This window comes from Periplaneta americana, chromosome 1 (assembly GCF_040183065.1).
Source record: "Periplaneta americana isolate PAMFEO1 chromosome 1, P.americana_PAMFEO1_priV1, whole genome shotgun sequence".
Lineage (NCBI taxonomy): Eukaryota > Metazoa > Arthropoda > Insecta > Blattodea > Blattidae > Periplaneta > Periplaneta americana.
In genome coordinates this window covers 125,341,286-125,399,854 of record NC_091117.1, presented here as the reverse complement: position 1 = coordinate 125,399,854, position 58,569 = coordinate 125,341,286, and the positions used below count along the sequence as shown (strand labels likewise).

At 37.9% G+C, this 58,569-nt stretch overlaps 1 protein-coding gene across 1 annotated transcript; it reads left to right on the top strand.

Annotated features, from left to right (window-relative positions):
- The first annotated feature begins 8,998 nt into the window (after positions 1-8,998).
- Pex11ab (peroxin 11) lies at positions 8,999-56,388 on the top strand. Its single transcript, XM_069827108.1, has 3 exons — positions 8,999-9,288; positions 19,943-20,058; positions 54,965-56,388. Exons 1-3 carry the CDS (start codon positions 9,230-9,232, stop codon positions 55,522-55,524), a joined length of 735 nt encoding a protein of 244 aa, XP_069683209.1. The 5' UTR covers positions 8,999-9,229; the 3' UTR covers positions 55,525-56,388.
- The last annotated feature ends 2,181 nt before the right edge of the window (positions 56,389-58,569 follow it).

Sequence of the window (58,569 nt, the reverse complement as noted above, 5' to 3'; positions counted from 1 at the left end):
CTTCTGGTATCAAATCATTCGTAAAAGCTCAGGCAATTGACAATATATTAGTGATCAGAAGCCAGGACAATTTGGTGAATATCGACAGTGAAGTTATGCGTAAGCGAAAAATCAGTGATTTAGAGCAATATGAGTCACAAATGTGTTCTAAATTTTAGTAAACATGTCTCAGATGATAGATCTTTTCAAGCCCAAGCAAAACTCATCGGAGCTGAATGATACAGCAAAAGAAAGAAGAGGCTGCATGGCACACTGAGGATAACTGAAATGCATCACCCCCAGTATCAAAACAGAATTATATCAATAAAGCCAACTTACAACCTTACACTTGCATTCTCATTTCACACCTAATCCATATCGCCATGCACGACGTATTTACAAAATAAAGCTGGCTGTTGTATCCTCATTACAGCCGACCCTGATTTTTTTTGGAGGTTCTCTCCAATTATAAGCCGAATGTCAGGCAGTCCTATAGCAAATCCTCCTCCGACTTCTCTGGCTGTCACAATTCATTGATACTATACTATTTAGATAGCCATGCAGTTGACACAGTTTAATTAAATAACAGATTAAAACTTCTAGGTTTTATGAGTTTGTTGTTAATGGTGTATCAAGTAACAACACATGTGCAGGGCAAACTATCCATCAAGAACCAAGAAATTCCTTTTACTGATAATGTAAAATACTTAGGAGTATATCTAGATAAGAGTCTACTGTTTCATAAACATATTGAAATCACGAAATCTAAAAGAAATGCAAGGATGTCACATCTCTTCCCCCTTTTCAATTCTCCAGTGCTTAGCCTAAAAAGGAAAATTGTACTATATTAAATGTTAGTAGCCAATACTTACATATGCAGTGCCAGTCTGGTGTCACATTCCCAAAAGTGTCCTTAAACCATTACAAACTGTTCAGAATAGAGCTTTAAAAATAATTCACGCATCTGATTGTTACACTAGAATTCTGCAAATACATGAAGATCTGGATATGAAGTTCCTTGAAACCATTTTGAAAGAACAAGTGACATCATTAATAATAGTGAAAATTCCTTCATTAATCATTAGGGACAATATGATTCTCATTTATTTTATACTTACAAAATGCCAAAATAATTTATTTTATACAGTAAATAACAGCAAACGTACTGGTACCTACGTAATATTGCAATTGTAAACTTGTAATAGTAATTTAATGTATCACAGTCTGGTGGATGCTGACTACCAGACTTTTTATATCAATCGTTATACAATTTGTATGTATCTCAACATGTAGCCTATACGTTAAAGGCAAAAGACATTTATATCTTATGAAAAAAAAAAAAAAAAAAGTTTCTCAGCTCGTATTCGCGAAATTAACCCCAAAATAATTTGGAAACATTGCATTAACATGCATAGAGGAAACTTGGTCTCGAAAAAATAACTCCTAATTCACACGAATTGCTGAATATTGCTGTAAAAGTGATAAATTTAATCAAGTCGCATGCACTAAACTCTTGTCTTTTTTTTTTTTATGTACGAGGAGATGGGGTGCACACACAACTATTTTTGCATACTGAGATGTGGTGTCTATCATAAGGACGCATATTGACAAGCCCTTTTTAATAATTGAAAAACGAGGTAAAGTGTTTCCTTACAAAATTGAAATCCGATCTGGTGACATATTTTGAAGATGAATGGTGGATTTGTCAACTAAATTATTTGACGAGTATTTTCAACAAAGTTAATTTTATTATCCCAGTCTTCAATCCAAAGTTTCGACACAAATATTTTAAAGCCCATGACAAACTGAAAGGGCTTTACTCGAAAGTTTTGTTTTGGATTGATTGCGTTAATAAACGTAATAATGCAGTTTCTTCAACTCTGAACGTAATTTAATGGATAAAATGAAATGAATATATGCTGATGGAGTTTGGGAAATAATCAGATGTCATCTAGAAAATCTCAGGATACAGTTTTTTAAATATTTTCCAGAAAGAAGATAACACACAATATTGAGTTACAAATCCATTTTCAACCACAATCGTCAATAAAATTCCTCTGTACTTTCCTTAAAACTGAAAGATAGGCTAGAAATCTCCGTTGTTAGTTCATTGAAAATAAAATCCGAAAACTTGCCAATTTGTGACTTTTGGTGTTATGCTTGCAAAGCGTTTATGGAACTTAGTCGCAATCCATTCCCCTCTACTTATTTGTGTGAGCAGGGTTTCTCCTCATTGACATCAGTCAAAATGGAGTACAGAAATCGCTTAAATTCAGAACCACCTCTGATAATCGTACTCATGGAGATTTGGGCAAGAATCAAGGAACTGACCTGCAGAAAACAACCTCAGGTATCTCATTAACAGTTCAGAACCATTTATGTTAATAATATAATAAGATAATTCTTCTTTTCTATCTGTAAAGGTGCATCTGCACGGTTCAATTTTCCATGCGCTTATGCATTTAATCTGGAAAGAATATTGGAAGAATCAAGTTTAAAATGTGTTCAATTAAGGTGCATGAAGATTTTGTGTCTTCATGGTGCGCCGTTTAGAACGTCATCTTCACTACATATTGTGACAGCGACGTGAGATTCGAACTCACGACCAGCGTCCCGCGAGAGAGCATATCGCGCGGGCTTCGCGGGGAAAGGGGAAAGGAGCCTACACGCGAGGGGAGGCTGCGCGCGCAGCTGCTACTTAACGCAGTGAATGTGGAACGACCTTCCCAACTATTCCAGAAGTCCGTCGAAGTGGAGATATCGAGATAATTCTCTACACACCTGTAGAAATTTCTCGCAACTATGATTTTGCTATAAAAGAGCAAGCGCCAGCGAACTAGAGCAGAGTTTTCAGTTATTCAGTCAGTGAGTAAGCCAGAGCAAGCAAGCCAGACTTGTGTGCCGGAGTTCGACTCGAGTGTGCGTCCGCATCTGCGTCAGCATCCGAAGGCCTGAGTTCGAGTGCAGTGGACCGCAGTTGGAGGGACCCGAGTTCGAGTACAGTGAACTGTCTCTGAAGGTCTGTGGTTCGAGATACTGTGGACTCGAGTGATTGAGATAGAAGAACTGTGAACTGAGAACTGATAGTTCTGATTTGTAAATAGTGCTTTGTAAATATTAGTTAAGATTAACAGTTCATTGTTGTTCGTACTAGTCCAAGTAAATTGTCATTGTCGTCGGTGGAGTGCTATAACGAATACTGTGTTGAGTGAAAATCCAATTGTTGACGAGGGCGTTTAAGGCGAATTGTAGAAAGGAATTATTGTTGTGACGAATAAATTACATTGTTGTAACTAATAAAATTCACATTGGTGTCAGAAGTGGGATATTATCGACAATGGAGAACCTACAGCAAATCCTGCAAGCCATCGCGGAAATGAAAGCTGAAATGAAAAACGACATAAGTGCAGTAAAAGCAGAAATGAAGAACGATGTCAGTGAAGTAAAAGATAACATGAACGACATGAACAGGCACAACAGTGAGGTTAAGAACGACATAAGTGATGTGAAAACGGAGATGAAAAGTGACATAAGTGAAGTGAAGGGCGACATAAGCGGAGTGAAAGATGACGTCACTACGCAAATTGAAAGCGTTTCAGCCCACGTAGATGGAATTGTCGCCATCGTGAAAGACGAACTCAAAGCCGACCTTGACAACCTAAACAAGAATTTTACAACTATAAACGAGGCAGTAACCGAATTGAGACAGGAGGTAGACCATTTCGACGGCAAAATCCGCGATCTCGAGCGCCGTCAAGAGCAGACGAGCGAGTTGCTGGACAAGACGAGTGAGGTGATGGAAAAACATGCTGAAGAAAACAAGCACATCCTCGCGTTGGTGGATCGCCACGCTAGAGAACATAAACAGATAGTTGCCGAGGAGGTTCGACGTGCCATACAAGAAGCGGCCACAGAGTTGAGGACTCCATATAGTGGCCCTGCGGAATCATCGCCTTCAGCCAGACATCACAACGTCAAGACGCCGAAGTTCGACGGTACGACGTCTTGGGCGATATTCCGTCGCCAGTTCGAGGCTACCGCAGCACATAATGGGTGGACCCCAGCGGAGAAGACTACTCAGCTGCTAACCGCGCTTCAAGGACAGGCGTCGGAGATTCTTCACAGCGTTCCAGAAGATGGGACAGCCGCTGAGATAATGGCGGCTCTAGAGGGACGTTATGGTGACCATCAACTTGCTGCAGCATTTAGGACCCAACTAAAAACGAGGGTCCAACAGTCAGGCGAGTCCCTACAAGAATTCGCGATGGCGGTGGAACAACTGGCCCATAAGGCCCTCAGGGGCCTACCTAATGATTTCATCGCTGGAGAGGCGGCCTACACCTTCGGCAGCGGAGTTCGAGACCCGGAAATAAAACAACAGCTACTCTTAGCAGAGCATCGCACCATCAACGCAGCTCTGGCGGCGGCCCTCAGGATGGAGGCAGCCAAGTTGACTGCGAACGTCTCGGCATCGCACCGGATTAGGAGCGTCGCGGCGGCCGACGTCGAGGAGCGTCAACCGAAATCACCAGAGCGACGAAGACGAGGAGTGCCTACCTGCTGGTCCTGCGGCGAGCCTGGACACCTGAGGAGGGACTGTGACCGATCTGGTCACAAACAGGAAAACTAAAAGGGGCCGATGCGATGAGGGGCACGTCGGCGCCGTCATCACCATCCCCTCGGCTGATCTTGAAGACGGTTAACAGAAGATGCGACGATGGGCTGATTGCTGACGGATGGATAAGAGGCCGCCCATGCAGAGTACTGGTAGACACCGGGGCGTCGCTCACTATCGCCAGACCGGAAGTCGTGCGTGGACTACCTGGGAGGACGCCGCTGCGCCGGTATGAGCTACGTACTGCCTCAGGCGAGAACCTGCCCATCCAAAAAGAGGTTTTCCTGGACTTGACCTTGGGAAAGAGGAGACTGAAGTTGAACCCGAAGAAATGTCATCTATTCCAGAAGAAGGTCAACTACTTGGGACACGTAGTAGGGACCAACGGAGTGGCCACGGACCCGGAGAAGCTACAAGCCGTCAGAGGATGGCCGAGACCGAGGGACAAACAGGAGTTGCGCCGCTTTCTCGGCCTCTGCACTTATTACAGAAGGTTCGTAGCTGGGTACGCCAACATCTCTAAGCCTCTAACCCAGCTGACCAAGGAGAAACGACAATTCCAGTGGACGGACGAGGCGGAGTCATCCTTCCAGTCACTGAAAGAGGCGCTCTGCACTGCTCCTGTACTGGGATATCCCATCCCTGGAAGGAAGTTCACGCTCGACACGGACGCTAGCAACGTAGGCATCGGCGGAGTACTCTCTCAGGAACAGGACGGGCAAGAGAGGGTGATTGCCTACTTCAGCCGAACATTGTCCAAGGCTGAGAGAAACTACTGCGTGACCCGTAGAGAACTTCTTGCCATTGTGGAAGCCCTGAAGCATTTCCACAAGTATTTGTATGGCCAGGAATTCCATCTGAGGACAGACCATTCTGCACTCACCTGGCTATTGGGCTTCAAGAATCTGGAGGGGCAGACCGCCCGTTGGGTTAAACGTCTGCAGGAGTACAACTTCACCTCTGAACACCGACAAGGGAAGAAACATTCCAACGCTGATGCCCTGTCACGACGTCCGTGCCTGGATGGCTGCAAACACTGCCTGAAAGTAGAAGAGCGGGATGGCGCCCACGCAGTCCGAGCAATTGCCGCCCAGCCGAGCCCAGGATGGGATAACGCCGCCATAAGGAGGGAGCAGCTGGAGGACCCAAACATTGGACAGCTACTACGTGATGTGGAGTCCGGCCAGAGACCAGTATGGGCCGATATCGCCAACCGTAGCACCACTTACAAGAGCTACTGGGCCCAGTGGGAATCCTTCACTGTCAAGGACGGTATCCTGAAGAGGATTTGGGAGTCGGCCGATGGAAGGACCCGCATAGAACAACTTGTCCTGCCCAGGAGCAAGGTGAAGGAAGTGCTGGAGGAGACTCATGCTGGAGTGACTGGAGGCCACCTGGGAGCCAACAGGACGCTGGACAAGTTAAGGCAGAGGTTCTATTGGTTGCATCAGAGAACCGACACGGAACAATGGTGCCGGAGATGCGACACCTGTGCAGCCAGTCGCGGACCAAGGACCCGCAGCAGGGGAGCCATGCAGCAGTACAACGTGGGAGCTCCTTTTGAGAGGATCGCCATCGACGTTGCTGGACCGTTCCCGGTCACGGATCGCGGGAACCGCTACCTGCTAGTCGCCATGGATTACTTCACAAAATGGCCAGAGGTGTACGCGATTCCCAACCAAGAGGCTTCGACGGTGGCCGACGCGCTGCTTGACAACTTCATCTGCCGATTCGGGGTGCCCCGGGAATTGCATAGCGATCAGGGGCGCAACTTCGAATCCAACCTGATGGGAGAATTGCTCGAGCGTCTGGGGGTGCACAAAACCAGGACCACTCCCCTCCACCCACAGTCCGATGGTATGGTGGAACGCTACATCAAAACCTTGGAAGAGCATCTGCGGAAGGTGGTGTCCAACCATCAACGAGACTGGGATGCCAGAGTCCCACTGTTCCTCTTGGCCTACAGAGCTTCGGTCCACGATACAACAGGGATGACACCGGCAAACATGGTCTTCGGGAGAGAGCTGCGCCTGCCCTGTGATCTGCTGTTTGGCACGCCGACCAGCCAGCAACTGACTATGTGGCAGAACTCACCGAGAAGTTGAATGGAGTTCACCAACTGGCCAGAGAGCACCTCAAGATGGCCAGCGACAGGATGAAGGTGCGCTACGACAGATTAGCCAACTCTGCAGGATTCCAGGAGGGCGACCTGGTGTGGCTGTATCGACCTACCAGGACCAAAGGGAAATCACCAAAGTTGCAGCGTGCCTGGGATGGACCATACCGCGTGGTGACCCGGATCAACGACGTGGTGTACCGCATCCAGCGACAACCTCGAGGGAAGATGATGGTGGTGCATCTGGACCGATTAGCAGCCTACCAAGGGACTGCCCGGGACGAGCAGCCCTAAGGAGGGAGCAATGTGACAGCGACGTGAGATTCGAACTCACGACCAGCGTCCCGCGAGAGAGCATATCGCGCGGGCTTCGCGGGGAAAGGGGAAAGGAGCCTACACGCGAGGGGAGGCTGCGCGCGCAGCTGCTACTTAACGCAGTGAATGTGGAACGACCTTCCCAACTATTCCAGAAGTCCGTCGAAGTGGAGATATCGAGATAATTCTCTACACACCTGTAGAAATTTCTCGCAACTATGATTTTGCTATAAAAGAGCAAGCGCCAACGAACTAGAGCAGAGTTTTCAGTTATTCAGTCAGTGAGTAAGCCAGAGCAAGCAAGCCAGACTTGTGTGCCGGAGTTCGACTCGAGTGTGCGTCCGCATCTGCGTCAGCATCCGAAGGCCTGAGTTCGAGTGCAGTGGACCGCAGTTGGAGGGACCCGAGTTCGAGTACAGTGAACTGTCTCTGAAGGTCTGTGGTTCGAGATACTGTGGACTCGAGTGATTGAGATAGAAGAACTGTGAACTGAGAACTGATAGTTCTGATTTGTAAATAGTGCTTTGTAAATATTAGTTAAGATTAACAGTTCATTGTTGTTCGTACTAGTCCAAGTAAATTGTCATTGTCGTCGGTGGAGTGCTATAACGAATACTGTGTTGAGTGAAAATCCAATTGTTGACGAGGGCGTTTAAGGCGAATTGTAGAAAGGAATTATTGTTGTGACGAATAAATTACATTGTTGTAACTAATAAAATTCACAATATATTAATTAACAATCAATCTTATCTTAATTATCAATCTTGTATGCATTGCTAGAATGTGTAAAGTTGAAAGAAAAGTTGAACCGTATACCAGTAGATGCACCTTTATGTTGTTCCTGTAATTATTTATTTAATAGTATTGTTGTTGTTTAGTCAACTGTCCGAAGACAGGTATGAACCTCACAAGTGATACCAAGGCACTAGTTATGAGGTAACTAGGCCAGGAGATAATGTTGTAGGGTGGCCAGTTCCTTTCCCCCTCCATTACATACTTCGCCACTAGCTACATATTATACTAGTCAGACTTGAGATGCATACAAACAAGTGTTCTTCCTCTGACACATGGGGCACTCAGAGCACAGGGGAATCAAGTCACAAAAATAAAGTTTTCAGAAAATTAGACTTAAAGTTTATATATATATATATATATATATATATATATATATATATATATATATATATATATAGTTAACTACCCATTAAAGGTGGGTGTAATTTTAAAGATCTGCACCATTGTACAGATTGTGAGGGCATGATTCTTTCATGCTCTGAAAGTAGCATCAGTCTCATCTAAGGTATGTACAGACGAAATATCTCCCAATTGACCAAAAGTGGACTTGATTCCCTTGTGCTCTGAACGCCCCGCATATCGTCAAGTGAGTTGTACTGCCTGATCATAGATGTACTGTACATATCAGCCAGAACCTCAATCAGAGGATTCAATAATATTTTGCTTTTTTATAGTTAAAACTGGTTGATTTAATATAATTGATACATTTTAAATTTAATTTAGTTCAGATATAGTTATGTATAATAAGCATGACAACTTTAGGGGTATGGCGAGAAAAAAGGTTGAATATCAGTTTTATTGCCTCCCACTTCAAATTCCCGCCCATCTCGCCATGGTATCCCGAATTGTATGGACTTGGTTCTGCATAGCCTTCGAAAAAGCAATCGATTTGTACTCCCACTGCCTCCTATATCATATAGTTGTGTGTCCTTTAGTTACTATAATGCTGTACAAATCTGGTAACACTGTAATGTAGCCATCGGCGGACTAGAAGGAGATGGCGCGCTCAATATATAACGGATATGTCTCTATACTATAGAATTCGCATGAGCCGACCCAGAGCCGATCAACATGCAGTCAGCTGTTTCAATGTTGCCAAACCTAGTGGCTGAGCATTGCCTTATAACCTAGAAGAAGATGTAATAGCGTGCATGCCCGTGCGCAGTCTAAAATTATCGATAGGAAGGCACTGGAAAGGTTAAAACAGATGATGAGGTAAAGGTAGAGGGGGGCGAATTAGGGGTACCTACTTCGTTCCTGGTTCTGGAGATCGAAGTAGTCAAGATATTTATGATTAGGAACGAAACTACGTTTTGTTCCGATCGGAGACAAGAGAAACACTATCATCAACCCTGGATTTCTTAATAGCAAGCACTTTTATTATTTTGTTATGTTTTTCTTCTGTTAAAATGATGGATGTTATCGTGAAGTTGAATAGCCAAACTGCTGGACGAGATAAGATTGTCCGGTAAGTACAAAAACAAATTCAATAAATGGAAATTTTAAGCTGGGATAAAAAGAAACAAGTACTTTTTAGACATGTAAATTTGATATTTGGTAAAAGCAAAAGGGCAGTTTAATTAGCCTATTTGGTTAAGGTGTAACGAAATTCATAGTAAGTAACATGATTAATACATACCGGTATGAATTAATTTATTACCTGCGTGCGTTGCTTTCGCATTTACGAAATATGAGAACCCGTTACAAGGTGAAACATCGGTATCCCCCTACACTACAACGTACTTAAATACTGTAATTGTCAAATTCCTCGGCCTTATATCACTTAATTAATCCTCTCCACTAACCCACTAACCATGTTACATACCTCGGCTTAATGTCACTTATCTAGCCCCTCATTTACCCCATCTAACTCATAAAGAAACTTAAATCAGACTTCAGTCCCGTTTGTGGTGCGGGGCGATATCGAAGATTGGCCTGTTATTTTTAATTGAAATGGTCTTAATAAATTGTACATACATGGATTAGGAATGTAGATTGCAGTGATGGAGTTTGAAGGTTATTTTATTGTGAATACAATACTAAAGTTTAATGAGTTCATTATTAACAACTAACAAAATATCGGGTAATTCTGGAAGGCGACCACTCCACGATTTTCGAGCTTTTTTTTTTTTTTATTTTCACAAACAACGATTTTATGCTCGACTTTCGAAAGGTAATAATACAAACAAATGGAAAAATTTCAGTATACGGATAGGCCTACTTCACTGACAATTATCTTAAAATATAAAAAAGAGCAGATTTGTCTGTGTTTATCGAATGCGCATCATCATGCATACGAAAAGGCACTTTTCAGTGCAGGAATACTGAGAAGACCAACTAGCTAGTACTAGTAGGCTTGCCAACTGTCGTAAGTAAAAATTAGGGACACAAACGTTACAGACAATTTTATTGCACTAATTATTTCCACCTATCAATCCATATATTCAACAATAGTACTCTTATAACAGCATATGTATATTTTAACAACCACATCATTTCATATGTAAAAAAAATTGCAAAGACTTGTCAAAATGACCACAAGACAAGTTGAAAAACATTATAAATCCCTTATACAAGAAATGGAAACTAGGAACCATCTTATTGAAGTAATTACTAACCTAATATGAACTAATAATTGATATTAGAGGAGAAAAATTCGCTTCGGCGCCGAGGATCGAACCCGGGTCCTTGGTTCTACGTGCCAGGCGCTTTAACCACTGAGCTACGCCGAACTTCAATCCACAGCACCGGATCGAATCCCCCTCTAGTGTTTTTTCCTTCGTGGCCTTACTCCATGTTCGACATATACGTTGACATGTTACTTTAAGTCAACTGCCATTATACAAGGAGCGCACTCAACTGAGTGACTTGGTGGCCGGGATTCCACATTATATGCACTGTTGGGCGAAGAATCTACGTAAAGATTAATTTTTTTGTCCTACAGGATTTATTGAATCCGGGTCCTTGATTCTACGTAGGTACCAAGTGCTCTAACCACTGAGCTATGCCGAACTTCAATCCACAATTAATCTGTGACACTGTAAATCCCGGCACCAAGTCACTCAGTTGAGTGCCCTCCTTGTATAACGGCAGTTGGCTTAATGGGTGATATACATAAAAGGAGCAAATTCTCGGGAGAAGTCTCTCTTGAACAATACATGACGTAAGAGAATTTTCGCTATTGCATATACATAAAAATCGCATGCTGCCACATCGACGTTGCTCTGAGAATTTACTCCACTTCCATTCATTATCTCGTGCAGCTGTATAAACATGTCTACTCCAGACTATACAAACTCCTGGTGATGATAAGGTTCTTAAAGTAATGCTACCATCACATTTCAGTACAACATGACAAGAGAAGAAGAAAGAGGAGATGAATCTCAAGCAGGTTCGTGGAAATCATAAAACCAGTACCCGATATTTATTTTGAAAATATAATTTAGCGGATATCAGACAAAAAATTGACAGTAATAAAGCAACAGTTCAAATATAAGCCTACAAAAATGTACAAAACGAATTTGGTTCAGACTGAAAATAGATACAGATAAAAATAGTCACAAATTGGCAAGTTTTCGGATTTTATTTTCAATGAACTAACAACGGAGATTTCTAGCCTATCTTTCAGTTTTAAGGAAAGTACAGAGGAATTTTATTGACGATTGTGATTGAAAAAAGATTTGTAACTCAATATTGTGTGTTATCTTCTTTCTGGAAAATATTTAAAAAACTGTATCCTGAGATTTTCTAGATGACATCTGATTATTTCCAAACCTCCATTAGCATATTCATTTCATTTTATCCATTAAATTACGTTCAGAGTAATTTTGTAATTCGCCTATAAAACAATACCAGTATAGGCTATTACAAAATAACGATATAAAGAATCAGTTTCACTGTAATTTATATTATCCTACCCTACTTCTTACAATATGGAAAACATTACACTACCTCAGCACTACAATTGACTGCATGATACTATATGATAATCTTAATTATGATTAAAAAATAATATATGTATATATCATATTTTGTTAACAATAATATTTATGTTTAAATGAATCTTGCTTAAACTTCAATAATAAATATTTACAAATATTGCATTTGTTTTATTAGTGTAATGTTTAATAATCTCACTTATCAGCATGGTTATAATAGAGTTTTCTTGCCAATAAATTGAGTCAGGCAGGGTCTCAACCCATTCTTTCAGTACTATTGCTCACAGACTGAGCAAGGTTTATGTATGTGAATGAGAGAAGTTTCTCCAGAATCGAGAGGAAAGAGCAATTTCTCTTCTTTATGTACCTATATCTCCCAATGTAATATGTCAACATATATATCGAACATGGAGTAAGGCCACAAAGGGAAAAACACTAGAGTAGGAGAATTCGATCCGGTGCTGTGGAATGAAGTTCGGCGTAGCTCATGGTTAGAGCGCTTGGTACGTAGAACGAAGGATCCGAGTTCGATCCCCAGCGCCGGAGCGAATTTTTCTCCTCTAATATGAATTGTTACCATAACAGATAAATTCTGTAGGAAAAAAATTAATCTTTACGTAATATGAACTAACCCAACTTAACTTAATCTGAACTAACCTGAACTAACCTAACCTACCTACACAAAAGATTCCAGCCACTCTTCTCGGAAAATATAGAGACGTTTACGTGATTTATCACCAGAGCCATCAGATCCTATCACACATGAGGGGCTGCGATATTTTACAAGTCTTTGTTGTTGTCCTCGCTTATATATAATTTAAACTATATCTGTTGAAGTAGTCTTATAATCTTTTTTTTTTTTTTTTCCCCACTTATCCGTCGAAACCAAAGAATGATGCATCAAGTGGAACAAAGTGGACATAATACGGAATGGCGCCAAACTAAAGTGCATAAGATGAGCACAGAGAATAGATTATTCAGTATGTATCCTGTGATCAAACCTGCCCTAACTTGTGTATTATGATCATTGCACCCATCACTCTGTTGACACATCAACGAGAACTAAATTTCTGCCTTGAACATGCATACTAGAGTCAGTGTGTCCGTATGAGAGTGTGCGGAATTATCTTCCAATCCAGACTAAATCCACCAATCTGATAGGAACGAAAATCAGCTTTAAATGTCTAATATGCCATGAAATCGGGATATTTTGATACATGAGCAAATTATTTCAGGACGCGGGACACAATGGTCGAAATCGAACAGTCCCTAAAATAGGCTATAGCAAAATAAGTGATGAAGGTTACTTATGAACCAACCACTAGAAAAAATTGTTAAAATATCTTCTAAATGCCTAGGATTTATCGTCTGGAGTAGTGGAAATTGGATGTGATCACTGGAAGAGCTGTATGTCCACCCAACCCGCCCTAAATACGTACTTTACTCATTATACCAAATTCGTCGTGCATGATTGAAAACATGGCCATATTTCCTGATTGTGACGGGGTTTTCTGTGTCGCCAACACCTCTCACATAATACCACACACCTAATCTAACCTAACCTAACCTCTCACATAATACTACACACCTAACTTAAGCTAAGGATATCTGAGTTCAGTTTTTCTGAATGCTCTTTGTGTTTAATTGCTCGAGCTCAGGTTTGGCCTCCGCTCGCTCTACATTATCCGGCAGATCGCTCCCCAGTCAAAATGAGCGCTTGTTTCAACCACTCTACATGAAGCAGTTACAGTACTATGTAGTAGCTACAGTATTGGCAAAAATCGAATGAATTCATTTGAATTATTTTATTATCAAAACCATTCGAAATAATAGAAATGTTCACAGTATCATTCAATTATTCATTCACTTTGCTTACCACCACAAGAAGTATTATGAAGTTATATAATAAAATATGTTCCATTTCCTATGATAATGGTAAGACCTTCGTGTTTAAAATCATATGATGCAACAATACAATGATAAGCTTCGAATGTTGTATGTGGGTGTTGCATACGACTCTTAACAGTCCCAGTATCTGACTCTGACCTTCATTAAATTAAACACCTGAGCTATATGGTGACAAGAAAAAAGAGCGCTATGCTCAGGCGATTCGAATGATTTAATCCCACAATGGAATAATCATTATAGAAATCATTCGATTATTCTCAGCAGTTATAGGTATATTTTAGTGGAATTTTAATTAATTACACATTTTTCTCTGTTTAAATTGAAACAGGCTGAAATGATTTTATGTATAAATATATTTTATTCCTACTCAGTTAAATGTTAAACTTGAAAAATATTTCAAAAACAAACTGAGACACAAATCATAGTACTGTAATTACTGTAAATGCAAATGCAATTTTTTGTTACATTACTATAAAATGTATACAAAACCAAGAAATTACTTTTAATACGTTGATAACTAAAAATGTCTATTTGTCATTGAAAACTAATTGCTAGAAAATATTCTTTATAACTATATTGTTTTAGAAGCGAAAAGAGGACAATTTCCTTAATCTAAGTTGAGACTTAATGACAAAATAATTGAATGAAGGAGTCGAAGTATAGTAGTTGACTTTGAGGAAAAAATCTAAGCCATAGACTATGTTACCTGTCTAAAATGAAAATTATTTAAACACATTACATAATACTTAGTCACCTTAAATAACAGAATATAACTGACAATAGACAAAACAGGTATTCTAATACATAGGCTATTTCAATTTTTTTTAATAACTCGCTGTTTTATTTATGAAAATTTAGTTCTTGCAATTGCCTATTCGATTGTTTTACATTTCCCAAGTTTGGGATTTTTTCTTTTTCGTGGAACTGTGCAAAAACAATATGCCACCTTTTCTGGAGATATAGGCCTATTTAAATATCTTGCTGCTGAAATGACACATCTCTCACTTGGAGCACTTGTGGCGGGAATACCCAAAATCATTTGGGCTTCTTGTCTTAGTTTAGGAAATCGTTGTTCCTGCTGATACCACAAGCCAAATAAATCAGAGCTGTCTCCATGAACCCCATGGATGTAGGTTTGAATTTCTTCTTTTTCATAGTCATCTTCACACCAGTCATCATAGTCATCTTTCATCCTCTTTGGCAGGTTTTGTGGACTGTGGCTCACTGAACACTTATATCCTCAGCACTTACTTCGATGCATACATCTCTGAAAATTTGTTTCATCTCAGACATAACATGAACTTTACTCATACTAGCTTGGGAACATACGTGTCTTGCAAGAACAGGGAGTCCAGCTGTCCTTTTGAAAATCTTAACTGATTTACATGAGAAGCATTGAACAAATTCCATGTATTTTAAGATATTTTATTTTCAGCGTCTAATTTTGACATTGTGTATTGTAATCTCTTACCATCAGCAGAGATGATGTCCAAGCCTCAGCTTGAGGTCGACATTGATAATATTAAATCATCTTTAACATTCGTTTTGACGAAATGTACTGATTAGACAACCCTACATTCACCTACTGCCTACTGCTACCGGAAGAGCATGCAATGAACACTCACCACTCATCCTCAGACCGATCACTCATTAGTTACTTTACTTCGTGATTTATCAGAAATATTAATAGAGGATCGTTATTCATTCCATCAGTGCCTTCCTGGACTGATAACTATATCCCATGCTCGCTCTTATGCAGCTCACTGTTGGGAGCCATCTAGTGGAAAAAGTGGAATGTGATGGCGGGTGACTCTTGCCCCCATTCTTCATAGTTAAATAATTACATTTAGTTCGTTAAGCATGTGCTTTGTGCATTAATCAATTTGTTAATGCAGTGATAATTCCATATAATTATATAGTGCAGTAAAAATTGAAATGTGTTGTGGCTGTGTGTTGAAAATTGGCTTATAGCACCACATTGGCAGTGATGAAAGTATGAAATATTGGTTCAATTGTCGGTGGATACTCTACCTTGTCCAAATAAGTTATTAGGAACCTTAAAGTTACTTCAGCTTTCATGAATAGGTAGACCCGGCCTCTTAACCTCCAGAATGGAACTTAGCATGATGTTCCAGGTTAATGAATGAGATTGGTCTGTTCTCTGATCGTATCTCCCTTCCTCCCTCTACTGAAAAACAAGATTTATTCACCGTATGTTTTAAAAATGAACAGCTAATAAAGGCTGAATGGAAAAAAGTAGCTGTTGTGGAAGCATTTAGGGCTTATTCATATGTTCATTTCATGCATAGTGAAATACAGTAGTTCAATTTTTCGAAGATTTTCAGTTTATATTTAATTTTTATTTGTAAAATAAGTATAGTTAACACCTTTAAAGCTAACTCGCTTAAAGTATGTAATTGAAACGAGATCTTTTTTGAATTTGGATCAGATTTTTTTTTCTGATGATGGTAAAATACTTCCCGTAAAATTCACGGGAATGAAAATGGGAACAGAGAAAAGATTCAATGTTCAACAATATAATGATACTGATAAACATTAACATGCTCTTCCAGCAATAAAAATGTTGTTAACTGATGCTGAGCTCTTGGCAATAAAGCCATTAACTCTCTTGCTCTCCGGTATAGGAAAGTGATCCAACAAAAATTAACTTTTTTATATTATGGCAGTTATATCATCTACACACAACCTCCAAACTGTTTGAAGGACACACCTGCCGTTGGTTAGTGGATCCATATGACCTAGTTGGGAGGATTGTCAGACAACTCCACCGACCATATCTTGTTGAACACCACTTACAGGATGCTTATGCATGATGGCAGGTCAGCATGTTGAAATGGCATTTCCTACATTTTTGGTGAAACAGTTATATGGCTGTGACTCAGTCTCCAGAGCCGCGTTTGTTAAAAACAAGTTGAACCACTGGAAGATGATGGGATTTGAATGGGAGAGGTTATGGGATGCACTTCACTATTCCTTGCAACCCTCGTCAATAAAAATAAAATTTACCTATGTTGATTGCAAAAAGCTTATCCGTAAGGGGAGAGTCAGAATTTTATAGTCATAAAGTAGTCATTACTAGTATAGTAATTAAAAGCTTTCTTTTCTCTTTTTTTTTTGTCAATTTAAAATCTTTTTCTTAGTGTTCGTCTGCATATAAAATTTGAAACTTTTTAGATAATAGGAATCTGACATCTGATCATTTATGTGTTCAGGTTTAGTATCTCATGTCCTGTTCTGAGATTGTACTGTATACTTTGAAACTAACAATATACAGTGGAACTTCCCTTAACGGACACTTCCCAATAGCGGACTCCTATCAATAGTGGCCAGTGGCGGCTGGTGAACTTGTGGATTGGGGGAGCTGCAGTAGATTTTGGTACATACAAATTTCACTTCTTGATATCATCACTAATAAGTATAGCACAAAAATAAATACATATCGAAAAATCAAAACTTCCTGACTTAGTTGGGAGATGTCTGTGGCATCATTTGCCATTATCGCTAAAAAAAAACTGATACCATCGATTTCAGACTGAATTTCAAATTGGCAGACACTCAACATGCAGTCTACCAGTTCATCCTGAATTGTTTTAGAATTACTTTTAAACAGTGGCATGTTCCAAATGATTTGTGAGAGACTCGTTTAGATTACTCACGAAATACACCACTTTGAATCGTTTTTTCATCATGTCCCCTAAGGGGAAGTTCATATTGGCCACAAAATTTGATACATTCACCAATATTTTTTTTTAAATAATTTCACGATTTTTTCTCATTTCTTCATTATGTTTGAGAATGTTTGTTCTGTTCATTTCACTTAGTTGCGCAGCAATATTAGTTTTTCCTAACATAGCCAATGAAACAACATTTTTCAGGTGAGACTGCGAAGTTTCGTGCTTTTTAATTTTTAGGGACAAACGTCCTAAATCTGTCACACCACTCCTAATCTATGCAGTATCATCACCGAAGAGGAGGCAAGGAAAACAAAATACAGATTTTTTTTTTTTTTTTGTTCACATCCACGTAACCACAAATGCTTAGCGTAAATTTCATTGTTATGCTTCCTTACATATATGCACTATTTCGGCTGGATGAAGCTTGAGTAAGATTTAAGTCGGGTAACGGACGACCCTGTAATTTCACTTCATTACATCAATCTTCTCCGCGAGGGAAAGTTGAGAAAAATAAAATTAATATTCTGTAATTCACACACACTCTCATGCTTGCACATTTGCACTGGTTAAGTTACGATACTAAGACGTCACACCAAAGCAACACTCAGATATACTGATGGTCAACAATGTTCTAAAACTGGAAAAGAAGTCTCTTTCGTATTTTACGTGCTATATCAAAAGGATTCTACTCGTGCAATCATTTTGAGTTAAGGCATATCCTAAGGTTCTACTGGAGACTGGATATATACCTAACAATAAGGCAAAAAAGAATATTAATTTCGTTATATTAACTCGATAAGATTCTACAACAATAAGTATGTTAAGAGAAAATAGAAATGTTGTCATTAAGTTTCAAGGGAATAGAGAATCCATTTGACGTAGCATTACAATAGCGACGCGGGAGTGGAGGAAAGATCTTCCCTTACGGCCTGGTTCTGCAAGCCACTGCAGCGAAATATGGGTTTTAACAGCGGCAGTTTCCCTCTGCTTCCCTTCACCTCTCTACCCCCTGACCAAGCAAGACATACTCTCTATGAGCTGCCCACCCTGCAGATCCCAGGACTTTGAATGCAGTGTCAATTCCAATACAGTCGACGCGCAAAAAGATTATGCATAAGATAATAGTACATATTCCCGGCCAGATGAAATATAAAGCAATTTACCAATAAAAGCTGTAACAATTCTTCTACAGATTAAAACAAATATTATTATTATTTTCCTGTCAAAGCAGCGAGTGCTGCAGCTCCGCAGCTCTTATGGACGAGCCGCCCCTGATAGCGGCCATTTTAAAATTCCTCTGTAAAATAACATTGGCCCTTATGGTAAAATTCTTCCAAATAGCGGACATTCTCAATAACGGACGCGGACACTGAAATGTATCTCCCAACAACAATTAAAACTTCCAAATAACGGACAGCGTGAAAGAAAAAAAAGAAAAATACGGTTGTAAATTAAACGGAATTCTTTACAACAATCATTATCGTGCATTTGAACGTTCTTGTATTTTATTGAAGGTAAGCAGCACAGTTGTTAGTTGTGATACTGTACGTGGACAGTCCGTACTTTCTTAGTTTGTCAAGTTGAGTGTTCAGAAGTACAGTCACATTAAAAATGTCACAAAAACGTAAACGTTTGTCACTAAAAGAGAAAGTGGATATTGTAAAGCATAGTGAGAAGGAGAAATTAAGCGTTCGTGAGCTGACCACAAAGTTTAATGTGGAAAAAACTCAGGTTACTGACATTTTGAAAAACAAGGATGTTATTTTAAAATCATACACTGAGAATGCAATTCTAGATTTCTTTGTGTGAGATGAAGTGGTACAGTGACTGATGTTTATTTCACTTACAAAACATTTACTGGTACGATTTCTCTCTGGATGAATACTGTAAACAATCTCACTGTCTACTGTACTGTACTGTAAAATATAGTGTTGAATATGTATGAGAAATTTTAATGTACTGTATACATACTGACCTTTGGGGAGGCCGAGACGTAGATGGGAAGATAATATTAAAATGGATTTGAGGGAGGTGGGATATGATGGTAGAGACTGGATTAATCTTGCTCAGGATAGGGATCAATGGCGGGCTTATGTGAGGGCGGCAATGAACCTCCGGGTTCCTTAAAAGCCAATAAGTAAGTAAGTATACGTACTAACGATTTTCTAAATAGCGGACACTTCTCAATAACAGAAATTTAATTTTTCCCCGGCGGTGTCCGCTATTGGGAAGTTTCACTGTGTGTATATATATATATATATATATATATATATATATATATATCAGTAACTGTCTTTATTCTAATCCAGTCTCTCCTATAATGGCCAGTTACACGTAATTTATGACCAACACGCTTATACATGTATCATAACCAGAAAATACGTTATATTCTACATTACATGTAAAATAATAATCTTAATATATATTGCGAATTAAAGGATTGTATTTTACAAAAATTCACATGAACAAACGAAAAATAAAATATATTTCATGCTATCCATGTTTGGTAAACAGTTTTCATGCTTTTAATAAAATTAACAGAATTATATTTGTAGTTTGATATAAAAATAACATTTTCCAGATTACTACAGTATGCAAGCAAAGCAGCATGGCATTATATGCAACAGAAGCAACTCAGCAGACAGTCTATAGACAGGCTGAAGAGTCTTGAATACACCTTCAGCTCGTTTAGGAAATGTAAGTTAATCTTTAAATGTCTATTTTTGTAAATTTATTAATGCCTTTGTTAGCTGTGAAATGAATCAATATTTCAAGCAAGCAAAAAGGGAAAGTGAAAGGACAAAAATTGTGTTAAGATTTTTTTTTAATTTGTGAGTGGAGCATGTTTAATGTTTAAAATGTTAATTTTGAAATGCTTTTTGGACTTCAATGAAAATGAAAATGTAGTTGCGTCAACCATAACAAACCCATATTATTGGAATAAAGTACAAATGAACAACAAGTGTGTGTGTGCGTGCGTGTGCGTGTGCGCGTGCGTGCGCACGTGCGCATGCGTGTGAAGAATCTGTTCCCTACCTGAATAAGGCATTCTCTGACTCACATATAACCAACGCTTTTGCACAAACCTATACAAACACACAAAGAAAATATAAGTATGCAAGGAATAACACAGAATAATGTAAAAAGGACATTTTTAGCAAAAAAAAAAATCCCCAATAATCTAAATAATATTTTTGATGCTCCTTTAACAGATAATGAACTCAACGTAGCAATAAATTGTCTAAAAGCCAAAAAGGCATCCAGCAAAAATCATATATGTGTGGAATTCTTCAAACACCTAGGAAAGAAAACTTGACAAACCACCAGAATTTGATCATCTGGTTTTGTACCTGCACATAGAAGAGGGCAGTTGTAATACCAATGTTGAAAAAAGGCAAGAGCTCAAAAAGCTTAGAAAATAATTACAGACGAGTGTCATGGTGAAAACTATATAAAGGATAATTATTAAGAGGTTGAACTGATACCTAGAAACAAATCAACTGCTTGCCAATGAACAGTAGGATTCTGAAGACAGATCTACAACTCAACAGCTCACTAAGAATCATCAGAGATGCTCTAGATAGAAATAACAGCTTCACAGCTGTGTTCATTGACTTCAAATCGGCTTACGTCTCAGTGTGGAAGGAGAATCTCATCCTAAAGCTAGCAAAGATAGGAATTCAATCCAACATGCTAAAGTGATTCGAAGTATTTATTGAACAAAGATCCTGCAAGGTCCGAATTGAGAAACACACTTCTAAATGTCAATTGCTACAAACTGACATCCCACAAGGAGCTATCTCTGGTTGTACTTTATTCAATGTGTGTATAAACGACCTAATAGGGAGCTAAACTCGCTACCAGGAATAAAGTGTTTATGCAGATGATCTAGTTCTCTGGACAGAGTCAGCTAAGAAGAATGCACAATGTACAACAGAGTAAATACTCAACAATGCCCTACAAGTCTTGGAAAAATGTGCCACAAAAACAATATGTAAATACAGCAAAGACCAAATATCAGTCTTTCTCACTAGCTCATCAACCAATAAACCCTAATGTTACTTTTAAGCAGCATGCCATTGCAAAGAAACATGAAATTCACAGATTGATAAAATAACTGAGCAAACCTCGAAACATATGACTGTCATGAAGCCAATGGCAGGAAATAAATGGGGATGTTCTCCTTCCACCATGATCATGACATACAAACTATATGTCTTGCCTGTAATCATATATTGTTGATAACACCATCTGAACGTAATGTACAAAAAATTGAGAAAATTTAAAATCAGGCTCTAAGACTGATTACTGGAGGAGTTAAAACAACATCAGTTGATTCTATGCTGTCCATTACTGGATTAAAGTCAATCCAAAATATGATTGAAGAACGAGTACTGTTATTTTATGAAAAATTGATAAGAACTCTGTAAATAACAAGAGAAGGCTGAGAACTCAAACAGTTTTATGTAGAAAGTCTTACATTTAAAATCACAGTTCAAGATATCCAGCCCACTACAGTTACATCTTCAACAAAGCCCATTACAGTTTACGTCTGTTCACTATAGTCTTGATCTTCAACAATTTGTGTTATAAAGAAAGGTGGACACCATGAGACTAAAGGCTGGTTCACAATAAACCGGGAACGGAAACGACAATGAGAATGGAGATATTGTTAAAATAAATGTATTTAACTTTATTTAGGTTCTTGTTCTTGTTGTCGTTTCCGTTCACGGTTTATTGTGAACCAGCCTTTAATCTTTTCATTGTAGAAACTACCAATTCTAACTACCCTGAAGAGAACTGATGTATACTGGTGGCTCACATAGAAAGACAAGTAAATGCTGGAGCTGGAATATATTGTAAACTATTCTCCATCTACATGGCTGTGGGAAAATATAAGACGATTTATGATGGCGAGATAGAAGTCATACATGTAGCACGAAGTCAGCTAATCTGCCACCTAGATAATTTTACTAAGGCTGTGATACTCTCTGACTCTAAAGCTGCGATCTAATCTATTATTTACCTGGAAAACACGTCCATAGAAACTGCAAATTGCAAAAGAATAATACAGAGCCTTCACGATGCTAATACAACAATTTCACTGCAATGCATACCAGAATACTGTCAGATCTTGGTAATGAGCAAGCAGGCATCCTAGCTAAGAAAGGTACTACATTACTTCAAACACAGATAGAAGATACTTCTTACACAATTTTCAAACGATACATACAGAAAGTTTTCAGTAATTGAATCCGTCGGAGCTAAAAGGAACTAAGTCAGAATATGCAGTTTGTGGTTATGCAACAGTTTGAACAACGGATGTCAAGCGCATTGAACGGTGGAAGAAGGAACTAAGACTTTTAAATATTCTTTTGTCTTCTACAACATAAAAATATATGCATTTGTTGTTATTAGTGGAATGTTTTTTGCTTCTCCTGAAAAGTTGTGAAAAGTGACTTAGTTCCTTTTAGCTCCGACTGATTCAATTATAATATTAAAGAACTCAGAACTAGAACTCACAAACAGTGGAACACCTTAATTCAAGATCTACCAGAATTGCCTAGAAGAACTTCAGTAGCTCTCTTCTGATTACATATAGGACATGTTTGCCTAACAAAACATCTTTATTGATTTGGAATCGCAAAAACACCTTATTGCTCCCTGCGTAAGCAGCAAGAAGAAATGGACTAACCTCACCTTAAAATTTGCCCAGCTTTGACTGGTGTCAGTGAGTGCGAACTATATTGGGAAGCAAGGAAAAGATGAGATCTTAGTCCAAGCCAGTAAGCTCTATATTAAACTGGAGACACCACCACAATGCTCTTTCCTGTTTAAAAGCGTGACCATAGACACCATGTTGAAGAGGGTATTGATCTCTCTTTCTAACTAATGTGTTTCAGTGAGTCTTTCGTGAGGTTGATGTTGCAAATGCGCAGTAAGCAATAAAAATATCGTTAGTTTAAGATAGCATTCACTACAAGAGAGACAACGACAACACTATGTTAGAAAGAGTTAGCAATACCCCCCATACTCAGCATTTGCGTCACGCTTTTAAAGCTTTGAATAGTGCCTCCAGTTTAGTATAGAGGTCACTAATCCAAGCCTCCTTTGTTTATATATGAGATTTCTGTATTTATTTGTTATTTACTGTATTTGATTGAAGATTTATGGTTAATGATCACATATCAATGTACCATCCATTAAATACAAATAAATACCATTCTCGGTCATATGTATGAGTTCTTGGATATATTTGGAATTTGCATTAAATGTTATGTACGAAAAGAAACATTTGTAGGCTGTGTCAATTTTAAATCGATAAACTTAAAAGTTTATTAAATTACTAATCCAATTTGTCATGTGGCAGTCTTCATTCCATCCCTCTGATTTGTCATTGAGAGAGGGGGAGTGATGGAACAAGAAGGCCAGAACTTAAGGAGAATGATGTGAGATTATGATGAAGAAAAGGAAAGGCTGTTAGACTGTTTTAAACAATATTTGTTTGTTAACCACAAGAAAAAATGCTAGATATTTTCCCCTGGTTCAGGGGATAGTGACAACAAGAGTGTCACAATGGGAATTCGTAATTTAGAAACTCGTCCTGAAACTTCAATGTGGGGAGATTTACAATGATAATGAACATAGGTGCAGACTACGGTCATATTCGGTCCCGGTGTCCCTGAATTTCAGGTAAAAACTCTAGTAACCTTAAAATAGAGAAACATAATATGTAACATCGATACTTAAGGTACAGGCACATGTCACTACTTTTACAGCGCTGCAGTACAAAATACTGCGAAACTCTCGTACTGTGATGTGTGAACAATGGTGCAACCTGAAAAGTAGCAACTGCCAAACCAGCTGTCTGCTACTTTTTCATGCTGCGCGCAGCTTAAAAGTAGCAATGTGGGAACAGGGTTCTCAGGGTTGCAGCCGCACCTTTTTTGATATCGGTTTTGTTCAAACTTTTGCAGTGGTTGCGACCAGTGTTGCCACTCAAATGTGTTGATGATACTTTCATTGTTTGGATATATTTTAATGTTTGATAAGATGAAAATAAATGATTTGTAACAGTTACTAAATATACAACACTGTCAGAGTATATTTGCTGATGATATAATTTATTTTTTTATTTTCTCTAGCGTAGTTTCAAACAGGAGAGTTGCCAACAATGATTACAAGAATATGCTGTTGGTTATCATTTAAGTATATAGCCTAGACGTTTTTTTAATAGCTTTATAATAAAAATAATGCCAATTTCTGAATACTAGTTAGGACAGAAATGCAAATAATAGATAAGTAAGCTGTCACATGAGTTACATAATCTGAAACTCTAATGCGAGCATAACCACAAAATGTATATTGAAGAATCAACACAGAGATAGGTAGGTAGGTGGATGGATGGATGGATGGATGGATGGATGGATGGATGGATGGATGGATGGATGGATGGATGGATGGATGGATGGATGGATTCGTTCTATAATATTCTTACATTTGCTTTATAGCATAGAATAAAGAACATGTCCAATTCTTACGTTTAACATATAAATGCAGTACATATAAAATGAAAATATGAAATCTGTATGGAATTAATACCTTAATAACAATAATATTTTATACAATGTAATATGTTTACCATTTAATAGTATTAAAATATTTACACAGTACTGTGAAATGTCAAGAATTCATCTACAGAATAGAAAGTGTGAGATATTAAGTAATTTTTTTTAGTTTTACCTTAAATAATGCAGGGCTTTGGCTATGATTCTTAATATCTTCGGGAAGACTATTGAACATTTTTATCACCATGTAACGTACTCCCCTTTGATAGCATGATAAATTTCACGATAGTGTATGAAATTCATTCTTTCTGCAGGTATTTATACTATGTATGGCTGAATTAGTTGGAAAATTTTCTTTATTACATAAGAGGAAATTTATTATAGAGTATATGTACTGATTTGTTAAGGTCAGAATCTCTAATTTTTTTAAAAATTATCTACATGATTCTCTAGCCTTTGCTCCAACTATTATTCTAATGGCTCTTTTTTCTAATAAGAATATATTTTTACTATTATTCCATAGGACATAATGGAATGAAAATAGGCAAAATATATGGAAAGCTGCAGCTAGACTGTGGCTACAAAAGTAGTGTCTTGTGTGTGAACAGACTTGCAACCTCCAGTTGCAACTTTTGCAGCACTCGGGTTGTGCAGCACAAAAAGTAGCATGCAGCATGCTACTTTTGGCTAATGTGTAAACACGACACACAACTTTTGCAGCTGCAGTAGAAAAATTTGCACAACAAAGTAGCGACGTGTGACTGTACCTTTTCCTAGGTATAGATACTGCTGAAAAACCTATGTGCATATACATAATAATTTGGTAATAAATTATTTTTCACATAACAAAGTTCATAATTTGGAATCATAGGCATCGACTTTCGAAATTCTTGGGACATGCTCATATTTATACCTTGGATTTTTAGGCTCGTATAGGATATGTTTCAACAATTTTATCAAAAAATCCCTAAATGTATGCAACATGAGAAACACTCAAATGATGATAAGTATTTCCTAAAACTGGGCGCATTAAAGAACGTCTGTTTCAACCTACACTAAACGAGCCTAAAAATCCGAGGTCCATGTTATAAATTGTGCTATCTACATTTATAAACTTATAATATAATTTTGTATCCTGCACCATGGCATCATGGTCTAAGGCATCCTGCCTAGAACTCACGTTATGGATTGCCTGCTGGTTCGAGTCCTCCTGGGAGAAGAAATTTTCTCGTAAAATTTCTGCCAGTGTATGGGACTGGTGCTCATCCAGCATCATGACGCACTTGAAGAGCTATGATAGATAGCAAAATCCGGTTATGAAAGCCACTATAATGGCTGGGGAGATCATCGTGCTAACTAAATGATACTTCCATTCTGGTTGGATGACCGTCTACCTCTGCTTCGGCATGTGGGCATGAGGCCAGCAGCTGGCTGATTGCTCTGGGCCCTTAAAGAGCTGTAGTGCCACGGATTATTATTTATTAATATAAATTTGTTGTGAAAATATGAAATAAGTAAATAAATGTACTTAAAAACATTATATTAGGTTGGTACATAATTCCGTAGCAATTTTTAATAAGTTTATTAAACACATCAGATACACATAAGAGAGAAGTTAATCAACAACAATATTATTCTTCACTATTTACAACAGTCTGCAAATGCTGGAGTAGTTTTTCGATTCCATGCCTGAGGAACTCGCGTGGTTTTGTGTTAAAGAAGTCTTCAAGCCATGTTCAGAGTGCATTTTCTTCCAGAAAGGAAGTTCCTTGAAGGTTGTTCGATAGAGAGCGGAAAAGGTGAAAATCTGAGGGCGCAAGATCAGCTGAATAAGGTGGGTGCTGAATGACTTCCCAACCAAACTTCTGGATAGTGTTTTGTGCCAGGTTAGCAGAGTGTGGACAGGCATTATCATGGAGTAGCATCACTTCATGCAATCTTGTTGGTCGTTTTTCTTGGATTGCGTGTGCAAGACGTCTCAGATGGTGGCAATAAATGTCGGCAGTAATAGTTACGCTTTGGGAAGCAATTCATAGTATAGCACACCCTTGCAGTTCCACCAGATGCGTAACATTATCTTTTGTGGATACATGCTGGCCTTTGTACGGCGAATTGCTTTTTTGTTTGGGCTCAACCATTCCTTTCTTTTCCTTATGTTAGCATAAAGACACCATTTCTCGTCACCAGTAATGATATTGGATAGGAATGTTCGATGTTGTTCATGAGCCAATCAATGACGAGCAAGCAAAGATGCACATATGGCCACCTGCTAATTTTTGTGGTTTTGGCTTTGAGCATGTGATACCCATACACCTGATTTTTTAACCTTGCCCATTGAGTGCAAATGTCGCATGATGGTGGAATGGTCACAGTTTATCACATTTGCCAGTTCTCGAGTACACTCACGTGGATTATTCTGGATTAATGTGTTTTAACGGTCTTCATCAAACCCTGAAAGTCTTCCTGAACATGGAGTGTGACTCACTGATGTCAAAACGACCCTTCTTAAAATGAGAAATCCATTTTCTTGCCGTGCTCACTCTGATAGCATTGTCCCCATACACGGTGCAAATATTTCTTACCGCCTCCGCTGTTTTCACCCCTCTATTGAACTCAAAAAGAAGAATATGTCAGAAATGTCTCACTTTCTCCAATTGACTCTCCATTTTCTAGTATCCACGGCTCCACTGCAAAAATGAAAACTTCAATATGTAAACTCAAGCGCAACAATTGAACTTCAAATAAAAAATAACAATCAATAAATAAACCCATAGCAACCGGAGTACCAACACGCAAAACAAAACGCTACGAACTTATACACCAACCCAATAAAATCACTCATCTACGATGATAGAACCTGGAAAGTGTTTCTCCTGACAGCTATTTTACTGATGAACTCCTTGACTATTCCATCGATGTTAAGTTTACACCATCAAAATCGTCACCATATACAAATAACATAACTATTATCTTCTAGGCCTAGTACAGAATGTGACATTGTTTCGGGTGGAAATCAGGTTTTCAAGGTTATTATTGTTTGACCCACTATCTCATATAAAATGCTGAGCCTTTCCTGAATGTGTGAGAAGTTACATGTCTTACCACCTCCTAATTTTAATGGAATTTTTCTTGATCGTGAAAGTTTATGGGAACTTAATTGCAGTGTATGAGATTTTTCATTAGTATCTTTCCAAAGTGACAAAAATGCATCAGTATTTCTGGCTCCTTTTGTAGAAGACAAAATAGTAGGCTATCTACAGAAGTACAAGCTAGGCAATAATTTAGTGAAACTTTTTGAATAACTGTCATAATAAGTAAAGTTAGGTTACAATAATAATAATAATAATAATAATAATAATAATAATAATAATAATAATATCAAGAAGTACAAATTCCATGAGCGAGTATGCTGAACATGCCCACTTTCTTTCCAGGGTATGTCTGAGTGTCCGAGCATGCTTGTAGTTGGCACTTATGTTTGGAATTGATCATATCTCCCTCCACATATTATCTTTCAATTCTTCTGACATGTGGAAATTGCTTTTATGAAATTTGTCTTTTTAGGTTTTCCCACCAATAAAAGGAGTCAAATCTCAGGAGCGCAATGGCATAATCCAACATTAATAATTATATTTTCTAAAAACTAACAGAATAAAATTTAAAAAATATTCCTAAGCCACACAGACAAACTTTTCCAAAGGTTTAGAGTCCTTAGGCCTATCCCATTTGTTGAGTAATTATTACAATATTTTATTAGTAGCTTTCGCATATGTGTAAGAAATGCACTTGCACAAAACAATTTTTGTTAAAAGTGTGGCTTTGAACTATTTCTTTCTCACCCCTTAAGTTGATTTTAACTATTTTATCTACGTGTGTGCAATAGTGTTTCATTTAATATGCATTCAATTTTATTCATGTTATGATTGAATGAAAAAGCACTGTTGCAGTTATTGACTAATTATATATATATATATTAATACTAGTTATTAAATGGAATCTGTTAAATAAGATTATGAGGATGTGACAGAGTGAGATGGACATTTGCTGCCAATAATTTAGCAACCTTTGGAGGATTAAATATTTCTGTATTGCTATAATAGTTTAATAAAAAGCTCTCAACCAAAACATATAATTGGAATTGGTGATTCAAAAAGCACGTAACAATATACTAAACATTTATAGATTAGTGCGACCGTTAATGGAATACGGAACTACGTGTTGGGATCCCTATAGAATTTATCAAATAAATTCCTTAGAAAGAATCCAGTATAGGGCAGCTAAATTTGTTAAAGGTAAAAGAGAAGATGGGAACGATACGATAAAAGAACTTAAATGGGAAACTTTGGAAAACAGACGTAGGAAAACTAGAATAACATCATTGTATAGAGCACATCTAGGTCAGAAAGCATGGGTAGACATAACGATCATGATTTTAAAATCAAATGTAGGAAACAGAAAACGGATGTAGGTAAATTCTCATTTTTAAATAGAACTATAAATGATTGGAATGACCTACCTGCAGCGGTCTTTGAGGGCTGTCCTTCCTTAAGGAGATTCAAGAATAATTTAAAGAGTTGTGTATAAAGTGAAAATTAAAATTAAGGTGACATTCAACATTTAATTTTTTAAGGTGACATGTATTTATCTAGCCTGACGAGTTTACTTCCTTGGTTTGAATTGTAAATTATTTAAAAATAGCGTGTAAGAGGGCCTTAGACTAGAAATGTTTAGTTTAAATGTAGTTCTGTTTATAAGTATGCATAAGAATGCAATTATTTGACTTATTTGAACTGTTGTATCAGTGAAGCGAGGTGAGTCAGTGAAGTTATGGTTTTACAGTGCAGTGAACAGTTCCGATCAGTGATAATTTATAGCGTCAATGAAATGTGTTCTATAGTGTCAGTGAAATGTGTTACAGAGTGTCAGTGAAATGTGCTAAAGTGTCAGTGAAATGCGTCATAGTGCCACTACAGGGAATGAGATGAGAGTAAAGTGAAAGACTATTGAAACTTATGTAGGACCTATACATAATTATGTAGGTTGTGTTGTAAAATTAGGTGTTTTATTTTATGTTTTATTATTATTGTGTTAAATTGTATTGTGTATTCTTATTGTATTGTGTATAAAATTGTATATGTGTTGTAAATTGTATTATGTATTGTAAATTTTATTGTGTATTGCTGATCATTTTAACTGTGTATTGTTAATATTGTATATACCACTGCCACAGGTGCTTGCCCACTTGCAGTGTAAATAAATACATACATAACGAATTGCAGTATCTTTTGCAAAATCTTGAATGTTTAAGTTGTCAATAATATTTATGTAGTATATACTATAAGGCGTTAAAAAACAGGAGATGTTTTGGTTATACAGTGGAACCGACATGCTACGGACTATGAGCTACCGAGACAAGACAGTGACATTAGCAGCAGTCCAGAATTTAGATCCCACAGCAGGCATTTGCCATTCGGTACAGAGAAGCAATGATATTTTGTGACCGGAGCTATGTTGTGAAATCGTGGCCTTAAGTGGCTGTCTTCTTCGTGATCCTTCTTCTAGTCCTTATCCTTGTTGTGGTCCTTGTAACAATTCTTGTTGTATTTCTCATGGTACTTACTGTAACGTGGTTTTGGTCCTTACCGTGGTTCTTTCGTATTCCTAGTCATGAACTATATCGTAGTAGTTATTGTAATCCTTGTCATGTTGCTTTCTGTTGTCCATATCGTCATCATTATCGTAGTCCTTGTTTTTCTCATGATTTTTATCGTCATCTTGTTGCCTTTGTTGTAGTCCTAATCATTGTCCTTGTTGTCTTTGTCATGGTTCTAATTGTGGCCTTGGTGCTTGTAATGCTTGTCATGGTCCTTGTTGTGTCCATGTCGTAGTCCTGATTGTTATCCTTTTCGTGATGTATGTCCTGATCCTTACTGCAGTCGTTGTTATTCTTGTCTTTGTGTTCGTCCGTTTCGTGGTTCTATAATGGTCGTTGTTTCTTTGTCGTAATACTTGTTGCGATCATTATTGTTGTCCAAGCCATGGTGTCTTATTGCGCTCATTGTCGTGGTGCATGTCATGGTCTATGGGTTACCAGACATAAAGTCCGGGATTATAATGTCCATACGTCAAAATGTCCATGGAATAATGTCCACTTCACTCTGATGTCCAGAGTCAAAACATCCATAGTAATATAATGTCCACTTCACTCTTATGTCCAGAGTGATGATGTCCATAGCTCTATAATGTACACTATATCCATTGTTCATGGTAATTATAGTAACCTATGTAAAAATTTTCAAGTGCAGGACTAACCAGAACTGAAGATGGAACTAAATTCTCAGTTAATGCCATCACACAAGGGTAAGCCACTTCTTTCTTTTTGTGGGTACCTGTACCAACATCATGACTTTAATAGAAATATATTGGCGATGCAGGGAAAGAAAAATTTATAATGCTGCAATGATAACTAACAGCAACCTGGATAACATTCGGGTTTTGCAGGATGGCAAAGATAAGTATTTACATATTGCCGCTGCGAGATATCTCAACATGACCCTTGACAGCACCGAAAAGACGATGACAAACATCGGCCCGTTCTACATCAAACTCGCCCTCCATCAGTTGGTAGTAAAGGTCAAGAATGCAACTCGCCTCAGAAATGGAAGTCTGCTTATAGAAACATTAAATCCGAAACAGAGTGAGACTCTATTAGAGGCGAAGTTGTTAGGGTCGTATCCTATTAAGGTTGAACGTCACTCCTCACTCAACAGCACACGAGGAGTCATTCGTACGGAAGCTCTAGATGGTTTATCTGACGAAGAAATTCAGCTAGAGTTAGCGGAACAGTCTGTTTCCAAAGCTTACCGACTAACTGGTAAGAAGGATGGACAGACGTTCCCTCTGCGTACAATTTTCTTGACTTTCGAAGTTCCATCTCTCCCAGAGTTTATCTATGTCGGGTATGAACGTGTTCCTGTCCGTGCATATGTGCTGAACCCTATGCGGTGCTTCCGCTGCCAGCAGTTAGGACATACGCAAAAGCGTTGTACAAATACCACAGTTTGTGCAAAGTGTGGCGAGTCTGATCATGGTGATTCCCCATGTTCTCACACTGACCATTGTGTCAATTGTGACGGGGACCATGCATCAAACTCAAAAGTCTGCCCGAGATACACTGAGGAGAAAGACATACAGAAACTTCGTGTGGAACAAAATCTTACCTCCTCCGGTGTGTGACGCGTGCCATGTTCCAGTTTCTGTGGAACATGTGCTATTGCACTGTAGGAAATACGACCATTTTCGACGTCAACATGCTATAGGCGTGACGCTCTTGGAAACTATTTTAATCGTGTGAACGCAGTTTTAAAGTTTTTATCCAATACAGGTCTTGACAACGTCATTTAATTTTTATCAACCCCTAGACTCTTTACATCTAGGGGACACACTATTTACATTTTATCTGCCCTGTACTCGGACTTTTATATTGCATTACATTTTATGTATTAATATTTCTGGTCACCAGGTCTTGACAACGTCATTTAATTTTTATCAACCCCTAGACTCTTTACATCTAGGGGACACACTATTTACATTTTATCTGCCCTGTACTCGGACTTTTATATTGCATTACATTTTATGTATTAATATTTCTGGTCACCAGACTTTTTACATCTGGTGACGGTTTTAGTAACCGACTTACTGGAGATATATATGTATATTTTTTGTACCTTTCGGTTTTAACACCGAGATTTTAATTGATGTTGCTTTTATGTCTACCATCTTTTTAAATGAGTTGTTGTACTGACTCTTGTTCAAGGGCGCAAATAGCCATAGACGCTGACGCGCCCTTTTAACTCCATCAATCAACCGATGAAGCTGGTATAGAAGTAAAGCACATCTTGAACCGTGTTTAGGCAAGAGCAAGAGCAATTCCAAATGTTTTGGCAGCAACTCTTAGTTCTCCTGTGGAAGAGGTAGCACAAAAGATGCCTGAGCACAGACATTTGAAAAGATCGATAAACTGTATACAAATCCATGAGCGTCCTCCCAATCCAACAACACTGAATGATTTAGTCGTAATAGCTCCTTATAACCGTACGACAAGGGGTCAACAGTTTCTATTGTTAACTCAGGCCAAGATGACGAAAAGAGAGTTTTAATATTTTCTTGTAATGATTCCCTAAGGGTTCTGTCTCAGTGTAATATGATATTTAGTGATGGGACTTTCAAGTGTGCGCCCCAGTGATTTGTGCAATTTTTCACAGTGCACGGGAGGTATCTTGATTATGTTTTTCCTCTTGTTTTCTGTTTGACAACTCGACTTACGGAAGATACTTATTCCAGAGTTTATGAGGAAATACAGAATTGATGCGATTATCTAGAAATACCAATTTGTTCCCAACAATTTACACTACGGTAATGATGGACTTCGAACTGGTGAATATGAACGCAGTCAGATCATTTTCGGGAGCTATGTGAAGAGGTACTTGTTTCATTTCAACCAAATGATCTGGAGGCATGTTAATGATCTTGGTCTTAGAAGGTTTTATGATGAGGTTAACAGCCCTGTTCACAAAGATGTCACCGCATTAATGGCGCTCCCTTTCATCCTGGTCGATGATATACAAGAAGTCTTTGCAGAGGTGAGTGAAGAAATGGATGAGCGTATTGATGATATTGTCACACATTTAGAGGTAAATTACGTCAGAGGTATGGAGAGGAGACGAAGACGTGTACCACCTCGCTTTCGTGTAGATATTTGGAACATGTCTCTCCTAAGCCTGGGAGGCATGCAGCGCATAAACAACGCGGTAGAAGGTTGGCACAACCATCTTCAATGTGTGATGGCTGTACATCATCCATCCATTTGGCGATGTATACAGTACATAAAGCGGGAAGAAAATGAAATTTGGACACAAATCTTGCAAAAAAAGGGGTGGACATACACAAATTAAAGAGCAGGTGAATAAAACGTATTTGATGAATCAAAGACAAATTCTCCAGATTGTGAGAAACTACAACAGGTACAAAGAAAATGGAGAAATTCTCATATACGCAGTTGCGAGCGTCGTTAAATAAACCATAATTTAATTTTTCTCATATACTGTACCTTAAAAGTATTTGTTACTGTCTTAAAAGTGGGGCTCGGGTTCCTAATGATTAATAACTTATTTGTACGAGTTGTGGAATAACATTTATTGTGTTCTATTCAAGCAGAATTTTCCTTTGAACTTGGACATTATGGACATTTTGACCTTATGGACGTTTTATCATATGGGCATTCTGTAGTATGGACTATATACGGTGGAAGCTGGTCTATGTCATGATATTTACCGTGATCCTTGTCCTTATCGAGGTCCTTATAGTGGTCCTTGATATCTTAGCCATGGTCTTTATCGTGGTCATTGTTGTCTCTGTTGTGGTTATTTTCTGCTTTGTTGTGGTCCTTATAACAGTGCTTGTTTCCATTGTAATGACCTTTTTCGATCTTGTTTTGGTCATGGTCCCTATCGTGGCCTTGATCCTTCTCTTGGTCCATGTCGTGATTCTTATAGTTGTCTCTGTCTTCGTCCATTTCGCGTCCTTATATTGGTCCTAGTTGTCTCTAGCATGGTCCTTACCATGATAATTGTTGCCTTTGTCATATTTGTTATCGTGAACATTGTTGCCTTTGTCGTGGTCCTAGTTGTCATTGTAATGGCCCTTATTGTTCTTTCTGTTTTTTGTCATTGATCTTATCGTGGTCCATGTCGCGATTATTATCGTAGTTCTTGTCTTCGTCCATGTGACGCTTCTTACATTGGTCCTTGTTGTCTCTGGCATAGTCCTTATCGTGATCCTCATTCTTTTTGTCATGTTTTTTATCGTGATTATTGTTGCCTTTATCGTGATCTTTGTTGTCATTGTAATAGCCCTTATCTTACTCCTTGTCTTTGTCATGTCTTGGTCCTTATCGTAATCCTTGTCGTGATCCTTATCATAGTGTCGCGGTCCTTAAAGTGGTTCATGTTATGGTTCTAATCATTCTGAACCTTGTGGTGCGTGTCGTGGACCATGTCGTGATCCTTATCGTAGTCCTCATCCTTATCATTATCGTGATTCTTATAATGGTCCGTATTCTCCTTCGCATAGTCCTCATTGCTGTCTTGGTCTTTATGAACCTTATCGTAGTGTTTGTCGTGATCCATGTCGTTATTCTTACCGTGGTCCTTGCCTTTGTTTTGTTGTCATGGGTCTTAACATCGTCCTAGTTTTTGACGAAGTCCTTATGGTGATCATTCCGTGGTCCATGTCATGTTCCTTATCGTGATCGTTGCCGTAGATCTTGTAATGATCCTTGTTGCCTTTGCCATGGTCCTTGTCGTGGTCACTGTTGTCCTTGTCATGTTTCTTATCGTAATCCTTGTCTTTGTTGTGGTCCTTATCGTGGTATTTGTTGTCTTTGTTACGATCCTTATCATGGGTGCTGGTTCTTATCGTGGTTCATGTCGTGACTCTTATCATGAACCTTTTCTTATCGTGGTCTAATTCGTAATTATTATCGTGGCCCTTGTCTTTATCCATGTCGCGTTTCTTATATTGGTTCTTGTTTTCCTTGTCATGGTCCTTATCGTGATCATTATTTTGTCGTGATGCTTGTTGTCTTTGATATGTCCCTTATCGTGATCTATGTTGTCTTTATTGTGGTCATTGTTGGCATCGTAATAGTCCTTATCGTTCTCCTTGCTGCTTTTGTCATGGTCCTTAATAAGTATTTGTTGTCTTTGTCATAACCCTTATCTTGGTAAATTTCGAAGTCCTTATCGTGGTCCATGTCGTGGTATTTATCGTAATCCTTGTCGTGATGTTTGTCGTGTTTCTTGTAGTATATTATCATGGTCCTGATTTTGGCCCTTATCGCGGTCCTTGTTGTCTTTCTAATAGTCCTTTTCGCGGTCCTGGTCCTTTTAATCCTTATGGTGGTCTGTGTCATGTTTCTTGTATGTAACCATGGTCCTGATTTTTGTCCCTGACGTGGTCCTTACAATGTTCCTTGCTGTCTTTGCCATATGTCTACATTTGTCATTTCAAAATTAGTATTGTTTTTGCACTTTGGCGAATGACTTTCGTGTTGCACGGTGCATTTAAATCTATCATTAAAGGTAAACAATGAAGGACGTAAAAAGAGACTTAGCCTACACGAGAAATACACAGACAACTGATAACATCTTGCACTGGTGTGCACTTTGGAGTAGGATGAAAATAGGCCTATGCATGCACGATCAGATGTCTTCCTGGCTACATCGATATCGAGTGAACCGCGCTGTAGAACCTTAACTTCCGACGACCAAGAGTCGTCTCATTCTTTTTAAGGGGAACTGTACATCTATTATCAGGCAGTACATCTCACTTGATATGTGTCAGAGGAAAAACAATTGTTTGTATGCATCTGAAGTCTGATTAGTGTAATATGTAGCTAGTCGGTGACGTATGGAATGGAGGGGAAAGGAACTAGCCACGCTACCCCATTATCTCCTGGCCTAATTGCCTCATAAGTGGTGCCTTGTTGATATCACTTGTAAGGTTCAGATCTGTCTTCAGACAGTTGACTAAACATCAACAGCAGTAATAGCAATAATAATAATAATAATAATAATAATAATAATAATAATAGTACTTTTTCTCCATTTACTACTATTTTTTTTACCGCTTTGCTTCATTGTTGGCCTGCATGCAAATGATGTAGCAGGTACTGTCTTAGTAAAAAGTTTTGTCGCATAGTCCCAGAAAGATGGCAGTGCGCATGAGCAGAGGACAAGCGATTTGTTAACAAATAAAGAAGTAAATCAATTTAACAAATATAGAGAAAAAAAAAAGTAATGCATAACAGCGAGGTCGAACACGCGTCCGATTGATTCGGAAACAGGCACTCTGTCCACTAGACTAAAGCCGTCCGTGAATACGTTCTGTATGAATCAATGCAGTACTCCAGGATATGACTATTACGAAATTGGACATTAACTTGATTTACTTGAAATTAATTAGACATGGTTCGCATTATTTGTGCAAATATGTTTTGTCTGTGACTTATAAATAAACTAATGTAGTGTGAAAATGGTTATTTCTTAACTATATGTAACTTAAATCTTTATTAATATTTTATTATGTTTAGTAGTCACACTGTTGACTAAACGCCAGTGCACACAAGACTCTCTACTATATAGCGCTATACTTCTGTGCGATATTATAGCTAGCGATAAGATATTAACACGCGCACACTAGATGCTATTTTTTTATTTTATTGGGTTATTTTACGACGCTGTATCAACATCTAGGTTATTTAGCGTCTGAATGATATGAAGGTGATAATGCCGGTGAAATGAGTCCGGGGTCCAGCACCGAAAGTTACCCAGCATTTGCTCGTATTGGGTTGAGGAAAAACCCCGGAAAACCCCTCAACCAGATAACTTGCCCCGACCGGGATTCGAACCCGGGCCACCTGGTTTCGCAGTCAGACGCGCTGACCGTTACTCCACAGGTGTGGACCACTAGATGCTATAATAATGCTTCATCAGAGAGATTTTCTATAAGATGGCCAAGAGGATGGATCCAGAGTGATTGTTATTGGTTGTACTGGCTTTAAAACAGAAGTGGAAGAACTGGATTCATGAAACTTTTCTTTCCGAAGGAAATTTAACTTTCTAGCAGGATAATCGTGCTGTGCACACTGCCATAAACGTTCAAAGATGGTTCACGGGAAGGCCTGAAAAAGAAGAGACTAGACAAATATCGAGACAACCCACCCCTAAATCCAGATCAGGTGTGGAATCAAGTTCTGGCTACCTGAGGAGATCTCACTGAGGACCAGAACTATTTCCGTGATCTGGTGGACTCAATGCCCCGAAGATGCTAGGTAGTGATAGATGCCGGTGGCATGTGGACAAAGTATTAGATCCACATGTGTATTTTTTTTTAATTTGTTTGTTTATCTTTGTTTTATTTCGGTAAGAAAATTGATCTGCCAAGAGTTCTTTTTTAATCTCCTAGTCGAGCCATAGTTGGGAAATAATTCGTTCCACTTCGTTAAAGTGGAGAGAGGTAACGTGTATAAAAATTAGTTACGTTAGTAAAATAAAAGTTGATCTGGTCGGGAATCGAACGCGGGTCCTGGAGACCACAAGCCAGCACGCTTACCGACTGCTCCAACGGAGAGTCATTACGTAAGTAGCGCGACGAGACACAACTGCTCGGCTTGAAGTCTATGGAGACAGCGCACATGTAAATATACTTGTGTAAATCACGGTCAAAGCTTCAACATTTTCACTACCAAGAGACACAACAAAACTATTTTCTAATACTGTACACGATTTGCAATGTCATAGACTGTGGTTTCGTAGAACATCTCGCATTTTAGTGAATCGTTAAATATTTTATGCTCGACCATGCCGAAATGTAGTAATTATACACCTGGTAGCAGTCCTTTAATGCATGTCATTAAAGTACACCTACTCATTAAAGTACACGTGTTCAGCCAATGACAAGTCAGCTTTGTACCGTTATAAAACCGTAAGTATCGATTATTCTCGGATATGCAATCGAAAGAGAATTAGCGAAAAGTCACGGAGGCTGGAAATCAAATACTGTCGCAGAAGGTTATATTCTGTTACTATAATAATTAGCGTTAATTGTAAATAATATTCAAATAAATTCAATTTGTCATCTCGTTTTTCAATGTCGAATTCAATAATCAAGGTTATGTCAAGTTTAACGGGATTACATCAAGGTCAATGACATTATTGTTCCTCGGAAAAAATCAATACTTTCGCGTCTGCGCACATCTCACAATTCACGACCTAGAACAAGGTAAGGTCACTTCCGATCTTGTCAGATACAAATAAAATGTATACATCTGAATAATTTCAAGTTAGAAATATGGTCGAGCATAAAAATTCGTATGAAACTTGCCTATAATGGTAATTAAGACGCTCGTATGAATATTATGAAACGAGCTTGCGCTCGTTTCATAAATATCCATACTTGCGTCCAGGGGCGGCTTTCGAAGGGGGGCTGCGGAGCTGCAGCACCCCCAGACATGTGTGGCTCTTGTCTCGTTTTATGTTGTGAAATACATTTATTATACAGTCTATTTAGCGGCTCGAATTTAAAAAAAAAATCGCTCTCATTGACATGCACGCAATCGTTTAGTGAAGTCACTTCCTCCCCTGGTGCTGCCAGAGCGAAACGAGAGATAAAGACGGATTGGTGAAGCCACTTCCTCCCGTGGAGCTTCCAGTCTCGTCTCGGATGCTTTGCGCGTTAGTTTTACCCCGCCCCCCGCTGCCCCTCGCCGTGAATCCAGAGTTTCCAGGCGCTGCAAAATTTGCAGCAGTTTGTCAGTAGCGCGCAGTTTTAAATACATTTCCTTTAATGTTGTGAGTATAACAAGTGCAACAATGTTTAATTCTGTACAATATTTACAGTCTATTCAGTTCAGTACCTTAACAATTTAGGAGAAATGTGAAATTAAGTGCCCATCAGTTGAATCTCATGATGGAAAGAGCCGCTAAACAAAACAGCCTACAAAGCTCGCATATTTTTTTCTAATTTATCTAGTATCCCTACTTTCTTCTCTCGATCTCCACACAGTCTGTATTAGATTAATGTGTTTCAAAGACAATTCCACCAGCTGGGGCAACAAGATGGAGTTTTAAAATAAGAACAGTAAATGTTGTTCATGAGAAGGAGGAGCCATTGCTAAAATCTTTTCAAACCATAATGGAATCTGAAACATCTAACAACATAACAATAAATGAGGCAAGCGCCCTGGTGCGTACTCTTGAAGATCCTAAATTCAATTTCTGGCTCAGTTTTTTTAATATATTGATGTATCATGTAGATATATTATAGAACCAACTACAACATTGCCAGTTAGATATTTCTAAGGTTCAAATCTGCATATAAAAGAATTAAATTATGGTTTATTTCACGACACTCACAACTGCAGGGGTTGTATCAGCGTCGCCGGTGTGCCGGAATTTTGTCCCGCAGGATTTTTTTAAATGCCAGTAAATCTACTGACATGAGCCTGTCTCATTTAAACACATTTAAATGCCATCGACCTGGGCCAGGATCGAACCCGCAACCGACTATGCTGCTGTTTAGTATGTATACAGGGAATGAATGAAAAGTTCTGTACATGAAGTCACCGCTCTGGAATTGTTTGGGAGATTGCGAAAAAAAGCTTAGAACATAACTTCTCAAATAGCGTGTTTATTTTTCAATTAATCTCATAATTGTCGATACATTTCAGCCACCATGCAACTAGTTTCTTCAGTTTCTCAGTAAAGAAATAACGTATTTGCTCTCGTAATTTGCGCTTTCGCGTATTTTGTGCACTCTATTTTTTTAACGTTATTTTGAGAATGTTTTTACTCCGCGTATTTTATGCATCAATTTTAAGTGAATTCCTTAAGGGTTTTGCTTTTCAGAGTGCATTCGCCGCATTGATTTATTTTTACTTTTTGTAGGCTTGGTATGGTCCTTTCGTCAATGCCGAGTCTCGCATTCCATCATATTGTTCCAGGCTTACAGTAAACGGTCCTTTCGTCAAGGGTGATTGTCTCATTTTATTGTATTGTTCCAGGCTTGCTTGTTATTGCGATGTACCGAAGTACATATGATATTTCCGTGCAGGAATTCTGCGTTATCATATGATGAAGGATCAGTGGAGCGGAGAAAAATTCTTTCCAGCACCAGGATTCGAATCCGGGTTTTCACCTCTACGTGCTGACGCTCTATCCACTAATCCACACCAGATTCCAATTCCAATGCTGAAAATCCCTGTGCCGGAGAGAATTTTTCTCTTCTCCGCCGATCCTTCATCACATACGTAGAATTCCTGCACGGAAATATCATACGTACATCAGTACATCGCAATAATATGATATGCGTGTATAATCACATAGTGATTTAAGACGGCGCTCATTCAGTCGGATCCCGGCCACTTAGTCACTCGTAATGAATGCACCTCAGCACATTAGTGTGTTGGACATTGTGCCACTATCACACATCTGTGGCACAGTGCATGAGGGTTGGCCACTAAAGGAAAAATAAGAGATGGGGCTTAACTGAAAGGATTCAATCTGGCATCGGAATTGGAATCCAGTGTGGCTTAGTGAATAGAGCATGTAGAGCTGAAAACCCGGGTTCGAATCCCAGTGCTGGAGAAAATTTTTCTCCGCTCCACCGATCCTTCATTTTTGCTTGTCTTGGCTTCACGTGGGCTGGACCCGGGACTGGTCTGTATACTTAGGCACAATTTGGTCCATTGTGCGACCTTATATGCGATGATTGTCCATGTCCGACAGATGGCCTGGGTGGCATTCGTGGATCCGATGTTTACAGTTCGACAATTCTGCCTCAGCCCCTGATAGAGCCAGATCCTGTTTCGCAGACGAGTAGCCTGATAAGCCCCATGGACCTGGAGCCCCGAGCCCCAAGTAGGCTGATGAGCCCCAGAGGCCTGAAGCCCCAAGTCCTTCCTATATCAGCGTTGGAAACCCATACTAGCCCCAAGACTTCACTCCAGCCTATTTTTACTATTTACTATGAGCTGAGGAGAATGTGGAATGTATTGGTGGTATGATAGGAGAATTGGGAGTACCCCGAAAAAACCCTCTGCAACGTCTGGCCTGGGATCGAGTCCAGGCCGCCTGGATGGAAGGCGAGCACACTTAGCACTGTAATCACAGACGCGGGTGTTCCAGGCTTATAGTAAATCCTCAATTCAGGTTAATTCTGTTATCTGTCCTTGGAGATGAAAGGATGGCTTTGGAAGTACCATAGTTGCCTCATTCAGTTCCTTTTAAACAGTTCTGCATATTGTGAAAACTTTATTCTTAGAATTGGAATAAAATATTGTCACAACTTACCGGTGTCTCACGCCGTGGCATAGCGGTCTAAGGCATACCGCCTAGGACTCGCGTTACGGAATGCGCGCTGGTTCGAGTCCTCATGAGGGAAGAAATTTTCTCATGAAATTTCGGCCAGTGTATGGGACTGGTGCCCACCCAGCATCGTGATGCACTTGCGGAGTTACGATAGGTAGCGAAAATCCAGTTTCGCAAACCAGCTATAACTGCTGGGGGGATCATCGTGCTAACCACATGATACCTCCATTCTGTTTGGATGATCGTCTACCTCTGCTTCGGCATGTGGACGTGAGGCCAGCAGCTGGCTGGTCGGTCTTGGCCCTTCAGGACTGTAGCGCCATGGATTTTTTTTACAACTTACCAGTACTGTATTTTTATTAGCATCAGAACAAAACATAAATGAACCATTAAAAAATATCCTGGTATTTTACGCATTCCAAATTTTCGGTTTTCGAAAGGGGTATAAATGTGCGTAAATTACGCTAGCAAATATGGTACATGGGAGAGCAACATATATTTAGTCAGTTTCAGAGTTTATTGAATCATATTTACTGTGCAATCTTGCGTTGTCATGATGGAGCACAATTTTCGATTATAGTGACCCATAACATGGCAAACAACTCTTTCAAGGTTTCAAGGTACTGTTTAGGAATTTGATTACTTGTCATGACAGGCATTTCTGAATGATGTACGTCCTTCATATCTATCTTGCCGATTCAAAGTTCATTTTTTAGCAAACCTATGTGGAGGTAATTCTGTCCACACAGTAATCATAATAAACATTTTTAATTTGTGATTATACGAAGTTGTTGTTTAGTCATCTGTCCGAAGACAGGTCTGAACCTTATAAGTGATACCAATAAGGGCCCACTTATGAGGCAACTAAACCAGGAGATAATAGGGTAGGATGGCCAGTTCCTTTCCTCTTCCATTGCATACATCGCCGACAAGCTACATATTACACTAATTAGATTTTAAATGTATACAAACAATTGTTCTTCCTCTTGACACATCGTCAAGTGAGATTTACTGCCTGATAATAGAAAAATTATTGTGAACTTGGAAAAGATGATTTTGAGATTTTCACGAAAATAATATGTTTTCAGTATAAAATTACCATATTTTTTTTTACCCGAAATCCGGAGACACCAGCCAGCTCCACATTACGATCACTACATTGCTGCCATTGTTGTTCTTGCTATTGTTATTAGACCCTCTTATTATAATAAACATTTTTAATTTGTGATTATACGAAGCAGGCTGTAAAAATTATTGTGAACTTGGAAAAGCCGATTTTGAAATTTTCACGAAAGTAATGAATGTTTTCTGTATAAGATTGCCATATTTTTTATCTGAAATGTCGGAACACCATCAGCTCCACATTACGATCACTACATTGCTGCTATTGTTTATTCTTGCTATTGTTATTAGGCTCTGTTATTATAATAAACATTTTAAATTTATGTTTATACGAAGTAGGCCATGATGAAAAATTGTTGTGAACTGGAAAAGCCGATTTTGAGATTTTCACGAAAATAATATGTTTTCAGTATAAGATTACCAAATTCTTTACCTGAAATCTGGGATACCAATCAGCTCCACATTATGATCACCACATTGCTGCTATTGTTGTTAGGCCCTATTATTATAATAAAAATTTTAAACTTGTGATTATACGAAGTAGGCTATAATAAAAAAATTATTGTGAACTTGGAAAAGCCGATTTTGAGATTTTCACGAAAATATTATGTTTTCAGTATAAGATTACCGAATTTTTTACCTGAAATCTGGGGACTCCAATTTCGCATTGTGATCGCTACATTGCTGCTATTGTTATTAGGCACTATTATTATTGTGATTATTATTATTAAAAGGTAAAGGTATCCCTGTAATATGCCATGAAGGCACTTGGGGGGCATGGAGGTAGAGCCCCATGCTTTCCATGACCTCGGCACTAGACTGAGGTGGTGTGGTCGGCACCACGCTCTGACCGCCTTTTACCCCCGGGAAAGACCCGGTACTCAATTTTATAGAAGGCTGAGTGAACCTTGGGGCCGTTCTGAAAGTTTGGCAACGAGAAAAAATCCTGTCACCACCTGGGATCGAACCCCGGACCTTCCAGTCCGTAGCCAGCTGATTATTATTATTATTATTATTATTATTTTATTTTTTTTACAGTCTGATCCGTTTGAGAAGACATAAAATAAAATGACTATAACATTTATAATGGGGGTGCTATAGAATTCATTACAGTTCCAGTGTGATACTAAAGCATGGGAGTTTTGTATCATCATTGTTACCACATAAGAAACAAAAGAAGTTACTCAGCAATGACCGAATAAACAAAATGCTTCTTGAATAGATGGGTATTTTCTGACGAAGCAATCTTTCATGTCAGTTGGCAGGTGAATACCCATAATGCAATCATATGGGGATTTGAAAATCCGCATATCTCGTATGAAGTGGGATGGGCTAGTCCTAAAGTTAATGTTTGATGCATGGTAAGTCGCTATAATCTGAATGGACCGTTTATCTTCGCAGAGGAAACAGTTCGATCAGGACCATACCTGGACATGTTGAAAAATGTTTCGAATCATAACTGCAGCAGGAAAACAATATGGGTATCGTGTTCCAACAGGATGGTGTACCACCTCATTGGGCAACAGACATCCGTAATTATCAGGTTGACACATTTGGTAACAACTGGTGTAGTTAAGGAGGGCCAATTATGACTTCCAAATTTCCTAGACCTGACACCACCCAGTTCCTTTTTCTGGAGTTTCGTGAAGAATGATGTGTATGCACGGTGACCCAGGGATATTCATGATCTCAGAGCAAAGATTTTCTCACCTTTTTTAATATGTCTTGTCTGAAAGCAAGTTTTGTTGCAAATTCCCAATGCGCCATGACAAAATTCATGATGACAATCAGTATGAATTGGACTGTTTCTGCCTGTAATCTTGAATGTTGTGAAGTCCACATCATATTCATAGACGAGAAAACTGATTGCTTCCACTTTCGTCCTGCTACACTGAACTTTGGTTCACTAGGCCAGATGTACAGTCCATAGACTTGAAACTCTGATGGTGTTATGGTATTTATCACAAAAGTGACTTCTTGTATTATAATTACGATGTCATTCTTGTCTGAGAAGTGAATAATTTAGAGCAACCACTATATGTAACTACAGTACTTTTATATCTTTTTGTTACCATGTGTTCAATAACAGAAATTCTCCTGCCACTGATAACGGTGAAGAACATTTGGTATAATGGACACAAGGTGATATGGCCATTAATTCGACGCTTAAAAATGCTTTCAACAACGTATCACAAATACATTTACGTTTTTTTACCTTTCTGATCTCACATTTTTCTCTTTACATATACAAAAGCTATTCACTACACTATAAAAAATTTATCTTGTTTAGCGTGTGCAATAGCTACCATGGGCTATCTATTCAACATGCTATTGCTGCTAGAAACAATTCCATTTTCAAATTTAAAAGTCTTTGTTTAAATCGGAATGAAGAATGAAGCAAAGCAGTGTATGCATTAAAAGTGTAGAAAAACTACGGGCATGATTTTCTCGCCATTTAGTGGAGAAAAAATGTACCATCTATAAACAGTTTTGTCAATCAATCCTTTATTACAGTGGTTCTCAAAGTAGGGTCCGCGGATCCCTGAGGGTTCCTGAAGCTCAGTCTGGGTGTTCGCAAATATTCTGAATAGGGAAATCATTTTCTTCCTTCAGGAGAATTTTTATTTAATATTTTGTTAATTTTTTTTTCCTTCAAAACGATTTTTATTTTTTTATTCGCAATAATATCTCAAGAGCATTGGCTGTTGTTGGTATAACTTTTAAATTCGTTTATTTGTCGACAGTTTTCTTGTGTTATTACACAGTGTAAGACTATAAGAAGGATGTTTCTTGTGGCAATATCTCAAGAGCATTGGTCGTTGTTGGTATAAACTTTTAAATTCGTTCAGTTGTCGACACTTTTCTTGTGTTATTACTAGACATCGGATTTTTAGGCACTAAAAATTGCAGTTTTAGGCGCCTAAAATAAGCTCAAAATTTGTAAAATTAGGCTCTATTTTAATGAAAATAGGCATTTTAGGCACATCAAGGTATCATACTTATTTCTTTCACTGAAATTTTTAGTTATACACTAAAATACGCACAAAAAATATGTTTAAACATTAAAAAAGAATACTATATTATATTTATAAACAGAGCTGCACAAATTTAATATATTGAAACTAATGAAATAATGATTATTGATATCAAGATTACTCATTTTAAGTTATTGAAATTCAGTTCCATGCTCAGACTTTATTATAATTATTTGCACAGTACACCACCAGAATTTTTTCTAAATTCTCCACAGTTAACCTTTGCCTTTTGTCACTGAGAATCATTTTGAAAGCAGAAAAACTTCTTTCAACCGAAACTGATGTGAGAGGCGCAAATTTTAAATTAGGTACAATAGAAACATCAATACTTACTGGAACATTTACACTTTCCCCCGATATCATTCTTGATACTTTTTCCAACAATGAAAATCCTACATTCTTATTTAATACGTTGTCCCACTTATTTTTAACTTTTTTCCCAGTTTCGCCCAAAGCAGAATGTATGTTCACTTGAGCTTCCTTTACTATTGCTATTTGGCTACAAAGAGATTGTTTTTCACGTTCTAATTGTTCAGTGCTTCCAGGTATGAAAGAAAAGTTTGATGTTATGTAGGCAATATCGTATTTCACTCGTGAGTCATTCAGACAATCTTTCACTGCTTTCACACACGCTGCACTATCAGTTTCAGGTAATTTATCAATAACTGTGACCACTTCTTTAAAATACTTAGAATAATACACCACTGACTGAATCCAGGTTCCCCATCGTGTAACAACCGGCTGAGGTGGGAGTGGGATATCTGGAAAGTTCTCTCTGAATATTGAAATCCTGGATGGGGCTTTACAAAAACATTTTTTTGTGTTAGAAATAAACGAATTGACAAGAGGAAATTCATTCCGGATTGTTTCAGAAACCCTGTGAAGGCCATGTGCTAGACAGGTTACATGCGTGAGGTTAGGATAAAATGTTTTAAGAAGTGGAGCTGCAGCAACCATGTATGAGGCAGCATCAGTACAAAACAACAGAACTTTAGAATCGTCTATATTACCTGAGTATAAAGACTGTAGGCCTTTATTTACAAAATAAGCAATGGCTTGGCTATTCACTTTCGAAAGTTCCTTAACACATACGAGGTGTGGAATCGAAGGTCCATCAGGACTAAGTTTTCCTACTACCATATTTGCTATATACCTATTCATAGGATCTGAGGTTTCATCCACAGAGGCCCATAAGTAAGAATCACCTATATCCTCCCGAATGGAAGCTAAAGTTTCATTGTATATTCTGTCTAAGTAATTTTTTCTTAGGGTCGACTCAGATGGGATATTTTGTTTGCAGTATTTTTGTAAAAACTGTCTTAAAACCGGATTTTCAATTGCATTCCAGGGAATGTTAGCAGCAACAAACGCTCTGGTTAAATCGGCATAGAAATTGCTGCTGAGATTGGATGAAGTAGGCTGTGTTAGTAAAGTTTGTTGCAGTTGATTTTTCTGCTGAGCTTTAGCCTTATGAGCCGCTCCTTGCACATGCTGCTTTAGGTGGCACTTCTTTTCTTGCGAAATCTAAAAATGTAAAGTAAACTGAATTAAAATAAAATCCTAATTGTTGTATTGCCGTATTTCTATCACAAAGTTAGTGGGTTCGAACAATCAAAATTTTAATGACCTGCAAATACTTTAACTATCGGAATTTAAAAGGTTAAAGTGTAGTGGTCTTAAAAAGAATTATACCTCAGGATAGCTCAGTCAATGTATAAATATTATAGGCCTACTCATTAAAATTAATAGAATTTATATATTTCAACTATTGTTACATACCTGTTTGCTACAAATCTTGCAGAATATTATTTTTCCATCATAAGTGAATTCTGAATATTCTGTTAGCCATTGCCGGATCAATGTAGATTTTGCACTTATATTTTTCGGCATTATCGCGTTAAACTTCACAGGAAAACGTCCTACCGCTCAAAACTTCTCAACACAAATAAGGTGAGGGGAAAGAGCAACTGTTAACGAGCATTCAAATGAACCGTTGTTATTGAGATTCAATTGGACAAAAATACAAAGTTCCACTTATTGTTGCATTTCCTGGTAGTGTTAACACTAGGAGGGCCATTCTTTTAAATATTTTGTAACGGTTTACCCTACTAATTCGCAGTTTTACGACTTTTCATAAATATTTCAAAAACACTCTTTCTCCAAAAATTGTGATTTTATGACACTCTGAAGGGCAGTACAGCTAATCGGTTTCAGACCGAAAACAGTCATTTTTATAGTATAGTATATCTCTGAATCGGTAGCAGCACATGTTGTGATTGTTGCCTGCTTCAAAACTAAGGTTGGTTCTTTGTCGGCATTTATGCCTCCAAACATGTTAAATTCGGTGAAATCTATTGCGAGTGTCGTGAGATTCAAAACATTTTGTTTCCTTTATCAATGGTTTCATGGCCGGTGTGAAGCAAACTTTCCACTTTTTAAATGCCTTAAATTTCGCAGTGAATGCATGTATAAATTATAAAAAGTAAGAGTAAAATGCGAAACTTTACAGTGAATTAGGCATTTTTAGGCGAATATTAACAAATTAGGCTCTAATAACCGTTTTAGGGCATTTTAGGGCACTATAAAACTCTTTGAATACCTTTCAATTTCCATGAAACACAAATATTAATAATTATTTTTACTTTTCTCCTAAAGAAACAAAATAGGCATTTGCCCTAGAATCCGATGTCTGGTTATTACACAGTCTAAGACTATAAGAAGGATGTTTGTTGTGGCAATATCTCAAGAGCATTGGTTGTCATTGGTATAACTTTTAAATTCGTTCAGTTGTCGACACTGTTCTTGTGTTATTACACAGTGTAAGACTATAAGAAGGATGTTTTTTGTGGCAATATCTCAAGAGCATTGGCTATTGTTGCTACAGCTTATAAACCCGAGTAACACGGGGATAGTTTACAGGAGTCAAGTGCTTGAAGCCTCTAAACTTGATGCTATATTTGTGATCACACGGAGACATTAAGCTTGAAACCATGCTTGAAAAAAAGCGCGCGCTGAATGTTGTATTCGTAGTGGTGTTTGAATTCTTATATTCTGTTATGGTTAATAAAAATCAATAGTGAACTGGCATTTTTAGTTTGGTGAAACTGAAGATGCCACCAGCACATATTCAAGCATGTGTAGAGCTTATTGGCTCCTTGTTATTGTATGAACTACAAAATATTCTTGAAAAAAAGGAAAAGAGAACATGGGTTAAGAAATGGATTCATAGAAGAATAATACCTTGTTGAAAGAATTAGCTGAAGAAGGTCCTGCAGAATACAGGAAACATCTCAGAATGAGTCCTGTTTTAAGGGTTTTTAACTTTTTTCGAACCACTTCTACGTCTATGTTTTCGAAACCTTGTTCCACGAGTTCACTGACTAGTTTCTGGAATAATAATTCCCACTTGTTTTTATTGAGGTATTCTTTGTCACGTATATTCCATAGAAGTTCATACTTCTCATACACTTCCAAAAACTTTATGATATCGTTTGAATTCCACTTAAGGGCGCTCATTATTATTAATTTACTTCGACAATAGGCCTAAAACTACAAACTTTCTACTTGCCAAGTTGCTACAAGTTCGCATTCACACGCGGGAAGTAGTGGAGTCAAGTTGGTCACATGATGGGAAAGTGGACACAAAAGTTGACGGGTCGTCAACTCAAATTCTGCTTGACCGCCAAGTGTCAACTTGACTGTCTCGACCATATCACACGGAGAAAGTTGAAGGAAAGTCGACTTGCTCCAAGCACTTGACTCCTGTAAACTATCCCCGTGTGAATTAGCCTATAAATTCGTTCGGATAAGTTTTGTCTATAGCTGATCACTGGCTTACACGTCGTTATAATATGGATGAAGATGAACTTTATTTTTCAGTTCCCAATTCTAACAAATTTGTGTATTCAAAATTCCTGTAACCCTCCCGGTCCCAAGTTTTTCAGTACCTTCCTTCTACCAAGGGGGGTAGTTAAAATACCTCAGTAAATTTTTATATATTTTTAGATATTTTAAGCAATTTTTTATTATTTAGTGACATTATATCTGTGATGTTTGGGTAAAGGGAGATAAGTCATAAAATGAGTTTGGAGATATATGAAAATTAAAACTTCGGACCCTTATTGCAAATAATTTTCTACACAAATAAAACACATCAACTGCCTATCTATCTATCTATCTATCTATCTATCTATCTATCTATCTATCTATCTATCTATCTATCTATCTATCTATCTATCTATCTATCTATCTATCTATCTATCTATCTATCTATCTATCTATCTATCTATCTATCTGTCTGTCTATCTGTCTCTCTGTCTGTCTGTCTATCTATCTATCTATCTATCTATCTATCTATCTATCTATCTATCTATCTATCTATCTATCTATCTACCTACCATCTACCTACCTACCTACCTACCTTATCTTATCTATCTGCCTGTTCATCCATTTGTCTGTCCATCCCTCTGTCAGTCCGTCTGTTCGCCCCTGTCATCCGCCATCCTTCTGTCCGTCCACCCCTCTGTCTGTCTGTTCATGTGTCTGTCCTCTTCATCTGCCTGTGTGTCCCTCCATCCGTGTTCATCAAATCATCTGACCGTCCATCCGTCCGTCAATACAACATAAAAACAACTAAAATAAAATTTATTAATAATAATGATAAATTTCCGAGAAGAGGAAGGAAACATGCCATACCATGCCAAGTGGGGTAATCTGACTGCCCCAGGCGGTTTTTAAACAGTATTACCAACAAAAATATAAAACAATAAGTACCTATACAATGAATTGTTGTAATGTGAGAAGCTTATTTAACAAAACCACGAAGTCACAAATGCCTGTTGTAGCGCACATTCATTTTATACACTGATTTTATAGCTTAGGTAGCCAGAATACCCTGCTTGGTATTGCGGGAGTTAATCAACATGGAGACTCACAATCTCACCGAAAATGAATATCTGCTTATTGAGTTATTGTATGACATTGCTTGGAAAAATTGTTAAGGCATGTCAACTTTTTTATTTTTGGCTGAAAGTTTATGCAGAAATAAAGAACTCTTAGAACAAGCCTGGAAACATTTAATTACGTTTCTCACGACTTACTTGTCTGAGCAGGCGTTTTTTACTTTTTCGTGTATCAAAACTGTTAAAAGGAACAGAGTAATTGCTGCGACAGACTTGAGATTGACGATAACTAACATTGATCCTAATTATAAAGACATTTTAAGCACAAGAAAACACTTCCATCACACTCAGTGAAGTAGTAAAACTTCTAAAAATTTATTTTCAGTGTAAGAATATTACACAAAAACAGTATTGAAAGTAGAGTATTGTTTTCCTTTACTATTAACTGTGCTGTAACATATTGAAGGCCATCTACTTTTTTTCAGTACAGTATTATAGTATATTATTTACGTTTCGTTTAATTCATGTATGCAAGTCAAGTTGTTCAGTTCTGAAATTTTCTTTCTGTGTCGACAGGTTTTCTTCTTATAAAGGTTCCCTCATAGACAGATTTTATTTATTTATTTAATCTGACAGGATTAAGGCCATAAGGCTTTCTCTTCCATGCTACCAGATAACACATATAAATACAAAAAAGAAATATAACACTGATGAAAATAATACAAATTAAATTAAAGCCCTATAAAGAGTCAACAGGCTCAAAAGAACACTATAGAGCTCTCATCCAGCTAATACAAAAAAAGAAAGGAAAACAGAGATAGCAATGATGATAGTGATAACTAATAATAATAATAATAATAATAATAATAATAATAATAATAATAAGAAATAGGCCTACATTACATATTAATTGTCAACTTCGCAACAGCATAGTTACAATATTTATTATATGTCATAGGTTAAGCCGAAGTTGCGCAATCTGACAGGTGTTCAACAAGCAATTTCATGGACTAGAATATGTTTAATTTAAATTTGAATTTTGATATTGTCTGACAGTCTCTTACATGGTCAGGGAGAGAATTCCAGAGGGGTGGAATCGATATGCTGAAAGATGATGAGTAGAAGGATGCTCTGTGCAGAGGAATAGAGAGAAGGTACATATTCCAGGTTCGAGGTAGTGAAAGGTAAACAAAACGAGATGCTAGGTAAGAGGGTATGGATGATTTTAAATAGTTATAAGAGGGAGTTGAAGAATCTTCTCTCTTTAAGTGGATTCCAAGATAATAGTTCTAGTGACGGTGTTACATGATCGAATTTTCTAATGTTACAAACGAAACGAACGCAGATATTGTGAACACACTGTAGTCTGTGGACAAGATCAATATTTAGATTCGTGAATAGAGAATCGCAATAATCGAAGTGGGGCATCATTAAAGTTTGGATCAAGTTCTTTTTTAGGCTTAGAGGTAAAACGTTGGTTAAGTGTCTGAGGGAATGAATTATGGAAAAAGTTCTCTTACATATGTCTTTACTGTGTAAAAAGAAAATATTGTGATACTGCAAAAAAATATTTTTTGAAATTTGCAAGGAAATGCACATTTTCAGCATCACTAATACGATTAAATTTATCCGGGAATGATACACATGAAATATTTTCTTGTAAAAAATTAGTACGTCTTCATTTGAAATCGAAAGAATATTGTCGATCATTGCGAATATTCTAAGTCAAAAAGCCTACAGGCTAAGCGAGATGTGTTTTATTGTAGTAGAATTAGGATTTAATTCATAACCCATTTTATGCGTAAGTTAACCAAAGCAGTGTCTTTATATTTTACCATGGTTGCCACTTTTAAATGCCGATTTTCGTAAATATGAAATTATTACAATATATGTCTTATTTAATATAAATTAAACAGTACAGTTTCATTGTTGTTAAACATCTTCTTTTTCCTATATACTTATTTCTTTTGTTGTCAAACATCTTCTTTTTCCTATATATTTATTACATTCTTCTTTATCTAATTCTTTATTTTTTCCTTCTTTTACTCCTCCCTATTTTCTTCATGTTTACTTTTTTTTTTTTTTTACAAAGCATAGAGAGAAAAGTATTGTGATACTGCAAAACATCAATTTCGAGATTTTTGCGGAAATAAATGTTTTGATTATTCAAGTGCAAACAAACATGCTACCGCCTGAGTCATGCCCGTGGCTTTTATTTATGTTAATGTGTGTATTGTTATGCCAGTACTTACTGTTTTATTTAAAATTAAACATGTGATGTTTTATTTTCGAATTTCTTAATTTTTAACATGCCCCGGTTTTTTAATTATTATGGGAATCCTATGATAAAGTAATTATTAATTTCAAGAGAAAAATTGCTCTGGGGCCGGGTATCGAACGGGGACCTTTGGCTGAGCACGCCAATGCTCTACCGACTGAGCTACTAGGAACTGTATCAGACACCAGCTAAATTTTTCTCCTTATATCTACATACCTCAAGTGGGCTGACAAGACGTCAACGACCCAACATTGAGTGCACACAAACTCTTTGTGACTTAAATTGTGGTTTTCTGTTAACGAAAAGTGAAAAGGGAAAAGAGAAAATTTGAACTTGTGTCTGGCACAGTTCCTGGGTAGTTGATTTGGTAGATGATTGGTGCACTCAGCCAAAGATCCTAGGTTCGATACCCAGCCCCAGAGCAATTTTTCCCTTGAAATTATTCGTTAGCTTCACAGAGAGCTATATCTGAAAGCCAGCTTTGCATATTACTTGTAACATACATGTCTTTTTCCTATGGTTCTTACATCATTTTCAGTAACTACAGCTGTTGGTTCATATTATTTCTCAGTGATTGATGACTATTACATTCTGTAACTTTTATGACTCATGGAACTGCAAGACATCTCATTCTTCAACCTCAAGACCGTTCCTTTCCAAACATAATGAATAAACCGTTCATTTAAGATGGCTTTGTGGAGGTCTTGTGTTATCTGTATTAATTCCTTACCTGTCTCAAACAAAGGTTCATTTGACAATAGAGACACTCAACAGCACTATCTGTATTGATTGACGGATTAAGACTGCCACCACTTGACGACAAATTTGTGAAGATTGCTAATTTGCTTTGGTGTCCATTCCTTGAAACTAACAATACAACGTTACTTTAGAGAGGATTGTACTTTGTTATTAAACAAGTAGTTATCCTAAGGAAGTGACAATTAGCCAGACCAAGAATAGTTAACAGACACAGCACTTAGTAATCAATGAGAGACGTAGGTATACAATTGTATTGTGATTTTAAAAATAATTGTTTTAAATATTCTATTATTGGAATATTGGGGAGGTGGGGAAGGACATTCTCAACTGCAGTGTGAATTTCTGCAATCTCTGTTCATTCCGCTAGTGATGACGTTGATAGGCCTACATAGATTGAATTTCATTTCTTGTGACTGTTTCAAATTTCTTAAGTGTTTAATTCTTTCCACTTCTCGAAGTGTTCCTAGAATTAGACAGAATTTGAACATAAATCACTGATTGTGAAATATCAATTTTAAATATAGCAATTTATAAACAGTAAAATTATTAGAAGTGATTATGGTATATGGATAGCTGTTTCATGTGAATTTGCAAGTCTGAGTGAGAGAGAGAGAGAGAGAGAGAGAGAGAGAGAGAGAGAGAGAGAGAGAGAGAGAGAGTAGTCGTGAGAAAGTATGTTTGTTTCAATTAATGAATATTTGTAGGTCTGTAGGTGGCATTTTCAGTTGTAAAAGATTCAGTAATGGCACATTGTTTCAATTGCTCTAACATATTATAATAACATGGCTCTATATTTATTTACACTCTTGTGTAGCACATACTTAAGCTGGATTGATGCAATTTAGTAAGATTATTTATGATGTGCATATGTAGAGCATTCTCATATCTTTTGTATCAAAAGATACGACCTCATGTGCAGAACTTTTTAGCCATTTCTTGCCTTTGGAGGGAAGAAGAAGTGTTTGCATTTTTTCATGTGTTTTCAGGGTTAGTTTTTTTATGTATTTTGCAGTGTTACGCCTGGGTAGATTCCTGGACATGCTGTATGGAGCTTTTTCATCTATTCATTATCCAGACTTGACAGTGCGGATAACGTGTACATTATCCAAGATAGCCAATGCACTGTTTCTCTTGGCGGACCATATATTGTGGATTGGTCGAACTGGGCTGGTGAATATCAATAACGAAAAATGGAGTAGAGTGGCCAACAAGTACTGGCTGTACTCGATCACAATGAATCTTGTGCGTGATGTGTACGAGATATGGCGCATTCTTGAGCGGGAAGGTCGTCGCCTAGGCATCCCAACAAGTGAAGGTCTACGTCGCACATGTTTGGCCGGTGGTGTGTCCCGTAAAACACTACCTCTCAGTTTACGAGCGGTCACATTTGTACACGAGCACAAGGATGTGGTTGTAGACACAGTGAAGAATGGCTGTGATCTAATGATTCCATTGACTGCATTAGGTTATATGAGGTTAAGTCCTGGAGCTGTTGGTCTTCTTGGAGTTATATCATCAGTTGCAGCTATAATAAGCCTGGTCGATCCTTTGGCTAGGCTCACACCTTCGTAGATGAAAAATGTATGATATATTTTATATGTTTGAGAGCCAGAACAAAATTCTGAAATCAGACATCAGGAACGTGAGAAGCAAAATGTATTTATAAAATATGATGGTGTTACGCTTCTTATATGTTTAAACATACGACAATGGTTCTTCAGCGAAGTCATCTCCTCTTTCATTATGGTACTGTGAAAACACTGAAGGTAAGGTAACGAGGTCTGCAATTTATTGTGATAATGTTCCACATTCAGTGATGAATGAATGGTGAATTGCTTTCGTGTGCAATCTGATTTTTATGTAGTATATGAATGGGATGGAATGAATGTAATTAAAAAAGACATTGTTCAATTCCTGTACCTTCAAATTGTATAGATGCAACGTATTCTGGTTCAGTGATAGTTAGGTGTGTCTATGATTTATCACTCCATAATTTACAAAGTTATTGAAGTTGAAAATTAATTTCTAGTTACATTTATCAATGGACATCATAGACATATGCTTGGATAGTTTAAAGAAGTTGTTTCAGTGTCTAATTTGCAGCTAATAAAGAATATCAAGTTTTATTTAGAAGAGGGATTATCTTCACTAGAAAATATTTTGTATCTACAAAGAACAGGCACTGTTTGTCACTTGTTCCTGTTGTTTTATATGAGGCATTTTATGTACTTTTGACAAAGCTCATTCCACTTCCTCTCATCACATTTATACAATAGTATTATTGTCAAGTCACAAACCATTTGCTTCAAAGTATATTTCTTAGTTTAATATAGTTATTTAATGTTTGTTTTGTACTTCATGAGTTGATGTATAAAGGGTTTGGATATATAATTTGTTACTTTATTTTTAAAATATATGTGTATATATTGTTTTTAAGCCTTGTGTATGGAAAATGTTTTTCTTCAAGTGCATAAACCTAATGCTCATATTACTTTCAGCACATACATTATCTCTTCCAATATACATTGTGTTGTTTTTCTTACTGTCACATTATTTCTATGGACGCACAGGCCTATGTATGATAGTTGTGATACAATTTTTGCAGTCAATCGGTAGTGCCTTTATATAATATTCATTCATAGTTTTCTGCCCAAGGGCAGATCCTTCACTGCAAACCCAGCATTCTTCAATCTCCCCTCTTTCCCATCTTCCTATTTGCCTCCACATACGATCCATATATCTTTTTTTATGGTTATTTTACGACGATGTATGAACTGTTCAACTCTTGTAGCTGTCGTGTCTGAATGATGTAAAGCTGATAATGCCAGTGAAAATGAGTCCAGGATCCAGCGCCAAAAGCCACTCAGCACTTGTTCTTAAAAACCTGGGGAAAACCCAGAAAAAACCTGAACCAGGTAACTTACCCCATCCAGGATTTGAACCTGACCCCGCTCATTTCACAGTCAGGCATGCTAACCTTTACTCCACAGCTGTGGATCCATATATCTTAGTGTTGTCTGTAATCTGATATTTTCTCCTGTCTCGAACTTTTTTTCCATTCACCATTCCTTCTTTCACCTGAGGTTTATGATAGAATATTAATTTTCCCATGCTATTCTCTTATTTCGTTTAACCATTTGAGGATGATAAAGTTAAGGTGTTCCAGCAAATATTGAATCATTATTTTTTTTATTATTTATTTATCTAAACGATAACAGCTCCCTGTATTAACAAGCTTCCACAAAGACAAAGCATATTGTACAATAGGCAGTTGAAAGTATAAATAGTATACGTATGTTTAAGTTTTATGGAGTCACACAACAATGACAAGAAATGATTGAATAAATAATTAGATACTAATGAATTATTTAAAGATGACTGTAGACCGTAGAGATGGTTTCGGAGTAGAAATATGGATCATCTCAGAGCTGCAAGAACGATGTCGTCAATTGCCTTCCTCTATAGGCCAAAACGTTGCCAGGTCTGGAAGAAGAAACCGGGAATAGTTCCGCATGCTCCAACCATAAGGCCTATTACTTCAATTTGTTGTAGGCCATATTTGCCCATGAAATATGGAACGGTACGTACATAGATGTCGTTTTTTTTTTACCCTATTTACATCTTCAGGTTGGCTCTTTTGTTTTTCAAATTTAACGGTGGGATGGCAGTCATGTCTATTCTTCTTGTACTGCCATTGTCTGTCAGTCCGTGTACTTCTTCGAATACTTCAAAATTTATTGATCTAAACTGTTCGGCGATCATCGAACGAATTTATGGTGTCGTGAGTTACGGGGTACTTCACCGTGCGGACAAGAGCCCAGGACATATGCAAGTGTTTCTGGCTCTCTGTGGCATCGCCAACAGAGGATGTTGTCTCGAGTCCTGCCCGGAAGGGAATGTACGGAAGACATGTGTGCAGTCATTTTAATAGCTTCACACCACTCGCTAGAGGTTAAGCCTTCACGATGTCGATGTCGTACCCAGGAATTCGCCGGAGTAAACTCGCTGTATATCTCTACGCCAAGACCTTTCTGAGGTAGGTTAGCCCACACCTCTAATTCCTATTCTCGCAGTTTTTTCCTCATACGTCGAGCGTCATACAAACTGGTTCGTGGGTCTTTAGTTACGTCGGATGTCTCGGTTAACTGTAAAGATTTGACGCATTCGGTGCTTTCACTAAAGACATCTCGAGTGGCTGTGACGTAGGGATTGGCTGACAGTGCAAGGACACGACAAGTATTAGCGTGCTGAAGATGGGCTTCCCACTCTGCTTTGAAGAGACCAAGACCTTTACACTTCATATCTGAATAAAGCATATGGTCTGGCGTGTCCGTTGGGAGCTGTGGGATTTGTTTTAGGGCACTTCTGATAAGTTTATCACTGTCTTGAAGAAAAATTGGGATTTTGTTCGGCTCTGCGGTCTGGAAGGGATAAATCAACGATGTATAAATAGATGTGTTTAAAACCAGAAATTTTTGTTCAGATTTCAATAAGGGTGTAGAAGCCAGTAAATCGAGTTTTTTGTGTAGATTCTGAATTGTACCTTTTGAATCAAAATTTAGGGAATCATTAAATGTGACGCCGAGATACTTAATACTGTATATCTTCGTCCTAGCA

Excerpts from the sequence above, each read along its gene's own strand:
- Pex11ab (XM_069827108.1), top strand. The coding sequence starts at position 9,230 with ATGATGGATGTTATCGTGAAGTTGAATAGCCAAACTGCTGGACGAGAT. Across the intron at positions 9,289-19,942 it reads GGACGAGATAAGATTGTCCG|ATTACTACAGTATGCAAGCA; the intron begins GTAAGTACAAAA and ends AACATTTTCCAG. Across the intron at positions 20,059-54,964 it reads CTTCAGCTCGTTTAGGAAAT|TGTTACGCCTGGGTAGATTC; the intron begins GTAAGTTAATCT and ends TGTATTTTGCAG.